Source organism: Haliotis cracherodii, unplaced genomic scaffold, assembly GCF_022045235.1.
Source record: "Haliotis cracherodii isolate W230 unplaced genomic scaffold, xgHalCrac1.p SCAF_14, whole genome shotgun sequence".
NCBI lineage: Eukaryota > Metazoa > Mollusca > Gastropoda > Lepetellida > Haliotidae > Haliotis > Haliotis cracherodii.
The window spans coordinates 2,669,607-2,741,595 of NW_027266269.1; the positions used below are offsets into that span (position 1 = coordinate 2,669,607).

The following is a 71,989-nucleotide window of genomic DNA, read 5'->3' on the forward strand; positions in this document are numbered from 1 at the left end:
TCACGAACACTAGTCACGAACACTGGTTAAAAGCACTGGATAAAAACACTGGTCTCGAACACTGGTCACCAACACTGGTCTCCAACACTTGTCACAAACACTGGTCACGAACACTGGTCAAGAACACTTGTCATGAACACTTGTCACAGACACTGGTCACAAACACTAGCCACGGAGACTAGTCACGAACACTGATTAAAAACACTGGTCTCGAACACTGGTCTCGAACACTGGTCAAGAACACTTGTCACGAACACTGGTCATGAACACTGGACATGAACACTGGCCACAGACACTGGTCACAAACACTAGCCACGGACACTAGTCACGAACACTGATTAAAAACACTGGTCTCGAACACTTGTCACAAACACTGGTCACAAACACTGGTCACAAACACTGGTCAAGAACACTTGTCATGAACACTTGTCACAAACACTGGTCACGAACACTGGTCATAGACACTGGTCACAAACACAGGTCACGAACACTGGTCACAGACACTGGTCACAAACACTGGTCATGAACACTGGCTACAGACACTGGACACATACTCTTGTCATGAACAATTGTCACAAACACTGGTCACATACTCTTGTCATGAACACTTGTCACATACACTGGTCACGAACACTTGTCACAAACACTGGTCACAAACACTTGTCACAAACACTGGTCACAAACACTGGTCACAAACACTTGTCAAGAACACTGGTTAAAAACATTGGTCTCCAACACTTGTCACAAACACTAGTCACGAACACTGGTCAAGAACACTTGTCATGAACACTTGTCACAAACACTGGTCATGAACACCTGTCACAGACACTGGTCACATACACTGGTCACAAACACTAGCCACGAACACTTTTCATGGACACTGATCATGAACTCTAGTCAGGAACACCTTACCTATATGGAATACTAGACCAGACTATTATGACAAATTTCGTTTGAACAGGGAATAAAAATAACGTCTTTTCGACATTAGTATTTTGGCCTGACCATATTCTCTGAAATCACCTCGCCATGCAGTTCACATATCACTACGCGACAGTGAGGCTACAGGAACTAGTATATATTTCAAGCGCAAGTGATGAGGGGAAATATAAGTGATGATAAAGGAACACATATTTAGTATTTTCCCGCTAAGCATACTAACAAACACATCTGGGCACACACTAGAGTGAGTGAGTTGTGTTTAGCGCCGCTTTTAACAGTACTCCCGTTATATCACGGCGTGTCAGCCGGATGTAGGAGGAAAGCCCGAAGTCTCGCAGATTCCAGACGTTTACCACTTCGATGAAACCTACGAGCATGGGTATGGTGGTGACAAACCGGGAAACATAATCGGGGTAAGCCGGGATTAAAACCCGCCAATCATACGTTTCTGGTGTGCCTAAGGGACGCAACTCTGCACAGCGAATCGCGGCGTCTTAGGCGACTGGGCCACCCGTGCCCCCGGCACACACTGACGTTATCGCTGTCATTCAATGTCCGTTATTAAACATGGATCTGATTCACGCGGTAATTTTGAAATAAGATATTGGCATACATGTGAGTGAGAAAAATGCCTTGGTGCTTAGGCAACTGATGGTTGTTCTTAATGTCGTTTTTAAACCACAGAACAAGCAACTTACAGGATACATATCAAGACTGGAAAGGAAAGAGGCGCTGGTTCCAAAGCTGATTTGGTGCTAATCATCAAAGGGGTGTGTGGAAAAATTGATAAAGGATTGACAAATGGGAAAGATATGAAGCTGAAGAGTGGACTCCGAAAGAAATTACGAAAGGTACACTTATTGTTCCCCATGGGAATTTAAATCCACGCTCGTCACAGTGTTCAAGGACCTAGCTAGAGTATGTGGGTGAATGTTTCGATGCAAAATACTCGATAATATGGGTTACTTCAGCTACATGTAGCATGCAAATTTGAAGTTGCACATAATTAACTGCAATGCAATAGATGATCGTATTTCTTCCGACAGTGCCAAGATAAATGAATGTTGATGATTCATAGCCAGATGTGTAGGATATAGAAGGGGTCGTACAATGCATTTCTTTTGATTACGTTTAATTATGTTTTTAGATGTTTTTATTTGCAATCCCTACAGATTCAAGTATGTACAGGTACTTATCTGTCGAACAAATACTTTCAGTTCAAATCCGATTCTGTCTGTGGTGTGAGGGCAATTGGTATTGCCTTTTCTGACCCCTGCTACAAAGATGATTGGTTCGTTGAATATGTGAGTTTCCGTGCTTGTCATTATGTGAGTTAGGACAGCCTCAGTGTGAGGGAATGAGTTTAGACTGCACTTTACATCAGCACCATTTACGCCATACAGCGACAAAAGCAAATATTAAATTAAACAGATTCGAAAACAAAAACTGTAAAGCATAACGATTCAGAATAATACTATTTAAACCATAGGAGGTTCATTGTGTTCACACATATATTCAGAATGTATTTATGAAAAGAAACAGCCACTTTATATTCAGAATTATATTGACAATGTCATGAATAATAAATCTATCGCTAGCATATTTGAGTTAAGACTTTACTTTTACTTTGACACAACACATATATTCGAATTATATCACCATTAAATGAGAAAGGTTTGTTAAGTCACAATGACAGCGCGTCATAATACATTTACATGAAGTACAATACGCCAAAATGGCCTACACAGTAAACGTCACGGGAAGGTTATCGGAAATTGTTAATGAATCTGCGACGGGAACATGTTTTAGTCATCATTGATCAATTAGCCGATCACTGGAAGGTGATTAAAGTGCGTCAAATAGACACAGAGGTAAATTCATAGATTGCTGTTGACTGTCACTCTCAGCCTAGACACGGATCGAGTCGATACAACGATAGTTTGGCTGTGCATATCTTCCTTTTTTTCACTAGAATGTGTTGCACCGATATCTTGTGTGGGATTCAGTTTTGGATGATAAAGAGTATTATTATTTGCCCCTGAAGAGATAACCCGTTTAAAAAACATACAGCTGTATTACACATTGTGTAATACCAAAACGCGTGCTCATGTACTCTCGGAACCCGTTTCTCTAACACACATTGAAAGCTCTCAACATCCCTTGGCTTATTCAACGACATTGCGTGTGGAGATGATAGATCACTGAGAGGAGCGTATGCACACTCGATGACCCCAGCAACCTTGTTGCTAGGTTGACGTCACATGGCATTGTTTCGCGGAAGGATCTTGCAACAAAATTCCACAAATTACGTCATCGGGTATTGTGACGTAATTGTAAACTTTGAGATGCAAGGCCCCGTTCCACAAGGCGATCGTACGGTAGCGCAAGGGCAGTCGTTGGTCTAAATTAAAGTATATGAGTTGCAAGAACCTTAACGCTACGGTAATTTTCTGGAACGGACACCCGGATTCTAAAGGTAGATTGTTGGATGGTATCAAATTCATACGTTTCAACTTTAAACGTATTTGAAGTACAGTAAACTACGGTTATAACGAACACGCTTATAACGAACTGACGGATATAACAAACTTACTTTTTTGGTCCCAACTATTTGCTGTAGATGTGTTGTATATATGCTTATAACGAACTACGGTTATAACAAACTAAAATTAGTTGTCCCTTTTAGTTCGTTATAACCGTAGTTTACTGTATTGCTGTGTTAAACACAGTTGGATTATGCCGTGGATCGTGTAGGTGTCAGCCCATTCACACTCAACAGTACAATTCTAATAAACGTTATAAATGGCCAGTAATAAATAAAATACTTAACGCGCTCCCGTGTAAAACCAATTTTATGAAACTCGTGAATAGTTGTGGTATCTGACTTGCTTTTGCTCGTCAGATACCAGAACTATTCACTCGTTTCATAACATTGGTATAACATGGGAACTCGTTTAGTATTCTATATTTAACAGACTATTTCAGGATATAGTGTTACATCTTCATTGTGAGGTTAAGTTGAGTTATGTCGAATGACTTACTGCCACTTCCTCCACCTATTACCAAGACCTGAACTGACCAAGATATTATGGTTCTGTGATTTGAACATTCTATCAGTTGGGAATCTCAGTGGTTCTGTGGCGTTTTAGGTGCTGGTGGACACTGAAGAGATGGAGACAGGCAAAAGAGACAAAAGAAGGTTCGCGATGAAGTCCTGGCTCAGTGCACGTGGTAAAAAGACAACTGGAATCTTGTGTACCTGCGTACCTTCAGTTGGGTTAATGTTCTTCAAGATGAAATGTCAACATGCTCCCTGCAGGCCTAACCAGACATGTGAGTAATGCTGGGAACGGACATAACGTTGACATAATTTCAAATATTTTAGGTTGTGGAAATTGAACCCATGAAACCCTCACAAACGTGGTGCGAGTTTTTGTTGTTGTTGTTGTTGTTTTTGTTTTTTTAATCCTATAGACATATATATATATACATTGGTACATGAGGTATATAAGCGTAGCAATTCATAGTCAGATATCAGACATGATCAGATATGGGTAAGCATATATATTGATTGACTGAGAAATTATAGTAAGTAGGCTCATAAATTACTAAATTTTGGTATACGATAAGGGAGATCCTGCAGTGCTCATCATCTTATAATTTATCACTCTGACTCAGAGTCAGATGTCAACAGACACATCTATAGGCAAGTGATCGTTTGCGTGATTGATATTTGTGAAAAGTCAACAGTTCTGGGACAGAGAATGACGAAACGTTAAAAGCTGTTATGAACATTGCAGAACTAAATGCAATAATAATTTATTGATATCTATAACTATAAAAACGGAGACAAACCAAAATACCAGAGACAAAGTATTACATTTCATGGATGAACAATCCTGTTTTTACCCTTGTACAGACATTTTACAAGAACCCCGACCAGAGACCATACACGTGGAGACAAAACAAACCCATAAAACAAGCTCAATTTGATTACTTCCCCAAGTCAAAAGACCTTGAAATACCCGTAAATAAATATAAAACAGAACCTGCTTGCAGATTAGATCACTCTATACACAGGATTTTGTTAATAATATCGATAAGATAGATCAGAACTGGTATTGAACTAGCATTTTCAAACTTGTCAATTTTGTTAGGATATCAAGATACACTTTGTAGTTTGTATGTATTTAATATTGTATGTAAACTATATTATGTAAACTTATTGTTTGTGTACTCCAAAAGGAAATCAATTAGGAAAAAAATCACTTTTATAATTTCTTGAAGTTTCTTGAAAATCAATGCTTCATACTATGCACAAATATATCGGGACATTCAGGCTATCAGGGCTAGTTTTATCAGTGCGATATGTCGAGGCGATATCAGTAGGCTTTTCATGATGAGGAAGGGCAGTCTCCAAGAAAATTGAAGATGCTCTTGGCAAAAAGCAAATTACCCACTCATTCTGAAAACTTTATCACTTTCTCGATAAGTGAACATTTGGAACACTAATATCCATGTCATGTCTGCTGAGTTCTTTGTGTACTAAACCAACTATTGTTTTTTGTCTAAAATTCTACCATGACCTTGATGAATGTTTGATTCTGATTGGTGTAAAAGTGGTTTCTGTTTTGCTACGGAAACCCCTTTCATATATATTAAGTCTTTCACACAAATAACGTGCGTGTAAATACATTGATAGCCTACTTATCAATTCATAAAAGAAATGGCTGCCGATCGATCACTCCCATATGAACTGCAAAACGTGTATATATTTCTTCTATTACACGCTGGGTCGCAAATACAAGGCAGGGAAACGATAGCATGGGGTCTTCCAGAAAGATTACAGGTTCCGTTTTGTAAATCATTACTACGAGTAAGCAAGAAAACACATAAAAGTGTCTGTCAGGGACAACTTGGTATATACCAAGTATCAGTGCCAATAATAATATAAAAAAATACAATTCCTCAATAGATAACACGAAAGATGTCATTCTTAAACATGCTTTGGCAGCAAAGATTAATTTTCCTGGTCAAAAGGTTGGCTGGGGTAAATAAAACAAACTTATGAAATAGTAAACAAAAATAAACTCAATGAATCAACTGCAAATACGCTTCAGTTCAAATGTCAAAATATGTTTTAGCATTTATTAAGCGATTCCCATAATTCCAACAGCAAATTAAGAGCATACAGGTGGGTCAAGTCATCTATTAATATTGAGAATTATCTTACATACTGTAAAAAACAAAGCTCATAGTTAAAAACCTCGATAAAGTAATCACAATCTAAAATTGAAACTGGTAGATATACAAAACACCAACCCCACTGGAACACTGTCTATGTAAAACATGTGATGTATCAGAAGATGAGCAACATAAAATAAAATAAAGTACAATGAAGAAAGGGAATATCACTTCAACAAACCATGTTTGTTCAAACATGATAAAGACTAGTGTACATTCTGTTAGTTGGAACAATTCTTAATATTTTTTGCCAACAATTATCCAGAAACAAGTTTCAGGATCTCTTATCATATCTACAATTGAACGGGTCGGGGTAACATAGTGATAACCCACGCATCAAGGTTTTTCTAGATAATTATGTTTTGGGGGTTGCAAGGTCCAGTATAACAAAAGAAACTTGAGTTATCTCCCCTTTGCTGGTTAGGTGCAGAATTGCATCATCTCCATATTTGTGATAAGTCACATGTATGTAGTGCCATCTTGGCAAGACCGTGACAAGCCACAAAATCATGGCCGAACGCATGCTTTCTGAAGAGGATGTTTTGAGAGAAATCTCTGGTCTGAGTGAAGATGATGACAGCACCCATGATCCAAATTATGAAGAAACTTCTCAAGGATCAGATTCTGACAGTTCTGGACATGTAAGTGTTTGAAATGTAACTTTTTTCACTTATTTGTTACTTCATATGGGTTATCATGTTCTTGCCGAACTGATCATTTTCTGAATTTTGATATTCCACTATCCTCCCCATTTGGAAACCATTCCAAGTTAATCATTCTGTAGTGTCTAAAAAGATTAAGTGCACTTAGGAACACATTATTAAACATTTTGTATGCTCTGGAGAGCACTCCAGAGGAAGATATGCAACTGTCTATGGGTTATCATATTTTTGTCACAAATGGAATGTCACATTTTTGTGGTTGTCATTAATGAGCCACTTTCAGTTGTAAAATATTTTCAGTTCTTTTATGCCACAATAAATTTAAAACCAGATATAATGGTCATGCTCTTTCCACATATCTTAAAAAGTGATTCTCTTTCTCGTAGGTTCATCTTCTCGACCTTCCAGAGGAGATTCTAGTCCAAATTCTGAATTTTTTGACAGTAGAAGAATTAGTTCAGTCGGTTGTTCGTGTGTGTAAACCATTGTACCGCATTGTCAACCACAGCTGCACAGTTTGGAGCAAATTTGATGACTTTGCAGTGGATATTTTAAAATTCGAAGACAAGCAGTTTCTTGAAGTAATGGAACATTCTTACGGATTCAGATACTTTGACATTGCATATTCGCAATTTGGTTTTCCTCCAAATTTTGTAAATGATATTTTAACATCCCAACTGTTAAAATCCAAACATCTACACACCTTGAATTTAGCTGGCATTCCCGTCAGATCGCTAGCATTTCTTAACAGTATGCCTGGTTTGAGAATATTGAACCTAAGCGAGTGTAATGATCTTGCAAACCATGAATTTCGTAACATTAAATGTTGCCCAAAACTTGACTTCCTGTACGTCAGTTTTACCAAAGCAAAGGCAGATAATCTTTGCTTAGTCATTCCATCAGCCCTTACGCATTTAGATGCAGCAGGCATCCACTTCACAGTTGAACAAATTGAAAACATCATGGAAACATCATACTCGTCACTGTTGTCAATTGTGATAAGTTTGGATCCAGGCAGTTCCTTAGATGATGTGAAAATCGTCCAGGAGTTTTTTGTTGACTGTGACATACAAATCTTTAAATTTTCTTAATTTCAAGGATCACAAGAAAACTAAGGCCCAGAAGACCTCAAGAAAACGGAAACGAAACAAACGAAAGAGGGAACTTAACAAAGAGAAGAGAGACAAAGGTCAAGCGTATATCTCTGGAACTGGAAAGACCATCAACGCTAAAACAATTGGGCCACAATGTACATGTACTTTGAAATGTTTTGAGGAACTGGGGCCAGACCGTGTGAAAAGGGTATTTGATGGCTTTTGGGGTTTGGGAGACCGGGACAAACAAAATTCGTATCTATTTGGTGGTGTGGAGGTTGGGTTGGTGAAAAGAAGATATGCACACAGCACCAAGCGAAACTGTTCAGTTACTTATTCCATTCAGAGCAATGAGGGTCGTATAAAAGTATGTAAACAAGCATTCTTGTCAATGCATGGATTACAACATAACAGGGGAAGACTAGACAATATTGTCAAAACAGTGAGGGATGGCCACACTTCTCCTGTGTTAGACAGGCGTGGGAAACACAGCAATCGTCCCAATGCATATCCACAGGAAAACATTGAGCATGTCAAGAAACATATTCAAAGCATTCCGACCTACACAAGCCACTACAGTCGTAAAATGAATCCGAACAAGACGTACATGAGTCTTGAATACACTATTGAGGCATGTTTCAAAAATTACAGAGATGTGTATTGTGTTAACAATAGCTGCCAGCCTGTGTCCAGTGATAAGTATCGACGGATTTTCGTTGAGGACTTCAACATTGGCTTCAAAACTCCAAAAAGTGACACGTGTAAAACCTGTGATGAAATGAATATCAACATAGCTCAAGCAAAACTTGAGCAAGATGACGCAAAGGTTGCAGCATTGGAGAAGGAAATAGAGCTACATCACAGGAAAGCAGAAGCTGGTCAGGACAATATCAAACTTCAGTCCAAGGAAGCCAAAGCATCACATCCAACTGGATACCATGCAATCACATTTGACCTTCAACAAGCTTTGCCAACACCAAAACTGTCAACTGGACCTGCATTTTACAAACGCAAGGTATGGACTTACAACTTGAACATCCATGACTGCAATACTGACAAGGGGTTCTGTTACGTCTGGGACGAATCTGTGGCTAGCCGTGGATCCGAAGATATTGGTAGCTGCTTGAAGAAACACATTGAGGGCAACAATATCCAAGGTGGCACACTTGTAGCCATTTCAGATAACTGTGCAGGCCAGAACAAAAACTGGAACATTCAATTTCTGTGGCTCTACTTCATCGCCTGTGGAAGATTTGAAAAGGTAGAACATCACTTTCCCCTCAGTGGCCATAGCATGCTTCCATCTGACAGGGATTTTGCTTTCATTGAAAATCATGTCCGACACAGGACTCAGTATGTTTTCACACCTGGACAGTGGAGGGAGGTCATAGCACAATCTTCAGAGAAGCTTCAGGTCTCTGAGATGACAAAGAATGATTTTCTTCAACTGAGTTATCTGAAAGAGTATTTCACAGTTAGGACCAAGAATGTGGATGGAAGCCAAGTCAACTTCAAGAATGTTGTCCGAATTCGCATGAGGTCAGGTGAAGAATTTGGCTTGATTGAAACTAGTTCTTCATTCAACACTGACATTTGGAATGTGGTCAGCGTCAACAAACGTGGCAGACGAAGGAACGACATAGCCAACGCACAGCTACCCTGCAAGTACAAAGGTCCTAGGGCACTTGATAAGCTGAAAATAGATGATGTGTTGTCACTTCTTGCCTACATCCCACCTCTGCATCATGGCTATTACACCAGTCTCAAGATTCAGGGAAGGGCAGAGTCTGACAGTGAAGCTGACAGTGCAACTATTGAATAGGTTTCAACAAACCGGAGATGGTTTTGAATAACCTCCAATCATGTTATGCAAGATAATGGTGTTAACATTGTTTTCCCATACTATCTTGATCGTTCAAGTTCCATTTTGGGTGTTCTTTCAGCTGTTAACTTGTCTATCTCTTTGCGAAAAATTTCCAGGTCAGGATTTTGTTTTTATCTGCACCTATTACTTTTTGCTCTTTATTTTTAGGAACTTAGGATGTTCCTTGCATTATTGATTAGAGTTATGGTTTATAGTGACGAGTCTGTGATTTAAAAACAAAATATTGGTTGGAATCGTCAATGTTTGGCCTTCACTACACAAGGGAAATCTGTAGGTTTCTGTACAGTTGAGTATGGACTGAAGATGACCATGAGTGAGAGTTAGTTCTCTGATGATGTGTTTTCTTTAGTGAATTGTCCCAATTGTGTTAAAATAAAGTTATATTTCTACATTTAATATGTTTCCTTTTCTTTAGAATTACAAAGTCTTTCATTTCTGTATTACTGTGAATCTGAAGTGGGTTAACACAAATATAAACATCGATCTTTGGGTAAGAGTATGACAAATACGTTTTGGCATGAAAATGATAAGCAACAATACTTTTCTACAGTAGGTATCTTCGTGCGCATAAAAAGTAAATTTTCTGTCGTCTAAACACACTGCGTCTTTTTTGTACAACACTAGAATTACAAATGAGCTTAAAAGTGCTTATATTTTAGAAAACAAGTCACATTAATATTTTTCATAAATTATCAAACTTTGAAAATCAGTTATCTCAAAAGTAGGTTTGTGTGGATTATCACTATCTTACCCCGACCCATTCAATTATAAACACATTCCTTGTATGTATATCACCGTAGATTTGATTCATTATCATTTTGTTTCCATATAATTATAATACTTATTTTAAAATGAAATTGTTATAATGTACCTCCTTCGTATGTTAAATGTATCTGTGTGTTTTATACTTACTGTGCATATATTTCGTAGTTTGTTTGAAATATTGCCATTGATTCTTCATGGAATGTTACGCAATAAATATCTAAACACATTTTGTTGTATGCTAGTTATTCCAGTTGTGTACGGGGCAACGGTTGGCCCAATCGCCTAAGGTGCTGCAATTGCTACGCAAAGTTGTGTCCCATGGGCACGCCAGACACCCATGGCAGTGTGTTCGAATTCCGATTCGCCCCGAATACATTTCAGCAAAGTGATGAACGTCTAAGACCTGCATCACTTCGGGCTTTCCTCCCACATCAAGCTTCTCGATCTGATTTGAAAGAGGTAATTCGTAATATCAGCGGTATCTGTCGCCAAAGCCATGAAAACGTAAAGCGTCCATAAAATCATCCATGCCCAACCACAGACGGGATGAGAAGATCTGCATTTGGATCCATGTTTAATCAGTATAGAGTTGCGTTCCTTGGGCACGCAAGAAACCTATGATTGTGGGTTCGAATCCCGGTTCGCCACGATTATGTTTTTAGGTTTGTCAGCACCATGCCCGTGCTCGTGGGTTTCACCGAAGTGGTAAACGTATGAGACCTGCATCACTTCGAGCTTTCCTCCTACATTAAGGTGACTCGCATCAACCAAATCAGCGGATTGACCCCATTTCACCAATAACACATACGTTTATAAAACGCTAGATGCGTATTAGAGGAAACACGGTGTGGGTTATCAACATCGTATGCTATACAGTTCTTCCTCCTAGCTAAATGTATCCGGGTGTCACAGCCTCACTGGGCTTACAATGCTGACTAATACCATGGCTGAAGTGCAGGCAAACATATCCGCGGGGTCCCACTACACGTAACAATAACAATGACCACATATATGCATATTAATCATAACTCCATTAATCACATATATGCCTATTTATCATAACTCCATTAATCACATATATGTATATTTACTAAAGCGATATTCATCCTGACCATACATATGTATATAAGTCCTTTCGCCGTTTCATTTAAAAAAAAAAACACTCACAAATATATTAATGCCATTTCCCTAACGACGTGCTTGTACATCTGTCATAACACTATTTCCCTTCCGACGTGCTCGTACACCTGTCATAACACTATTTCCCTTACGACGTGCTTGTACACCTGTCATAAAACTATTTCCCTTACGACGTGCTTGTACACCTGTCATAACACTATTTCCCTTACGACGTGCTCGTACACCTGTCATAACACTATTTCCCTTACGACGTGCTCGTACACCTGTCATAACACTATTTCCCTTACGATGTGCTTGTACACCTGTCATAACACTATTTCCCTTACGACGTGCCTGTACATCTGTCATAACACTATTTCCTTTATGACGTGCTTGTACACCTGCCATAACACTATTTCCCTTACGACGAGCTTGAACATCTGACATAACACTATTTCCAGTATGATGTGCTTGTATATCTGCCACAACAATATTTCCCTTACGGCGAGCTTGTACACCTGTCATAACACTATTTCCCTTCCGACGTGCTTGTACACCTGTCATAACACTATTTCCCTTACGACGTGCTTGTACATCTGTCATAACACTATTCCTCTTACGACGTGCTTGTACACTTGTCATAACACTATTTCCCTTACGACGTGCTCGTACACCTGTCATAACACTATTTCCCTTACGACCTGCCTGTACATCTGTCATAACACTATTTCCATTACGACGTGCTTGTACATCTGTCATGACACTATTTCCCTTATGAAGTGTTTGTACATCTGTCATAACACTATTTCCCTTACGACGTGCTTGTACACCTGTCATAACACTATTTCCCTTACGACGTGCCTGTGCACCTGTCATAACACTATTTCCCTTACGACGTGCTTGTACACCTGTCATAACACTATTTCCCCTATGACGTGCCTGTACATTTGTTATAACAAAATTTCCCTTACGACCTGCCTGTACATCTGTTATAACAATATTTCCCTTACGATGTGCTTGTATGGATGCAACATGGATGGTACATACTTACTGGGTAGTTGTCGTTAGGCCAGTCTGATACATGTGTATGTAGCCGTCCCTAGCAACATGGATGTACATACTTACTTGGTAGTTGTCGTTAGGCCAGTCTGATACATGTGTATGTAGCCGTCCCGTGCAACATGGATGGTACATACTTACTGGGTAGTTGTCGTTAGACCGGTCTGATACATGTGTATGTAGCCGTCCCGTGCATCATGGATGGTACATACTTACTTGGTAGTTGTCGTTAGGCCAGTCTGATACATGTGTATGTAGCCGTCCCTAGCAACATGGATGGTACATACTTACTTGGTAGTTGTCATTAGGCCAGTCTGATACATGTGTATGTAGCCGTCCCGTGCAACATGGATGGTACATACTTACTTGGTAGTTGTCGTTAGGCCAGTCTGATACATGTGCATGTAGCCGTCCCTAGCAACATGGATGGTACATACTTACTTGGTAGTTGTCGTTAGGCCAGTCTGATACATGAGTATGTAGCCATCCCTAGCAACATGGATGGTACATACTGACTGGGTAGTTGTCGTTAGGCCAGTCTGATACATGTGTATGTAACCGTCCCTAGCAACATGGATGGTACATACTTACTGGGTAGTTGTCGTTAGGCCAGTCTGATACATGTGTATGTAGCCATCCCTAGCAACATGGATGGTACATACTTACTTGTTAGTTGTCGTTAGACCAGTCTGATACATGTGTATGTAGCCGTCCCGTGCATCCCGATTTGGGACAATTCATGTCATCTGTACAAACGTCTGGTGTTCTTAGTCTGCCTGTTCTTCGCTAACCCCTCGTGTTAGTGACGACTTCATGCTCTGGTTAACCTACAGTGTACTTTTCAACAAATGCAGGCCACACATTATATATTGGCTGCGATTCTGATTGGATGACGTGGAATGGAAATTGAATGCAATCAGTTGAATGAAAGTAGAATCAAGAGCCCACATGCATCGGACTGTCAACTCATTGCACAACGCATTGCACAACACATTGCAAAACACATTGCAGAACATATTGCACAAGATATTGAGCAGCACATTGCACAACATATTGCACAACCCAATGCACAACATATTGAGCAGCACATTGCACAACACATTGTACAACATATTGTGCAGCACAACACATTGCACACCATATTGCACAACATATTGAGCAGCACAACCCAGTGCATATCATATTGCACAACACATTGCACAACATAGTGTACAACACATTGCACAACAAATTGCACAACACATTGAGCAGCACATTGCAAAACACCTTGCACAACACATTGCATAACATATTGCGCAGCATATCGAGCAGCACATTGCACAGCACATTGCACAACACATTGCACAACATATTCCGATAGTTCTGAACTAAGAATACATTAGTTAAAAACTGTTTAAAAGAACATATTTTATTGAGCTTCTAGCTAGGCTACAGTGTGTGATACAATTTATGAATATTATCCTTCTATAAATGCACAAATAATGAAAATAATTCCTAAAATAACATTCACTTGGTAGGCATGTTCATGGTATTTTAGAATGGGTCAACTAATATCTAAAAGCATTTGGTATCCGAGTAATACTGTAAATCTTGAAATCAATGAGACTGTGAAAAATGCGAGTGACCTTTGTTTCCCTTAGTTAAACAGGGCATGTGTATCTCAAAATGACTATCAACAATAAGTATAACATAGAAAAGTGTACACTCTCCGTACATGACCACAAGACATATTTTACATAAACATGAGTGATTCAATCGAACAGCATACAAATAGTTCAAGACACACATTTTTGCACCATAGAGCGAAAGAAGGTGTTATGCCAATTGTGTGGTGAGGTGCGGTGACATTGGGTTTAACGACGCATTCAGGGTAATTGCACTTATATGGCGTCGTGCAAGATCCTGTGTGACTGCTGAGTCCGGACTAATGCCGATTTTAGAGTGCTGACCCACTGAAATACCATGCCGCAGTTTAAATTGAATAGCCTTCTTAGGCACAGTATACTGACTCCGAACCGACCAGTCCTTGTTTTAGCCTCTTAATGGCAAGCGCCAGACATTGGAACAATAAGTACAATCTTTCAACGTATTTGGTATGACACGACCGAGAATTAACCCCCGAAGGCCCAGGGGAGAGAAGCACACCGACAGGCGAGCGAGCCTGCATATTTATATCCTAATCGAAGAGAGGATTGGTTGACTGGGCAGAATGATATGCGACGTACAATCATTTTTCAGAACGATAGCAGTGTGTCTATCGCCATTTCCTGTGATATTAGTTTTCATCAAGGATGTCTTTTAAGTATTTTTCATAAATGAATCAGAGATGCAGATTCAGGAGTAGTAGGGAGTTAGTCTCTTGTAACATCCAAGGCTATACAAATTGGATTACACTGCTCGTTCGGTTCCAAATTCAATTTAGCGCCGTTAAATCTACATGTAAACCAGCTCTACATTGAAAACACAGTATTTCTATTTTCTAAGTATACAGTCCCTATTTTGTTTTCTGACACAAATTAATCTCCATCAAGGAATTGTCAGAACTGCTAATGTCATGGCATCGATTCTGCACACCAACCGAATATGGTTGTCTTGTTGACGTCACGTCCCACGTGGACAGCTGATCCGTGGCACGTCATGAGTGTTGCCCTTCTGAAGATAACGTCTTGAAAGAGATAATATTTAGTTTTGACAAACATTAACATATCCTGTAACTTGGTTTTGCCCTATCTCTGTTTGTTGCAAACCCATCGCGCTTAGACGCTGATTTCCAGCCCTTCCTGGTAGTGCGTATTTACGGTAAAGCAAAAGTGTTTCATGAACATTCACTATGTTCTATTCACATAAATAAAAGCACATGTGAGTATGTGCTCCTGACAAACATGCAAACATCCAAATTGTAAATTGTTAATCACGACCTTCAAGTAGAAAAGATGAATATATATTGAAAGATGCATTATTCTATTTCAGAATATAACTACTTTTATTGAACTTTATATGAAGCAAAGTTTTTGTCTGTTAGAATTGTGGAGATGAAGCCTTTAGCAAGGGTAAAAAGTAACTCCACTTAGCACACTCAATTATTTTATGGAAATGTCTATTCTATGATCACGTTTACAGGAAGCTATTTCTTAAAGAGACAAACATGAAATTGAACAGAGTTTGTTTTGCGAAAGAATTGCATAAGAGTGCCTGGGGCTTGATCATATTCCTGCTGTCTATACACAGGCACGTTTATCAATAATGTCACCACTGTGATGTTATGCCATGGGTCTGTCCCTGTTCTTCCCTTTGGTTTTTGCAAAGTTATTACACGATTGGTTAGTAATGTTATGAAGATGTAAGTCCCATATAAGTGATGTAAGTCTCCAATACTTTGCTAAGATTTAATCTTAAAGGAATACTTTCATTTCAGTTATCTTTCTCCAGGTGTGTGATAATTTCTTTCTTTTTCCCACGCCGAGCCAGGGTGAGGATATCCTCTCCTGTGTGTGACTCCAGAAAGAGACCTGCCTTTTGAGTCAGGAGTAGCTGGAAGATATCAGCATGTCCACACACAGCAGCCATCATCACCGGTGTCCAGCCATAGCGACCTCGGACATCGATGTCATAGGATGGGAGCAGATACTCCACACACTGTTTGTTGCCTCCTCGACAGGCCAGATGTAGTAAACTGTCTCCATCCTGGTCTGTCTGAACCAGGTCAGCACTCCCTCGACTGTAGGTCTTCAGGAAAACTACTTCCCCCCTGACCAGGGACTTCATCATTTCATTCCATGGTGTCGCCTCCTTGACTTGTTCTCTGTCCAGTTGTTTTATGATTTGTCTGTTACCGAGTTTCAGGGAGAGAGTAAGGGCATCGTCTCCCGTGTTGTCAACTAAAGTCAAATCCGTGCCTCTACTTGTCAGGTATTTGACAACTGCAGCTTTTCTGTGCAGTACAGCCGTCATGACAGGTGTGAGGCCCATATTGTCCTTTGAGTTGACATCAAAATCAGCTATGATATGTTTCAACATAGCCAGCTTTCCGTGATGACATGCAAGATGTAATAGAGAGTGTCCGTCATTGTCCACCAGAGTACGGTCGGCACCTTGGGACATCAAGTATCTGTACACAGCAATGTGGCCTCCACAGACTGCTCGCATCAGAGGAGTCTCGCCATTCCTTCCCCTGGTGTTGATGTAAAAGCTGTCAATCACCTCCTTTACAGTGGCTAGATTACCCCCAAGACAGGCTGCATGAAGAACATTATCATTTTCAGAGGCAGTTAATGATTGATTACCCCCATTTCTTGCAATCAGATCATAAGCCTCCTTCTTCCCACTGAGAGCTCCCATCATTAACGGTGTCAATCCATCTTCTCCAGGACTGTTCATGTCAAATAGTGGTATGAGATGCTCTATGATGAACGTATTTCCACCTCGGCATGCAAGATGAAGAATGTTGTTTTTGTTGTCATCAATCAGTGTGAGATCAGCTTTCTTTGAAATCAGAAAGTTAAACACATCCTTCTTCCCTGCCACACCTGCAGCCATGACTGGAGTCCGACCATTCTTTCCCCGAATGTTAACATTTATTGTTGACAGAAGTGACTCTACAATGGATGTATTTCCTCCTTCACATGCCAAGTGAAGGATTGTGTCACGATATACATTGTATACGGACATAGAATCTTGTTTTGAAAAAAGAAATTCAAAAGCATCTTTCTGTCCAGACCAGGCTGTAGACATCAGTGTTGTCATACCATTTTTTCCACGACAATTTATCTCAAACTTTTCCCCAATCAGATAGTCCACAATGGAGCAATTCCCATCCTGACTGGCAAGGTGAAGTATAGTATCATTGTTATCATCAACTGTTTTGAGATCAACTTTCTTTGTCATAAGAAGTTTGAAAACATCAGCATTGCCTGCCCAAGCAGACTTCATGATTCCTGTTCTCCCAAGGTTTCCCCGACTGTTCTTATCAGCTTTTGTCAGTAGATCTTTCACTATGGTTCTGTTTCCTCCGATACATCCTAAATGAAATACAGAGTTGTTGTAGTCATCTTCCAGGGAGAGATCAGCCCCCCTGGACACAAGCAGTTGGAACACATCGCTGTTTCCATTGACAGCGGCATACATCACTGGCGTCCAGCCATTGCCTCCACGACTGTTGATGTTAAACTGTGGGAGTAGGTATTCCACAATGGAGACATTTCCGCCGTGACATGCAAGATGGAGGAGATTGTTACCACTGTCATCAGTCAGTTCAATATTCACTTTCTCTTTCACAAGCAAGTCAAATACATCCTTCCTTCCATTCACAGCTGCCTTCATAACTGGAGTCCAGCCATGTTTTCCCGGCCTATTGATGTCAAGCTGTGTTAGTAGATACCCTACAATAGATGTATCGTCCGACTGGCAAGCCACATGAAGGAGGCTGTTGTTGTCATCATCAGTCAGGTTGATGTCAGCCTTTCTTGACAAAAGAAGGTCAAACGTGTTCTTCTTTCCAGATGATGCAGAACACATTATGGGTGTCTGGCCATGTTTACCAGTGGCATTCACATCCGTTAATTGCAGCAGGCGTTCCACAATAGAATTAACCCCACACTCACATGCCAGATGTATCGCATTCCTGATGTTGGTATCTCTTAATCTTTTGTCAGCTTTGTATTTCAAAAGAACAACCAAAACATCCTTCTTCCCAGCAAACACTGCACACAGAAGTGGTGTCCAGCCATGCATTCCTAGAGTGTCGATGTCACATTTCAATTCTTTAAGTAGATATTCTACACTGGACCTTGTCCCTTTCTCAACTGCCAAATGTAATAAGCTGTTGTTGTTGCTGACACATAGTTCTATATCAGCTTTGTTATTCACCAGGATTTTCAAACTTTCCAGCTGTCCAGAGACAACTGCGTACATAGCAGGTGTCCAGCCGTTCAACCCACGACCATTGATGTCACAGTGACGAACAAGTTGCTTCAGGATATTCGTGTTCCCAGTGAAGCATGCATAATGGAAGATGTTGTGCTTAGCTTCATGAGACAGAGAAGTGGGATCTGTAATCATTAGAGATAATTTGTTAACTATTTCTTTCCTTTTACATATGGGATGCATGATGTATTCACTTAAAGCACCACTGGCAAGAGAATCAGCCATTCTGTCAACAATGGTTCCACTGTAGGCCTCTGAGAAAGGAATGCTGAGCTGGTGTTCACTGACAGGAGCAATGTCTGTTTGCTGATCCTGTACATGCTCAAAGAGGAACTTAATACTGCAATGTTTAGGGATAAATTCTGGATCAATACCAAACAAGACAGAAGCACAGACATCATAAATCATCGAATGGGAAAATGATATTAAGTTTCCTTCTGTCAAAAGCGAACCACATAAACTTCTGACAGCCTCAGCTACATCTTGTCTGGTTGATGTCTTCACAAAGGACAGAGCTGCCTTGATGTGGGCCTCCAGGTCTGGGTTGTCAGATTCAGTCTCCAGCTGACTGAGGTTCAGCTGCCCGTCACACAGGAGCACCAGGATTAGGGCAGCTGAGTGGCCATCCCTTCTATTAATCACCGTATCAAGTTCACGTTTAAGATAGAATACAGGATGTTCCCAAAACGTTTCATCTTGTTCTTGAAAGGCAGCATAACTAGAGAACAATTTGCATACAAGAGGAAATCCAACAGTTTGTTTATCACATGCACCAAGTTCCATCTCATTGACGTTTGCTTTGCATTTGTAATGGTGTTTATGTTTCATCCATATTTCTTTCTTCTCCTCCGGTGTGTAAGACAATAATGCTTCTGCAGAGTTATTGAAAAACCAAATTGGATGACCTTCAAGTTTTAACATTACATGTTCTAGTGTGGAGGTTTCTGTGGTGAATATGAGGTACATGTCTGACTGATTGTCTCTTCTTTCTTTCTCTCCCGACTCCTGCTGCATACTCTCATATCGCCTCTCAGACCTGTCCTTGCACTGTGCTAGGTACAGATGGAGGTCATACAGAAGGTGTTTAAAACGAGGCACATCCATATTGGACCCTGCCTTCTGAAATATGTCATCAAATATCACACATACATCAAGGCCTTGCCAGTCAGACAAGTTTACTTGTGAGAGATCATCAACCAGTACCAGCTCATACCCCTGCCTCCTGTATTCATCTCCCAGCATCAGGGCCATGGCTGTTTTACCTTCACCCGGAGCACCACTGATGGTCACCTGATGGAACGTCTCCAACATTTCTTTCACTTTCTTAAAGTTTTCAGTTTCCACAAACAATGTTCGTGTATTGTTTATCTCTCGGTCAATTGGACCTGTACAGGAAGAAATACGATTATGTAAAGAAAATTGAAATGTAAATAATAGACATCAAGTAAGTGAGATTATTATATCAATGTTATTTATATTGTCATCACATAATTTATCACATTTGATTTGGATATATGTACGTTGTTCAATACAATTGTTATAATTCATGCTACATTGTGAAAAGCAGTTTGTATGTACCTGGCTCCATGCGTTGTCCATCCAGACCATGTCCCAATGCTGGTAAGAAAAAAAGAACCACAACTAACATACCCACTAATGTACAGTTCAGAAAAACGAATGTGGTGATGCATGACCTCAGAATGTCCATGTAAAAATATACACTTAAAGCAAAAAGAGGATCGTGTACGTATATATAGCGCTACACACGTATGTAGGGTGTCATTGTTGGTTTTGTCACTTTCACGGAAGGTCGATTGATCTCCGTGAACAATTATGTCTGTCGATCTTATTGTTTCTGCGTATGATACAGTTTTGGTCTACTTGGTTCAATCATTGTTTGTTTGAACTAGTGATACTAGGTAATGGAATTCCGCAATCTGACAGACGCCAAGACACGTTCTGCGTAAAACCAACTTCTTTGTATTATTCTTTATAGTTTCTGCTACTTTTATCAAGCAAGTGATTAATATCAAGGTGACATATGTTATGATTTATACTCACTGCCAAAGGCCGCTGCACTCCTTTCCATTAAGGGAACTAAAACATAGAAGATGTCCAGTTCAGATAAATATATATGCCTTTACTGAACAAATGGCTAAACACACAATACCTGAAGTTGAATACGAGATGTTATCCGGTAAAAAATATGAACACATTACTAACTACTATATACCCAGGTCAGATAAAATGCATTGACAAATAACAAGGTTATACACCAGGGGTATCCCCAAAGCCACTGTAGTCATTAAGTTCAAGTTGATGTTGAATCATTCATTTTGGTGATTCATTCTTACATGGTAAAGCGTCGGTGGTCCAACAGAAGGTCGGTGGTACGATGCCTGTCCTAGTCATAACGAAACTGTGTTAAACGATAGTACTTGCGTTACTCTGCCTGGCACTAGACTCTGCGGGCAGACTACTCGGATCAGTATAAGGGCACCTGAATCTGGTATTCATGTTAACACTTCAGCATTGTATCTTAGTGGGCCAGAACTATAACAGCCTCCTGATTTCTGACTGTCAGACGGGCGTAAGAATGCATGTGAATGTACGTCTCTACATAAGTGTAACAATCTAAATTGCGACGTTCAATCCCCAGTTCACCTCACTTTCAAAATAGCAAAGGCATCAGTGAACATATAAAAGCAGATCTGTGCCATAAAGTTACCAATGTGAAACCGCATCAGTAAACACGTAAAAGTGGCACTAACACTTACATTGACCAATGTGACACAACAAGAGTATAAGTACCCATACAAGTAGTGTTTTCCTTGTATTCATCACACTGAAAGTGTATCAGTGTACACGTAAAAGTAGCACTATCACTTATATTCATCAATCTGAAACAAAGTAATGCATAGGAACTAAATGCCAAGGGATATTTTTCATTACTTCGAAATGATCACATGATACCTGTGTGCAATACGAATACCTCTGCTAAAACGTGTTTGCATATGGCACAGAATATGTTTTAATAGTTTCAGTCTCTGGTATCTAAGTTTGGCTTCATGCTGCCATCTAACCCAACACCTCTAACACAAGGTGCATCTAGTCTCAACGTACATACTCGCTGCTAAAGGATCAGATCAAGTCAGAGGGTCGTATGATATGCAATATAATTTCAAGGTTACGATATAACTGCACGCCAAATAACCAATAACTGTCGGGAGGGACGTAACGCTTATATTTGAAAGAGTACACCCATTGTACATTTAAGCAAAAGTCAAGTTACTTGAATATACTTACTGTCTTCCGGGGACCTGTAAATATAAAAAAGTTCACAACTACAATGGATACTACAAAGGATGGATGACTCTTATGTTAAACATACAATCAGTGAAGTAAAACATAATATCAGGGAATACTGGTCTCTTATCCCAGCCTCATATTATGATGATGCATACCATGAACGACGTGAGCTGCATGTTATATCAGAAACTAAAAGATTATGGAGATATGAAAGTAAAGACATTTTAACCTTCGTGACGTGATATCTTTGCATAATCATTGGTCTTGGTATTACCTGCCATCGCCGTTTTTTCTTCCCTTTTTCCGTTTTATCCTGCAAAGAATCACAATTATTAGAGCAGTTGAAATTCAATTTTTAACGATGAATTAAGTGCTTACATATGAATATCTTTGCTCGTCGGTGTGATATTAGTAAAGAATCAAGAACACGGAATATTCCCTTCATTAATGGAACAATTGTCTCGTATAATACCAACAGATAGGAATGAAATGTCGACCGTGAATATCTGGGTAAAGTGTATCTCGTGAATAGCCATACCGTTATTTATGGATGCGTTATTCTGTCAGGTCTACACTCACACTATAAATGCCACCACTGCGACTGTGACGAGGCAGATTATGATGATGATGATGGGGACAATAATCACGACTAGGTCCTCGTGTTTCCCAGGCCTAGGGGTAGATGCCCGTGGTGTTGAGGCATATGTCGATGACGTTGAGTGCGTTGAGTGCGTTGAGACCACTACTTATAAAAACAAAAAAACAAGAACTTACACATCTTAGGTCAATCAAACAATTATTATAATTATTATTATCAAACATTATTTTAAATATCCAGCATGTTAATCGAAGCATGTTGTAAATGTGATCAAAGCCGGCGTATTGCTTTCAAGTTGTTGTTTTTTACATATGCCAACCCCAGTCTAATGTCAAATTTGCCTTTGTACTTATTTGTGACCGGCAGCTCATTAATTAATTCATATTTCCTTGTCAAGTTGTAATATCAAAAGAAAACATTCATATAATGGTACCGGTGACCTGTCGTCCATGGCATAGTCCGGAGGCTTCACAGAAAACTATGATAGTTGAACCCTGGTGTATATTTCTAGTTTTGACAGTACCATACTCATGCTCAAAGTTTTCACCAAAGTGATGGGCGTCTCCACATCAAGCTGACACGCCGTGATATAACTGTAATAATATTCACAGCAACATCAAACCAAACTCGCTAACTTTTAAGAACATGCAAGTCCCTAATGAAACAGTAGACATCCCTACCTGTTGTGATGTTGCAAGAGTCTCCTCTGTAGGGTCCATGACAGCCAAAACTACACAGACCGTTCTGCTGGTTGCATGTGTTCTTTTTGCAGTGGCTGCTACAAGGTAGATCACACATATCGCCATGCCACCCATGCATGCATCCCTCAGAACACTTCCCAGTCAACTTGTGGCAGTGCTGGAGTTTCCTGGCTTCATTGACAATACAATGTTCAGGACAGGCTTTTTCGCACCGTTCTCCCCATCTTCCCCATTCACAAGTCGTCTGTCCATACACTTGTGATGCTGAAACTACATAGGGAAGAAAGGACTTTAATCTCAGGTTAAACAGGTAAACAAATTGTTTAAAAGATTGGTTTGTTGTTTTGTTTGTTGTTTAACGCCACACTCAGCACTATTCCATATATATACTGAAGAACAAAAGTTCCTGTGACATTGAATAAGATTTAATGCAAAGTTATGATTTTTACCAAATCTGAAACAATTTCGGTTTGCAACAGATAAAAGACTCCTGTAGGTGTTCAAATGGTTTAATTTGCCATACTGACTTCAGAAAAAGCGTGATTTCATAAAAAAACATGAAAAATGTCAATTTACAAATCAATAGCGTGTGTGTCCACCTCTGGTTGCGATGCAATCAACACATCTTCGTCTCATGGAATGGAGCAGGCGTCGCACAAAGTCCTGTGTGATATCCGGCCATATCTGCTGGAGCATGTTTTGAAGTTCCTGGAGTGTCTGTGCCGATCCATCTCAACTCACATGTGCTCGATTGGTGAGAGATCAGGGGAGTGAGCCGGCCAGGGGATGACATTCACGTTTTTTTGTTGAAAAGAATCCTGAACAAGTCGCGCAATATGGGGCCGGGCGGTATCATGTTGAAAGGTAATGTCTGGACCATGACGACGCAAAAACGGTAGAACAACAGGGCTGATGATCTGGACGCGGTAGCGCTGTCCATTAAGATTTCCCTCGACCACTATCAAACAGGTCCTCTGTCTTGCTGTAATCCCACCCCGTACCATAACGCTGCCGCCCCCGAACCGATCTGGTTACGGTTATTGGTTACGCGTGGACTGCCACTCCGAGGATGGTATCTGACTGCATTCGTCTGTTGCAAACGTTGCCATAAACACCTAATGGTGTTTCTGTGGGCGTTTAATTGTCTTGCAACATAACGTTGACTCGATCCTGCTTCAAGCATACCAATGGCTCGCAGACGCTCATTTTCGGACAGGCGTGGCATTTTCGTAATGTTGAATAATTGCGCATAGGTTCTTATTCCCATTCATGGGGCTTGCATAAAAGTCAACTTTTGCCTGTAATGCATGCTTTTCTGTAGCAGTTGCGTTTTTGTGACTTGATGCCATACATGTACCGCAATATTGAAAACCAAACTTTATTTGTTTGAAAAATACACTAAAATTTTTGTGTCACAGGAAACTTTGTTGTTGAGTATATGGTGGCAGTTTGTAAGTCATCGAGTCTGGACCAGACAATCCAGTGATAGATATCATGGGCATCGATCCATGCAAATGGTTTACGATGACATGCATCAACCAATTCAGCGAGCCTGACCACCCGAACCCGTTGGTCGACTCTTACGATAAGCATAGTCGCCTCTTACGGCAAACGTGGGTTCCTGAAGACCTAGTTTGCCCCGAATCTTCACGGGTTAATGGATATAGGTGTTATAATCGATATACCACTTATTTCATGGAAGTGAATGTTTTATTTAATATTATAGCTAAGATCGTAGATAAAATGCAAAACATAACCTGTGTACTGTGAATACACACTGGAAAATGTTCTTGGAGAATCATGATGTTTAGGATTTCCATTGGAAGAGATGACTTTCACGCTTTCTAATAGTGGTACAGCTGTTGTAACGTCTTTGATATAACCAGCGGAACACCTGAATTACCTCGCGTGAATGACATTAAAATAATTTTCCGTTTTTTTTTCAAATTTGTCAGAATACCCAACATATCCTAGTGAGTTAGCGAGTTGGGTTTTAACTGTATTCCAGTTATATCACGGCGTGTCCGCGTAATGTGGGAGGAAAGCTTGAAGTGATGCATGTCTCAGACGTTTACGCACAATCATAGGTTACTGGCGTGCCTAAGGGACGCAAGTCTGCACAGCGAATCGCGGCGCCTTAGACGACTGGGCCACCCGTGCCCCACCATATACTAGTTAACAGAAGACAGAAGGTCATTTACTGACAGCGTCCTGTTGTGAAATGTGATTTTATCCGAGTCTTGTCAACGCACATGCTTGCCATCTGAGTTGTCAGGTCGCGTTGATTGTATCCTCTTTGTAAGTCCTGTACTCAGACACACAATACCCGCGATGTAAGGCCAGTACTTCTACACACTGTACCCAGTGTATAAGGCCAGTACTTCTACACACTGTACCCGGTGTATAAGGCCAGTACTTCTACACACTGTCCCCGAGGAGTAAGGCCAGTACTGCTACAGAGTGTATCCGAGATGTAAGACCACTACTCCTTCACACTGTATCCGAGATGTAAGACCACTACTCCTTCACACTGTATCCGAGATGTAAGACCACTACTCCTTCACACTGTATCCGAGATGTAAGACCACTACTCCTTCACACTGTATCCGAGATGTAAGACCACTACTCCTTCACACTGTATCCGACAGGTAAGGCCATTACTCCTACATAATGTACACGAGATGTAAGGCCAATACTTCCATGCATTGTACCCGAGGTGTCAGGACTGTATTCCTAATCACTGTACCGGAAGTGTAAGGCCAGTACTTCTACACACTGTAACCGAGGTGTGAGGCCTGCACTCCTACACACTGTCCCCGAGGTGTAAGTCCTGTATTCCGAAACACAGTACCTGAGATGTAAGGCCAGTACTTATAAACGCTCTACCTGAGTTTTAAGGTACGTACTTCTACACACTGTATACGAGTTGCAAGGCCAGTACTTCTACACACCGTACCCGGTGTATAAGGCCAGTATTCCTAAACACAGAACCCGAGTTGTAAAGCCAGTACTTCTGCACCCTGTCCCTGAGGAGTAAGGCAAGTATTCCTACACACTGTGCCCGAAGCGTAAGGCCAGTTTTCCTACACACTGTGCCCGAGATGTAAGGTCAGTACTGCTACACAGTGTACCCGAGATATAAGACCACTACTCCTTCACACTGTATCCGAAATGTAAGATCAATACTCCTTCACACTGTATCCGAGATGTATGACCACTACTCGTTCACACTGTATCCGAGATTTCATCAAACAGTACCCGAGGTGTGAGGCCAGTATTTCTACGCACTGTACCCGGGATGTAAGACCTGTACATCTACACATTGTAACCGAGGTATAAGGCCAGTACTTCTACGCATTCTACCCGAGGTGTGAGGCCAGTACCCGACATGTAAAACCAGTACTTTTACACAGTGAATCCGAGATGAAAGGCCAGTACTCCTACACACTGTACCCGAGATGTAAGGCCAGTACTTCTACACACTGTACCCGGGGTGTAAGGCAAGCACTTCCACACACTGTACCCGGGGTGTAAGGCCAGTACTTCTACACACTGTACCCGAGATGTAAGGCTAGCACTTCCACACACTGTACCCGAGGTGTAATACCAGTACTGCTACAGAGTGTATCCGAGATGTAAGACCACTACTCCTTCACACTGTATCCGAGATGTAAGACCACTACTCCTTCACACTGTATCCGAGATGTAAGACCACTACTCCTTCACACTGTATCCGAGATGTAAGACCACTACTCCTTCACACTGTATCCGAGATGTAAGACCACTACTCCTTCACACTGTATCCGACAGGTAAGGCCATTACTCCTACATAATGTACACGAGATGTAAGGCCAATACTTCCATGCATTGTACCCGAGGTGTCAGGACTGTATTCCTAATCACTGTACCGGAAGTGTAAGGCCAGTACTTCTACACACTGTAACCGAGGTGTGAGGCCTGCACTCCTACACACTGTCCCCGAGGTGTAAGTCCTGTATTCCGAAACACAGTACCTGAGATGTAAGGCCAGTACTTATAAACGCTCTACCTGAGTTTTAAGGTACGTACTTCTACACACTGTATACGAGTTGCAAGGCCAGTACTTCTACACACCGTACCCGGTGTATAAGGCCAGTATTCCTAAACACAGAACCCGAGTTGTAAAGCCAGTACTTCTGCACCCTGTCCCTGAGGAGTAAGGCAAGTATTCCTACACACTGTGCCCGAAGCGTAAGGCCAGTTTTCCTACACACTGTGCCCGAGATGTAAGGTCAGTACTGCTACACAGTGTACCCGAGATATAAGACCACTACTCCTTCACACTGTATCCGAAATGTAAGATCAATACTCCTTCACACTGTATCCGAGATGTATGACCACTACTCGTTCACACTGTATCCGAGATTTCATCAAACAGTACCCGAGGTGTGAGGCCAGTATTTCTACGCACTGTACCCGGGATGTAAGACCTGTACATCTACACATTGTAACCGAGGTATAAGGCCAGTACTTCTACGCATTCTACCCGAGGTGTGAGGCCAGTACCCGACATGTAAAACCAGTACTTTTACACAGTGAATCCGAGATGAAAGGCCAGTACTCCTACACACTGTACCCGAGATGTAAGGCCAGTACTTCTACACACTGTACCCGGGGTGTAAGGCAAGCACTTCCACACACTGTACCCGGGGTGTAAGGCCAGTACTTCTACACACTGTACCCGAGATGTAAGGCTAGCACTTCCACACACTGTACCCGAGGTGTAATACCAGTACTCCTACACACTGTACCCCAGATGTAAGGCAAGCACTTCTATATACTGTACCCGAGGTGTAAGACCACTACTCCTACACACTCTACCCGAGATGTAAGGCAAGCACATCTAAACATTGTACCCGAGGTGAAAGACCAGTACTTCTACACACTGTACCTAAGGTGTGAGGCCAGTACTTCTACGCACTGTACCCGAAGTGTGAGGCGAGTACTCCTACACACTGTACCCGAAGTGGGAGGCGAGTACTCTTACACACTGTACCCGAGGTGTGAGGCGAGTACTCCTACACACAGTACCCGTGGTGGGAGGCGAGTACTCCTACACAGTGTACCCGAGGTCTGAGGCCAGGACTTCTAAACACAGTACCCGAGATGTAAGACCAGTCCTTCTACACACTGTACTCGAGGTGGGAGGCCTGTACTCCTACACACTGTACCCAAGATGTGAGACCTGTACTCCTACACACAGTACCACAGGTGTGAGGCCTGTAATCCTACACACTGTACCCGAGGTGTGAGATTTGTACTCCTACAGACAATACGCGAGGTGTGAGATTTGTACTCCTACAGACAATACTCGAGGTGTGAGACCAGTACTTCTACACACTGTACCCGGTGTATAAGGCCAGTATTCATACACACTGAACCCAAGTTGTCAGGCCAGTACTTCTACACACTGTCCCTGAGGTGTAAGGCAATTACTCCTACACACTGTGCCCGAGATATAAGGCCAGTACTGCTACACAGTGTATCCGAGACGTAAGACCACTACTCAGTTTAAAATGTATCCGATATGTAAGACCACTACTCCTTCACACTGTATCCAAGATGTAAGACCACTACTCCTGCACACTGTATCCGAGATGTAAGGCCAATACTCCTACATAATGTACACGAGATGTAAAACCAGTACTTCTACACACAGTACCCGAGGTGTAAAACCAGTACTCCTACACACTGTATCCGAGTTGTAAGGTAAGCACTTCTACACTCTGAACCCGAGATGTAAGACCAGTATTTCATCAAACAGTACCCAAGGTGTGAGGCCAGTATTTCTACGCACTGTACCCGGGATGTAAGACCTGTCCATCTACACATTGTAACCGAGATATAAGGCCAGTACTTCTACGCATTGTACCCGAGGTGTGAGGCCAGTACCCGACATGTAAAACCAGTACTTTTACACAGTGAATCCGAGATGAAAGGCCAGTACTCCTACACACTGTACCCGAGATGTAAGGCCAGTACTTCTACACACTGTACCCGGGGTGTAAGGCAAGCACTTCCACACACTGTACCCGGGGTGTAAGGCCAGTTCTTCTACACACTGTACCCGAGATGTAAGGCTAGCACTTCCACACACTGTACCCGAGGTGTAATACCAGTACTCCTACACACTGTACCCCAGATGTAAGGCAAGCACTTCTATATACTGTACCCGAGGTGTAAGACCACTACTCCTACACACTCTACCCGAGATGTAAGGCAAGCACATCTAAACATTGTACCCGAGGTGAAAGACCAGTACTTCTACACACTGTACCTAAGTTGTGAGGCCAGTACTTCTACGCACTGTACCCGAAGTGTGAGGCGAGTACTCCTACACACTGTACCCGAGGTGGGAGGCGAGTACTCCTACACACTGTACCCGAGGTGTGAGGCGAGTACTCCTACACACAGTACCCGAGGTGGGAGGCGAGTACTCCTACACAGTGTACCCGAGGTGTGAGGCCAGGACTTCTAAACACAGTACCCGAGATGTAAGACCAGTCCTTCTACACACTGTACTCGAGGTGGGAGGCCTGTACTCCTACACACTGTCCCCAAGATGTGAGACCTGTACTCCTACACACAGTACCACAGGTGTGAGGCCTGTAATCCTACACACTGTACCCGAGGTGTGAGATTTGTACTCCTACAGACAATACGCGAGGTGTGAGATTTGTACTCCTACAGACAATACTCGAGGTGTGAGACCAGTACTGCTACACACTGTACCCGAGGTGTGAGACCTTTACTCACACAGAGAGTACCCGAGGTGTGAGATCTGTACTCCTACGCACTGTACACGAGGTATGAGGACTATACTCCTACACACAGTAGCCGAGGTGTGAGGACTATACTCCTACATACCGTACCTGAGGTGTGAGACCTGTACTCCTACACACTGTACACGAGGTATGCGGACTATACTCCTACACACAGTAGCCGAGGTGTGAGGACTATACTCCTACACACAATACCCGAGGTGTGAGACATGTACCCCCACACACAATACCCGGGAGGTAAGGCCAGTACTCCTACAAACTGTACCCGAGATGTAAGACCAGTACTGTTACACACTGTACCCGAGATGTAAGACCAGTTATTCTACACACTGTACCCGAGGTGTGAGGCCAGTTCCTCTACACACTGTTCCCGAAATGTAAGGAAAGCACCTCCACAAACTGTACCCGAGGTGTAAGACCAATACTCCTACACAATGTACCCGAGATGTAAGGCCACTACTCCTACACACTGTAACCGAGGTGTAAGGCCACTACTCCTACACACAGCACCCGAGATGTAAGGCAAGCACATCTACACACTGTAACCGAGGTGTAAGGCCACTACTCCTACACACAGCACCCGAGATGTAAGGCAAGGACATCTACACATTGTAACCGAGGTGTGAGACCTGTACTCGTCCACACACAGTACCCGAGGTGTTAGACCTGTACTCCAACACACTGTACCCGTGCTTTGAGGCCAGTACTTCTACAAACTGTACCCGAGATGTAAGACCAGTACTTCTACACACTGTACCCGAGGTGTGAGGTCTGTACTTCTACACATTGTACCCGAGGTGTGAGGCCTGTAATTATATACACTGTACCCGAGGTGTGAGACCTGTACCCCTACACACTGTACCCGAGGTGTGAGACCTGTAGTCCTACACACTGTACCTGAGGTGTGAGACATGTACTCCTACACACTGTACCCGAGGTGTGGTACCTGTACTCCTACACACAGTACCACAGGTGTGATACCTGTACTTCGACACACTGTACCCGAGGTGTGAGGCCAGTACTTCTACACAATGTACCCGATGTGTGAGGCCTGTACTCCTACACACTGTACTCGCATATAATCTGATGAATATTTTGCAATATAGTTATTAAATCAACACCTAAAATGACGCTCATACTTTCATTCGGCGTTCAAAGGTTCACCCAGTGTGGCCCTCGGTGGAGGTTTCTACTGCTATAGGTTCACCCAGTGTGGCCTTCTGTGGAGGTTTCTACTGCTATAGGTCAACTCTCACTTGCCAGGATACACACAGGAACATAAGGTGAATGACGATGTGATGTGTGTAATCCCCACGCACTTCAGTTGAATCCCTCGAGTCAGACTGGTTATATTTTCCGTATTTCTAACCTACTCAAACTCTAACCTGCTTTCCCAATATCTGAAACTACACATTGCACATGACACACGATGTGTGCGTGGGATGACAACACGAGAGCAATGGATTTCGTTTCCTGAATCACGTGAACTTCACAAGGATGTTACAACTATAACCTGCACTCAATTAAATCAACATTGTCACTTGATGCGGAAATATTCATCTAACACAAACACGTGACTATGAATATGAAACCTCAGCAGGATGTTACTCATCAATAGTGTAGGCTGTAAGCGAGACTGCCATGTATAGTGAGTGAGTGAGTTGGGCTTAACGCCGCTTTTAACAGTATTCCAGTTATATCACGGCGTGTCAGCTTAATGTGGGAGGAAAGTCCGAAGTGATGCAGGTCTCAGACGTTTACCACTTCGGTGAAACCCACGAGCACGGGTATGGTGCTGACAAACCTAGAAACATAATCGGGGTGAACCGGGATTCGAACCCACAATCATAGGTTTCTGGCATGCCCAACGCCACCCGTTGAGTACTTTTCTCAATATATATTACATATGGTTTCATTTATCGTCAATTACATCACATGTAAGAATGCTTCATATACATTTTAGGAGATTAATGTACTCACATGTTAACACAAGAACTGCCCCAAGCCACATTGTTGCTGACAAGACTACTGCATTCTTCTCCGCATCATGCGTCTGAAAACAACAAACGTCAGAAAAGTAAAACTCTAGATCTAGAAACAACGGACAACACACGGCAGATCAGATCCCTCCTTAATGAAAGGGTCATTATTTTTACCATTAGGACAACAATAGCTAAAAAGCAATGAATGCTAAATATGGATATTAAAGAGACGTCACTGTAACAAGCGGACATCCCAGGTAGAGCTTTAGTAAGCAGCATACAATCACAAACACATATATGCCTAAATTTCTGTGAGAAACTTACCACAGCATGAAGGTCGGTGTTAATCTGTGTCACACATCTCAGGCAATAGCGTGTTTAATGATTCTCATGTATTCCCTCTTAACAGGAAGACGATATCATAGCAAGGAAGTAACTTTAGAAATCATGCACGAATGCATATAGTGAACTTTTGATCAATTAAGTACTTGGGCCCGGAGTTCATTTTGAAAGCAGTAGACAGTCATGCGATGTATATCATTCAACACGTGAAACCAAACAATATGACGACGAATGACATAAACTGCTTACCAACATCACAGGAGAACATGCTGTGTGTGTTTCTGTATCCCATTAAGGCTGTCGAACAGGACCCCCTTGTATCATACATACACCAGTGTGCATGTAGGCTCTATGCTATGTCACCGCATGACAAACTTCTCAATCAGGTCACGTGTACCTGCGCTAGCTGTATATATGCTAGATATGTAGCGATACACTATTCAACTTGGAATAGGGAATATGGCACCGCAATTCGCTGTGCAGAGTTGCGTCCCTTGCGTACCTATGATTGTGGGTTTGCATCCCGGTTCGCCCCGATTATGGTTCAAGGTTTGTCAGTACCATACCATTGGGTTTCACCCAAGTGGTAAACGTTTGAAACCTGCACCACTTCGGCATTTCCTCTCACACGCCGCTATACAACTGGAATACACACACACGAACGCTAATACCATGACTAATAGGCTGTAACTGGGTATACTAAGAGCTCTGATAATACAACAAATGCAATTTAGTGGACAGCTTATTCGTCAATGCATAATGTGCACAAAAAACTAACCTACATTGATTAATGTGCTGAAGATGGAGGCGCCAAACTCAATGGAAATGGAAACATAAGCGACAAAACCCTCTCTATCTTCATAAGAAATATCTGAGTCGACTATACGATTCCGACTATATCATGAGCTTGTGTTTAGGAATCAATATCAAATATTCATATACCGATGTTCGCGAAAATGTGAGAGTACTTTGCCTCGACGGTTGCACCCGTCACAAACACATGCACATGCACGGCAATTGTTCACGGGAATTACAACGGGAACATATGTTAAAAGCACCTGTCTTAATGACGTGATCATGTCTTAATGTTAAACAAGCATTTAGCATCAGTCTCAAACCAATAGCTGCTCGAAATGATGACGTTATAATCATTAGGTTTATTCACAAAAGTTATATTCAAATCATTATAATTGTACACTCGAAAGTGTTTTCCTCGAAATAGAGAATCTGTCGTTTCCGAGAAAGACTCATACGACACCAGGCTGAAGTGCCTGTTGCATCCTGAAGTGTTCCTTCCCTGACTGTAACTGCACTGACTGATGTGGAGCTTAATGTTGTGTACTTAATGAGAATATTTCCCCCAAATAGCAAATGAACATATCGACAGGGAAGTTTGTAGATGAAAGAAGCCAGTACTAACGCCTACAGTTACAACCTGCACACCGATACTCACTTAATCCATTCAGCATACATTTACATCCTGCTTGCCTATAGTAACAGCATATATTTAACTCCTGCTTGTCTATACTAGCAGCATATATTTACGTCATGCTTGCCTATACCAGCAGAGGGGCGGTCGGGTAGCCTAGTGGTTAAAGCGTTCGCTCGTCACGCCGAAGACCAGGGTTCGATTCCCGACATGGGTACAATGTTTGAAGCCCATTTCTGGTGTCCCCCGCCGTGATATTGCTGGAATATTGCTAAAAGCGGCGTTAAACCATACTCACTCACTCACTCACTCACTATACCAGCAGCATATATTTACCCCTGTTTGCCTATACTAGCAGCATATATTTACCCCTGCCTGCCCTTACTAGCAGCATATATTTATCCCTGCTTGCCTATACTAGCAGCATATATTTACCCGTTTGCCTATACTAGCAGCATAAATTTACCCCCGTTTGCCTATACTAGCAGCATATGTTTACCCCTGCCTGCCTTTACCAGCAGCATATATTCAATTCTGTTTGCATATACTAGCAGCATATATTTAACCCCTGCTTGCCTATACTAGCAGCATATATTTACTTACTGCTTGCCTATATTAGCAGCATATATTTACGTCCTGCTTGCCTATACTAAAGCATATATTTATCCCCTGCTTGCCTATACCAGCACCCTATATTTACGTCCTGCTTGCCTATATTAGTAGGATATATTTACGTCCTGCTTGAATATACTAAAGCATATATTTATCCCCGGCTTGCCTATACTAGCTGCATATAATAACCCCTGTCTGCCTGTACCAGCAGCATATGTTTATACCAGCCTATACCAGCAGCATATATTTACCCCCTGTTTGATTATAATAACAGCATATACTTACCCCTGGCTGTCTATACTACACCCTTATATTTACCCCCGCTTGCCTATAGTAATATATATTTACCCCCTGCTTCCCTATACTAGCAGCACATATTTATCACCCCATTGTATATATTGGCAGCATACATGTATAATTACCCCCTGCTTGCCTATACTAGCAGCATACATGTATATTTACCCCCTGCTTGCCTATACTAGACGTATACATTTACCTTCTGCTTGCTTATATTAACATCATATATCCCCCCCCCCCCTGCTTGCCTATACCAGCAACACCTATTTACGCCCCTGATTGTATATACTAGCAGCATATATTGACTTCCTGCTTGCCTATAGTAACATCATATATTTACCCCCTGCTTGCCTAAACAAGCACCATAATGTCACCTATTTACCCCTGCTTGCCAATACTAGCAGCATATATTAACCCCTGCTTGCCTATACCAGCAGCATATATTTACCCCTGCTTGCCCATACCAGCAGCATATATTTACCTCCTGCTTGCCTATACTATCAGCATATATTTATCCCTGCCTGCCTATACTAGCAGCACACATTTACCCCTGCTTGTCTATAGTAGCAGCATATATTTAACCCCTGCTTGCCTATACTAGCCGCATTTATTTACTCCCTGCTTGCCTATACCAGCAGCATATATTTACCCCCCGCTTACCTATACTAGCAGCACATATTTACCCCCTGCTTGCCTATACCAGCAGCATATATTTACTCCCTGCTTACCTATACTAACAGCATATATTTACCCCCCGCTTACCTATACTAGCAGCGCACACATTTACCCCCTGCTTGCCTATACTAGCAGCATATATTTACCCCCTGCTTGCCTATACTAGCAGCATATATATTACCCCTGTTTGCCTATAATAACATCATATCTTTACCCCTGACTGCCTATACCAGCAGCATATATTTACCCCCTGTTTGATTATAATAATTATAGAATAACCCACGTGGTACGAGTGATTACGGAAAATATGTCACGAGTGAAATTAATGTTTTAAGTTCCGAGCTTTAGCGAGGAACTTAAAACATTAATTTCACGAGTGACATATTTTCCGTAATCACTCGTACCGAGTGGGTTATTCTATTTATTACCCATATTCCTATTAAAGACATGTTTCAAGAAAAAAAAAATCAATTGTCGCCGATCAAGAATCAGCTGTTTTGAATCAATCCGCGTGTGAAAAAACACTGTCCATTCATTCCAACCGCATTACTCAATTAACGTGTTGTTACGCGTGAAAAATATAGTTCTGTTAAAAAAATGTAAAGATCACATTATTGCAGTTATATTTCTGTCCGATTTACACAGCGTACACTATTTAGCATTGATAAAGAAGACAGGTTTCCAAAAAGGTTCATCAGGTTTTTAAATCAAAGCTTGTTTTGACAAGATCTCGTCACTGACAGACAGCCCCCGTCGTGCATTGGCAGATACATATATTTCACATTGAGAAGAGGAAACATTTTTTATATGTCATTTGACAAAAATGCCAAAACCAATAACAACAACATAGACGGAATGTACAGAAGTCTTGTTTGTTAGAGAAAAGTTACGAAAAGAAGGTAAACTTTGAAAAGTACGATTGCTGTCACAGTGTCGGAATGAATGACCCGACTTGACCCAGATATGAGACAGCCGAAACCAGGAATGACAAGAGAACCGGCGTTACAGTTTAGTCCGGACAACACGTTTAATGAACATCGTGTGTGATTTGAGACAAGTGTCACTGATTGGAAACATGTGCATGTGGGATTTCAGGAGGATTTGTCAAACGCGGAGTGGACACAGTCAGATGACGGGAGTTTGTTGATATTTTGATGTGATTCATAATGGTCGAATACCTGTTGATAGACAATCACGGTATCTGGAGACTTGGTGCTAAGCTGTCCGCATTCACGGAGTTCATTTAGTTCAGTGTCGGACACAAGATCAGCTCGCTGGGGTAAGTTTTCTTTTCCTTGTATTTTTAATAATTATTTTTGTTTTGATTTCAAAACCTCTCCGAATTCAGCAAAGTGCATCGATTTCGCAACCAGATGCTGGTAATCATGTCGCTAAGGTAACTCTCTATGCTACCCTTGATCTGAATTCTGAACTGTCTGATGTGCATGCCGAAATGAAACATTTGCAAATGATGCAAATAATAATGTTTAGTTGCACCTTTCCTGTGTCATTAACCTCATAGTCATATTGTCCCCGGACGTCAGTCAGCCTGCATACCGCTCAGCGCCGTACTTTGCAGACGTCGCGGTTACGAAAAACGTATACATTGTATAAAAAAGTGTCACGTTCTTATTTCTTCACACAACGTTACAAAATTGTACGAAATAGTGTATCTTTATGATGTCTTTCGGAAAGTCTAAATGTTGTTGCAAAATGAATTTGTTTTTATTCTGATGCCATCGTTGAAAGTGTTAGTAGTCATATTTTTCGTGTTTTTCATTTGTGAACTAAGTTCATGTCAACTTCACAAGTTTGGTCTTTTTCATTTTGTTTTCATTTTCATTGGCAGTTATCGATGTCATCATCGTTCACAAAGGCAAACCTGTCTATACAAAGTCCGATTTTTGGATTCGGGGTGTCGAAAAATTCATCGAACAGCAAGCGCTCTAACACAGACGCAAACCAGGACTTGGTGGTGATGATCTTGGCGCCCTAGAGACAGTTTCTGGCAACATCACAATCTGAATCTTGGAACTTCAATCTGGCCATATGCAGTTTTGACAACAAAGACATTAAATGTGTTCAGAGGTTGAATTATACGAATAACTTTTTATGTCAGTCAGATCTCCGAGGTAATTTACTTTGACAGGTCTCAAATGGCCAGCCATATGTTTGTTTACAAACGGGGACGTAGTTTTGGTTTTTACTGTAAAATGAAAATCATGTGAAATAAATGAAAAAAATGATAATGTGAAATCATGTTGTGAATATGAAACTATGTGTCTTGTCTTAAAAATCTCGAATCAGTGAGATTGTAGCACGTAAAACATCTGAAGGGAAAGGCGTGGATTTGGGAATGAATGGGATGAGAAAAAAATAGTTCCGTTGTCCAATGAAAATTGATCTTTGTTCCACTGACCAATCTGCTTCGAGAATCACTAATTGCACACTGTGCAAATATCAAAAAGTTATTACACTGCATATTTGAGCCCATATGGGTAATAACAGCATATACTTACCCCTGCCTGTCTATACTACACATATATATTTACCTCCTGCTTGCCTATAGTAACGTCAAACACGAGGGCTATTATTTTCCGGATGCTCTAGCACTTAACGACAACAATCGCAGGTCAACAAGGCCCATGTAGAGGTTCTAACATAATGCATGTCTCATAGGACTTGAAGTGAAGCCTTCCCCTGTTAAGAGTCCGTGGATAACGCAACTTTGAGTATTGTAGAGTGACTAGAGATTGATTACTAAGGAGAAACATATAATGAGGATGGTACTACAGCTACAGCTATTACTAACTCTACTATTACAACTACGACTACCATCACTGCTCCTATTATTACTACGACTGCTACAACAACTACTTCTACCACTACTCTTACTACTACTACTACCACCACTACCACCATTATCACCACTACAACTGCTGCTACTACCACACCTACCACAACTACAACTACTACCACTGCCACTACTACTGCCACCACTACCACTACTACTAACGCTACCACTACCACTACCACTACCACTACCACTACTACTACCACTGCCTCTACTACTACTACTACTACTACTACTACTACTACTAACACTACTACTAACACTTCATCTACTACTACTACTACTACTACTACTACTACTACCACTACTACTACTTACATGTGAAACGTATTCCCATTTAAGGTATAAATTTCTCCCCATGTTGCAAGGTACTTTTAAAGACCGTCAGTTAATGATAAATTTGCTAAACTCTGAAAATCCTGACATGATCCATGCTGTTTCTGTATTCGTAAAACATGTCTTTAAAATAAGGAATGTGTAACTTGATTTAAAATCTGATCATGTACATCACGTGACAATGTCAATATCCAATCTGCATTGTACTATGGGCCTTGATGCCCAAAATACTGAATAAACTGTCTGTCTGTCTGACTACTACTGCAACTACCACAACTAGCACCACTACCACCACTACAACCACTACCACTACTACCACCACTACCACTAATACTACCACTACCACTAGCACGACTACTACCACTGCCTCTACTACTACTACTACTGCTACTACTGCCACCACCACCACCACTACCACCACCACCACCACCACTACCACTACCACTAACTCTACTAATACAACTACCACCACTACCACTACTACTACCTCTACCACTACACTACTACTACTACTACTACTATTACAACTACTACTACTAGCACTGCTTCCACTACTACTACTACTACTACTACTACTACTACTACTACTACCACTACTGCCACCACTACCACTACCACTGCCCCTACTACTACTACTAATACAACTACCACCACTACGACTACCACTACCAATGCCTCTACTTCTACTACCACCACTACCACTACCACCACCACTACCACAACTACTCCTACTGCAACTACTACCACTACCTCCAACACCAACGCCAACACCACTACCACTACCAATACCTGTACCACCACCACCATCACCACCACCGCCACTACCACTACCACTACTACTACTACTATCACTACCTGTACTACCACTACCACTACCACTACCACTACTACTATCACTACAGTGCCCAGAGGACAACACAGTCCTGGTACAATGGTGAGTCCCCCAAGCCTATACACATGGATGTTACGATCACGATAGCAAACGTTAGAAGTGCAGTCAGATGTACCCACAGCGACAAAACGAAACAAGTTAACAATTCAAACATATGTCGGCCAAATTCAACTATTTTACTTTGTGGAAAATGTTTCAAGCCGCAGAGGTCTTCAAGCACAGATATGGCTACTGATCCCGCTTGGATAGGCCTAGTGCCCTTGCAAAATTGTTTCGAAATATATATCTCCAAAGATGCCAAAACTTATCAAATGTCTTAGCTACGTCACAGTTAGACACTGATTTTTAGTATATTAGACTGTTCTTTTGACAATGATAGCAATTATCTTTGTAGTTTATCCAGATTCCCAATGGTTAACACTGACTCGATTGCCGAATGACAAGGGCGACGCCATGTTTGTTTATTAACACTGAAAGTAGTCCTTACTTGACCTTTGATATTTGCATTTCTATCCGCATATGACCCCATCGGATATCGTTTTTATCCTTTGGCTTTATCCTGCCGAGAAACCTACCCATTTTATAATAACGAACAATTTCGGTATTGAAACACTTACTACAATCAACACGAATATCACTAACCCACCTTTACAGATCTGGAAACGTCATAGAACAAACCGGATGACGTTACTGTTGAACATCAACATGACGTCACCTAACAACAGGCGTGATAATGGCCCGTCGTCAAGCAATATGAGGTCATTATCAAGTTACAGGGTCACGCTCATATTTGATAACATGCTGGCTGCTTATTGATAATTATATCCATTTAAGAATTAATATATGCTTTTTAGCTTTAATACATTCTTAGTTTTATCTCGAATCATATATCATTATCTTGTTGTGAAACGTTATTCGCATTCGCTAGTTTGACTAAGCAATTAAGCAAATATTCGTGGACCACATAATGATAAGCCGTAAGAATGCATATTGAGGATTCATTATATATTGACTACAAATTTAAAACATTGAGATACCTTCACTCAGCACTGGCGTCGTGGCTGATGGACAGTTGATCAGAATTCCCTCGTCCTTTGTACTGTGATCGTAAGTGCACCGGTTACACATCTGGGCAAACACGTCCAGTCTGGTGTCGCCCAATTCTGGACACTATTAGGAGTGAAACATGGCCTTCACAATAACCAGGATATCACCATGCGATAACGGGGACTGTGTTTGATCCACGCATGAGGTTTCCTGTTACACTTGAAACATATCAGACACACACAGGCGATCACAAGCAGCAAAGGTTTATATAGGGAAATCACAAATAGTATTAGCTCATGTATCACACTTTAATGTCCAAACAAATACAACTAAGGAATGGTCATCAACATACGCTCGCCATCATCTAATACACCACTAATTATATGAGGGATGGCCAAAATATGCTGAGTGCTACTCACTGTATGCTACAGCCTATCAGTTTGCATGTATTTACTACATTAGTGTACATGTTTCTGAGCTGCATTTCAGCTAAATACACAATCAAACATCAAGGTATTATCTGTTGATTGACATGTAGAAAATTGGTTTGTGGTGTTCCTTCCTTTGTCACTGTTTAGAAGTGGGCATCAGAATTCATGACGGAAGGAGAGAGATTTGAAGAGCTGGAATACATTCAACTGCAACTACAAAGGAAGATGTTGACAACATGCATGATGTGGTTATATACGATCGACGACCAGCCACACGTCACTTAGCCAATTCAGTTGACATCTCTCACGAGAATGCTAAGACCATTCTGATGCATGCACATTGCATCACACGGTGTTTCAGCACGCTGGGTTTCAAGGCTTCAGATTCCTGATTCGGGACGCCCCTGTTTCTCCATCTCTCCTGAGAGTTTACGTTGTTTTGAAGACAACCCAGCTGATTGTTACTGATCTATCTGTAACCATTGATTATATTGGATTCACCGCTATCAGCCGGAGACTAAGCTACAGTCAAAGCAGAGGACACTTTTAACGACTCCTCCAACGTCTTTTACATCAGCTGACACGGAGATGAATTTGGCTTTCTATGGTATGGTGGACTACCTCCCGAAAGGTCATATTAATTGCCAATATTATGTTCTATTGCTTATGCAAGTGGGTTAGACTATCAAGGATTAACGTTGTAGAAAACTCACTGAAGACGTGTTGTTTCAGTGGGCAATACATCTACGTACAACTCTGTAATGTCTGACTGTGTCTTTTCACCCGATTTGGTACCGTAAAATTTCCATCTTCCCGAACATGAAGGAAGTGTCTAGCTAGCAATATGCAAATGACGATGACGTCATTCCTGCTGTGGAGGGTCTTCTTCAACCCCAGAAGGAAGTACTCGATAATTATTGTCAGAAGAGTGTGGACTTTGTTGTAACATAATGAGCAACCAACCAATCCATCATCATGTCGGCTCAGAACTGTTCACTCTCTCGATCGAGGCATATTTCAATACTTACTTGAACAGACCATTTCAATTACGGAGCAATGAAAGAGAGACACATAAGTATGTTGTGTTTCTACACCAAAAGCGAGACTGCCATTCATTGATAGGTACTGAATATTGGCATCAGTAAAACTGTTAAGGCATAACAGTGACATAATTGTCCCGGAAATTCTAAGATGTTATATTCATTTATAACAAGGCCCGATAATCCGTGAAAGTAAAATTGTATTACAGTGACGGTCTTTCGTGAAGACAATATGTAGAGACAAGGGACCGCCTCATCGTTTTCATATTTAGATTTATGCAAAAATATTCAGAGTGACAAAACATCCCCACGAGTTTCAAATGCAAGAAGGATGACTTCAACTTTCAAATAGCAACTGTACCTTTATGTCGAGCACTATTCTAGTGGTTTCAGTTTTTGGTGTCTGCATTTTACAACTTTTAAAATAAAATCGACCATGCTCTTAAAAGAGCCCCACACGAGTCATGCTCAGAAGTTTGTGATCAGGGTTACAATGTTCCAGGTTTTGATATGGCGATCAGAACGTTTTGTGGTAAACATACCAAGGTCATTTTTTAATTTGACGCATCAGTGACAAAAAATGATGTGTGATGCAATTTCCTTGTTGAACTTGTACCATACGTTACCCTGTTCTTTCAGGTGAACACTTGACTTGCCGGAACACTTGCAACCGGCGGGACAGGACACGCTCGCCATACCTTTTTGCGAACGCCCAGTATCATCACTATATTTGATAGTGATTAATAAACACATGTTAATAAACACATGTTTATTGATAGGGTAAGAATTATTCAGTGGACTTATTAGCACAGACTTATTATTATGGAAATGGTTTTCTCGTTGAAATTTCCATATACTCAATATACTGTTGAGGGATAATATAAACAAGACACTTAGCCAGCATAACATACAGCCTTTATTGGTAAAATAATGATATTGACAATAAGGAAACAAATGTGATAAAATATATTTGTGATACTGAGCAAGGAAAACAGTTAATTTTTATTCCAAACAGAAACACATGATCGAACATTAACATCAACTTTGATAACGTTGTCATATCCATGTGTCTAACAGAGCAGATAAATGGATTTGACAAATGTAGAGATAGGTTTATTGTCCACCATATTGTACAGGTTTCTGTTTCGCTGACCTCTTCCTTACAACACACGACTGGGGTGATTCAGTATCTGTGTACATGGACATGCTTTGTCGGGAAACAAGGTCACGGTGATGGGTGGAACAACATACGCTGTGCAGTCCTGAATTGCAGATACACGGAAATTGATGTCCAACTGAATATGTATGTTCTTTTCAATAGTACAGTAACGTACAGTTATAACGAACTCAAGGGGAATACTAATTATAGTTCATTATAACCGTAGTTCGTTATACGCATATATACAGCATGACTACAGCAAAAAGTCGGGACCACAAAAGTAAGTTTGTAATATCGGTCAGTTCGTTATAACCGTAGTTTACTGTGTATGTGTCTGCGATAACTACGCTTGCATGGTACGGCTATTTCATCTGTACAAAGCACATAAGATTTAAATTGAATGATAAAATGTATGTAGGAAAATTCACACAGACCCGATGACGCGTAAGCCAACTTGGTACAAACATTGCAAGGAATGATATAAATATCAGTTAAAAAAGCAAAAAAAGAAGAGGTTCACTTTGCTCTTTCCATTATATATTTACAATGTTGTGTCTTGATTGCAAGTGTTCTGTACACAGCCTATTCTGGGAACACATCAATGTTGTATCTCCCCGTCATGTCAGGACCGCCTCTGTGGTCTAGTGGTATGGTCCACCCGGAGAGCGGAAGGTCAAGGGCCGCCTCATACCACAAGACGTTAAACGATGGTACTTTTTGTCACCCTGTCTGGCGCTCGGCATTAAGGGGCTAAAACAAGGACTGGTCGGCTCGGAGTCAGTAAACCTTTCTGAATGGGGTATCTATGTTCAACTGAGGCATGGTATCTCAGTGAGCTAGCACTATAAATCAGCATCAGTCCGGACTAGTACAAGCAGACACACACACACACACACACACACACGCACGCACGCACGCACGCACGCACGCACGCACGCACGCACGCACGCACGCACGCACACACACACACACACACACACACACACACACACACAAACACACACAAACACACACACACACACAAACACGTCACTAAAAAGTGAAAGTGCAATAATCGACGATAAACTTCCACCACCTTCATGTCAGTACTACGTGAAAGAACCATTGTACAGACGGTGAAAGTATAACGCTGAAGTCAGCAATATTCCAGATACGTTAACGTTGGTGTTGAACAGTCATACCATTTACTGAAATCAGAAGCAGCCATCCGATCCCCATGTAGGCTGTGTTCACGACATTTCAAAACGTTATTGTGACCTATTCTGATTTCAGAACGGCATATTGCATACTAATTTAATTGGAATATATTTTTAATTTGCAAAAGTTTTTTTTACGTCAATGACATCTTTGGAAATGCCTGCATTATGCTAGTTTTGTGTGCAATCTTTACATAGATCATCTTTACTCTATACGATGTCTGATGATGATCAGGTGATTTGAAATAGGGTTCAACGTCGCGTGCAAGATTGGTTCGATTATATAGTGACGTGCATGCATGTGTCAAGATTCGTGCAAGCGCTTTGAGATGGCATGCCGCAGTTTTGCATGAATGCCAAACTCCACCCAGACACACTATAATGACTCGAACTGACCAGTCCTTGTTTTATCCCTCAATGCCGAGTGTCAGACGCTGTCCAGGAGACCACAGGGGCGACAGATCAAACTAAGAATTGCATTATCAATAGACAGTGACATTAGTCAATGAAGGACCATTCCAAATAACTGATTACAATGCATGTGATAATTTGGAGTATATGTTGCAATCAACAGCATCAAATTCCCGTTTCCCTCTATCTGCAACGTCATAAACATCATCCTCCACACCCCCAGCTTCACCGGGACCCCCGCAGTTCCCATCAGGCGACTCAGACTGCACAGCCATGTGTGTCTGTGGCATGTCAGAATACCATTCTAGCTCACTGACAGGGGCATTGTCCATCTCGGTAACATTGTTGGACACAACATCCTCTGTCTGGGTGACACTGTGAAGTGAGAACAACGTAGACTGATGTCATATTAACAGTGGATTCACATTTAAAAACAAATATTAAATTAGTCCTATAATCGTCTCTGAGTATCGCAGATTTCGTAGTAGAAGTAACCAGCTATCACACGACTTATCAGTTCGAGTTACATGATACTGACGGGCCGATTGTTTGATGTCCCGAGGCCCAGGGATTTTTCTTTGAGACGAGATTATGTTCTTTTCAGCCACCGCTGCAAAACCAGATATTTTAAAAACTCAAAAAGCTTGAAGCCTAAATAAAACAAAACAAAAACCACCTTACAACCACATATTGTTTTTTTTGTTTTTTTGTGGCAGACAATTTCTAATTTGTCCAACAGTCTGAAGCATATTACTATTTTGTTGAAGGACTCTTTTCGATAAACACCCCACCCCCCAACACATCAACTAGTCAGTCCCTGAACATAAACACTTGGTTGACAATAATATGTTAGGTCGTTTAGGTATAAGATGGCACAAATGTGAATACAAAGTTATGCCCAGGTCATTCGTTGAGACGAGTTCAGATAATGTTGATGTCTGTTCATGAGGGAGAGAAAGTTTATTGCTACGTAGCTATCGCGGCAGATTGATACTTAGCCTGATAGGATGAAGATAATGCATAGAGGATGCCTCATAATATACTTTATTCAACTATTTTCAACGTCTGTCCCCTTTATTTAATGTCTATGCAATAATATTATTTAAATATGAAAGTGACCAGTCGTGAAACATGTCTTTAATCTCGTATTGTAGTCAGATTAGTCTAGTATATACAAAGTATGACAATGGAAGCCACCAAGGTGTAAATTCTTGTGGTGCTGTTTGATGCAGCACTCAGTGATATTTCAGCTACTTCCGAGCGACCTGTAAATATTTGAATATGTTACTTGTAAACAAATGGCCGATGTAATGCTCAATATCTCAGGCCGAGGAGGTATGATGAGACACAGGCCTCTACGCCACAGTGACTGACTACCACACTCGTCCCCATGTTAGTCGCTATGATGAGACTTGCACGGAGACCATTTGTGACCTGACATCCGGAAACAGCTGAATGTATCTCTCTCTCTCTCTCTCTCTCTCTCTCTCTCTCTCTCTCTCTCTCTCTCTCACTCTCTCTCACTCTCAGTCTCTCTCTCGCTCGCACTCTCTCTCTCTCGCTCCCTCTCTCTAACTCTCTCTTCTCTCACTCTCTCTCACTCTCTGTCTCTTTTCTCCCTCTCTCTCTCACTTTCTCTCTCACTCTCACTCTCTCTTTCTCTTCTCTTCTCTCCCTCTCTCTCTCACCTCACTCTCTCTCTCACTCTCACTCTTCTCTCAGTCTCTCTCTCTCACTCTCACTCTCTCTCTCTCATCTCTCTTCTCTCCTCTCTCTCTATCACGCTCTCTCTCCTCTCTTTCTTTCTCTCTCTCTCTCTCTCTTTCTCTCCCTCTCTCCTCTCTCTCCCTGTGTCTAACTCACCTTCTCTTTCTAAAACGTTGACGGTACTTGCAGCACAAAACCAGACAGATCATTACCATGACAACGACAGCTGATGTGAACAGCCCAACAGAAAGTCCCACTGTACCACCTGACAAAGAACAAAGTTTATTTGTATGAAAAACTTGATTCATTTCCTTGTCTTTAGTTTGTGAAGAACAGCCAACCAGGGATAACTGTCCATACTGAATTCTGAACTTGTATACTATCAATTATAGTATATGAATTCCGGTTCCCACCAGTAATACCCCCGTCAATGGACCAGCTTGCTCTCGAATGTTATGCTGAACTTCCTGGGGAGTATACAGTATAGCCATGTGGACAGATAATATATCAACTTTGTGAATCTGGTTAGTATTGCAGATTGACTATCGGACCCGTACTAGGAGTCACAGTCAGACATCCTGCAGACTACATAGTGTGGAGAGAATACCTACAACCAGGCTGCAGCACTCTGTACTAGGAGTCACAGTCAGACATCCTCCAGACTACATAGTGTGGAGAGAATACATGCAACCAGCCTGCAGCACTCCGTACTAGGAGTCGCAGTCAGACATCCTCCAGACATCCTCCAGACTACATGGTGTGGAGAGAATATATACAACCAGCTTGCAGCACTCTGTACTAGGAGTCACAGTCAGACATCCTCCAGACTGCATAGTGTGGAGAGAATACCTACAACCAGCCTGCAGCACTCCGTACTATGAGTCACAGTCAGACATCCTCCAGACTACACAGTGTGGAGAGAATACCTACAACCAGCCTGCAGCACTCCGTACTAGGAGTCACAGTCAGACATCCTCCAGACTACATAGTGTGGAGAGAATACGTCCAACTAGGCAGCAGTACTCAACGTTTCAGCAAGATACATTTCGAGTATCACAATGCGTCCATCACCTCAGTCTTTCCTGTCAAATTCAGCTGTTACAATCACTCACTACTGAAACACTCTGGTTGCCATACATATCAAGATAATATGCATTGCCATTTACAGATGTCCATATCAATCCCAAATTCACAGGAATACACGTTCTTGACTGAAACTCAGGATTGTTGTTCATAATATCTTCACTTAACAGGGACCCGTAAAGATCCGGGGCAGAAAAGTTCTTCAGCAACCCACGCTTGCCGTAAAAGGCGACTATTTGTCGTAAGAGGCGACTAACGGGGTCTGGTGGTCAGGTTCGCTGACTTGGTTGATGTATGTCATCGTATCACAACTGCGTGGATTCAAGCTCATATCAGTCACTGGATTGTCTGGTCCAGACACGATTATTTACAAACCGCTGTCATATAGCTAGAATATTGCTCAGGGCGGCGTTTAACAACAAACAAACAAAACAAAATCAGAAGTGTTATCATGCAAATGGGTTTTCCTCGAGCGTACCTTCTGTCGTTATGTTTAAAGCATAAACTCATAGTTAACAAATTTACCGAGAGTACAAATCTGATCGAAACGTGGCTATCCATGGTAGTAGCCTACAGGATAGTAATAATATAAAACCTAGCTGTAAAAAAACACCTACCCGATTTTCCATCACAGTCAGTCCCGTAGTGGGAGTCTACACATCCAGACACGCAGAAGGAGCCTAGCTGACAATATCCTCCACCACAACCACCTGGACATGCTGTACAGTTACCTCCTGGATTGTCACATGGTATGTTGCAGCTGGCGCTTTGATATCCTGGCACACACCCGTCAGTGCAGTTACCAGAACCATGGTTGAAACTATACATGTCTTGTTCTTACAGCTCTCACTACAAACTGAGCTGCACTTTTGATCGAAATACCCAGTGGCACACTCAGTGAGACAATGTCCAGTCGTGTTGTCACAGTCTGAACAGTGTTGATTATCAATACATGGACCAGCTGCAAGGAAAGATGCAGGTATGTATTCATAGTATATCATGAATGTGATTTAATGGATAATGATTATGATGTTTAATAAGAGTAATTCTGAGTATATACCTATACATTATACACTTTAACATCATATAGTTATTGTCGTGTCTTTAAACAAGCTACACATACGATCGTGATTAAGACAGGAATGGTGTTTATAGTTCACAATTATCATAATATCATTTGACTTTTCATTTATCAGGCAAATGACATTCCGCATATGAATCATAAAAGCATGCGACATTCACACATCAATCACAGACTCCCTGTTGTAGTGAATAAGTCATGATCAGTGGTTCGGCCAATACGCAGTAACGTTTAGGTTACTTTTTCATTAAGCAGTATTTTTTCTTCTTTTCCAATAAAGTCGTCACAATTTTTTTGGGGGTTGCATATTTGTGTCACAAAATATGCCAAATGAATTTTTCAACAAATATTAAAATAATCTATGCAAAACGATTCCTAAATCGGCCATGGCGGGACATGGGACTTTTAATTTTGTTTTCGTTTCACCCTGACAATTCATATTTTTAATACCTGGTAAAATCTCAAATTGCTAAAACATTATAAACTGGTCCCCTGCGTAGTTGCGCAGCCTGCTTTCTGTGGCGAAGCATTTGGGTCTTGAAAACAGACATTTTACGATAAACAGTAAATTATTTAATCATTGACGTTAAGCAGTTATATTTTGGTATTTTCCGTTAAGCATTTACAATAAAAAAAGATGATTTTTACATTTACGATAGTGTTTGAATGGTGTTTTACGTTAAGCATTAAAACCCATCAGTACCCTCATGTAATAACAATGCCTGACGCTTGCCACTGTGGGACAGGCTGGCATGGAGTAGGTGTAAGTGTAGGGTATCCATGTTAAACTGCGGCACTTTGTAGGGATACCTTTATGATAATTATAGTCGATTGTACGATTCCGACTATATCAAGAACATGTATTTATGAATTCCAATCAAATCGAAATGATACCAGGTGGTCACGAAAAAGTGAGCGTATCCTGCCCCACCTATGGCACGCATGACAAACACATGCAAAGTCAAGCCAATTATTCCCGGAAAAACACGGGAACATATAGTACAAGTTAAAATAGGGAATTGAATTCTTAGCAGGAATACGACTGGACTAGTACAAAGAGCCACATACAAGCATGACATTGTGCATGCATGTAGCTATATATGGACATAATCTTGACCTTAATCCCCGTTTCACCTCGGCTTATACGACAACCCTGCCTTCATTTATGTTACAATGTCCAACTACCACTTAGATATGTTAAAGTATGGATATTAGCAGACCAGATCAGCAATATTAGCAATGCAGTGTTTACCTTCAGTCGAAGCTAGCAAGGATGCTATCCACATCACCACGGGTACTATCATTCTGTTGACTGAAATTGATATAAAAGAACCAGTTTCCGTAACATACACAATGCAACAAGTAGATTAAAAGCAGAACAAGTGTTGACTGCACAAACTAAGATCAAAAACAAAGAATAAATATTCAGAAAACAATTGTAAAATTAGGCCAGCTGTGTGGCATGTATGTTCCCCAGGAAGCTGAGAATAAAATCAGGATGGACGCTGAGGATGACTTACATTATACTTACATTTTGTTCAGACTTATGCACGGATGTTTCCTGTTGCTACAAATGCAGACCCGCCGAATGTAACCCACGAGTCGCCTGTATCATGCTGGAGGGATGGTGGAAGTAGTGCTATCTTACATCAATCACCCTTTGTTCACAATCCCTTAAACTTATGTTTCCCTTTAAATAGTAGCATGCTCTTTACCAGGATGGTTGACGTGACCACTCTCTCGTGAACAGAAGGAAATATTATCATGCACAGGTGTTGAGCATTGTATCAATAAGTTGTTTGAAACCTTTCTGTCAGTTAATATTTGTTTTCCTTGTAATATTTTAACGCAAATATTTCTGTGAAGTGAAGTTTAAACAATTCCACATATGATATTTCATGAAATGAACTGTGACAGTTTCACAAATAAAGAACATACTTGACTTTAACCATATGTATGATCATGTCAAAGGATGTCAGTTTCCATCAATATGTGTTAGTTATCTGTGATTAAGAAGGGTTGCTATCGATGGTGTGCGTGAGGATCCCAGGCACGTGAGGGTCACTACAGCGTTGGGCATGCCTGGAACCTGATTGTTTTATTCTCCCGGATTATGTTTCACCTTGGTAGTAAAGGTCCAAGACATTTCATGCTTTCATAGCTTTCAATGTCACTGTATAAAAAGTCAACGCTATGGTAAAATCAGTTATGATTGTCGAAACAGATTCCACTGGGTGTAAAAGGCAAACGAGCGGTGAAAATTATGAGTGAATCATTGAAAATCAGTGATGCCACCAGGTACTCGCGAAAAGAGTAACATGTCCTGATATAACTTGAAGCGACAAAACACTTTCCATAATCATTGGATATATCTACTAAAAACAGATTCGATTGTACTATATCATGCTCGTGTTTTTAAATCACAATCAAACAGTGATGATACCAGGTGTTAGCGAAAAATTTAGCGTAAACTGCCCCATCTGTCATAAACACATGCAAAAACAAGTCAATTGTTCCATCAAACCCATCCACTCACCGGTGTATCTAGCTTTTGGGTGTCAGTGTCTATCTGTGAATATGTGATTTCTTAAAGCCACCGGGGCGATGTAGTTACGAGATGGTATGACCTGCTTCAGCATTTTACTTGGAAACATACAGGGTTTGTCGTCCACATGCCCCTGTACATGGTCCGTATATTCTGACACTTATGTGACCATTAGACTTTAACGACTTAAAGTCCAAGGTGATGTTGGTCTTAGATGTTTACTAGTAGCTAATAAGGGAGGGAAATGCAAGGTGATATCTTTCTTAGATGTTAACTAGTAACTAATTAGGGAGGAACCTTGAACATTGAACATGGCATTCACGAGGGATCCAACTGTGTACAACTACTTGTGATGCCTTAGACGACGGGGCTGGCCGTGACATCCGTATTGCTGATGACATTATAATCACTGAGGTACGTTTTGTGAACCTTCAATTCAACACACCTTAACTATTAAGATATAGCATTACATAAAGAAATGAGGCTCATTAAGAGTAATAGGAATACATCTGATTCCCGTTGATGTTAGAGATCCATCGAGTTGAAATGATTAAACAACACAAGCACTTATTTCGTTATTTTCCCGTTTCAGGTTTGTGATTTAGTAGGGCGGTTTCATAAACAATAATGTTGGTGTCAGTGGCTCGCGTCCTTACATAATTTACAATTCAAAATAACTACACGGAAACTGAAACCAGAGATGTAAGGTTGTCGTTTGTTAGACACAGATACACAAATCCTTTCTTGAGTGAATGCATCGTCGTATATATACGTAAGCCCAAGAACATGAAAGTGTGTTCGATTGTTGCGTTGACCCAGTCCTTCATAACTCCGCAATGAGCAGTATTCAGGGTGTATCAGGCGTGTATGTAAATTGTGGAGACTGGACCAGAGGTTGATATCATGAGCAAATATACGACGACCAATTCACCAAGAGTCACTGATCATCAAGGCGCCACAATTCGCTGTGAAGCGTTGCGTCTCTTGTTTTGGTTCGAATCCGGGTTCACCCCGATTATGTGTCTAGTTTTGTCAGCACCATGCTCGTGGGTTTCACCAAAGTGAAGTAACCGTCTGAAACCTGCATTACTTCTGGCTTTCTTCCAAGATCAAGCTGACACGCCGTGATATAACTGAAATACTGTTAAAATCGACGCTAAACCCAACTCACCCATTCACCAACTCAACCATCAAAGTAAATCAACTCACAGATTAACATCTAGTCTCTGAAATTAACATATCTTGCAGAAATGAGTTTTAAATTATCTTAATAAATAAAAAAAGGAGCCCAGATACACTATTCTGTGATCTAGACTTGCCAGACATTATAGACATGCATGGACTGTATTGGCTTTATTTGTATCAGGACTCACAGTCACGGTGAATGTCTATTATCCCGAAATACATTCACAAGGAACATGGGAGTGAAAATGTAACTCTCATCAAACTGTAAATACATGGTGGTGAATATTGAGGACTGCCATAGCTTCAGTGTTATCTAGGTCGGGTGAACAACAGACACACGTCCCTCAGTGCATGCAGTATGCATCCTGACACTGCAGATATGAAAGCCTAACGCACAGTTCAAGCCAAACGCCTTAGCACATGTCAAGGCTGTTATCGTCATTTCCTTGATGTGGTTAGGGTCATCAGGGGTTGAAGGTAGCTGACATTTTGACAAACAAAACAGAAAGGCAATCATTGCATATTATATACATTTTGTTTCTAATTATTATTCATGATGTCTTAGTTAGTTCAGGCTGTGGGTAAGGGTAATCTCTGATAAATAAACTAACTTGTCCATGTTGAACTAACGTTACCCCCTTCATGTAATAGTCGCGACCACATTGTTTTCTCGAGAATTAATTTGGGTATGGTGACACGAATCAACCAAACATGCTCCATTAAGGGACTCGTTCGACCATAGGTTGCTAGGGCCCTATTGCAACCAGGGATATGCATTTGTGGACTTTGGATAAAACCTTCTTATTCAATGTCGAGCCCAACAACACACTCAACAGCGTAGTGAATGAGAACAGTTAATGCATGAACACAATGCGGACAGAACACAACATCAACAGACGAGGGTATGCCTGTGTAGCGATACATGTAGACAGGTTGAGCAGGACGCATTCTGTGCACAACTAGGAGGAAACTATAACCGTTTTCGACGTAATAAGCGACCCGCTCTAAAAAGCGCCCACGGCGATATTCGCTAATATATTGGCTAGTGAACAATCTCAATCACCCCTACGATCAATGTAAACAAGACTTATTTATTTGTGTATAATACGCACTCGTGTGTTTTAAGCATCCTTAATTATGGGCAATTATGTCCTGGAAAAATATATAGATATCGTATATCTATGTCGTATATAAACATTTCAGGCTGTCAGCATAAACCATGAAATTTACGAACTTTCAACTCCGCAAAATAATATTCCAATAAGAGCCCCCTATTTCTAATTTTGAGAGCGCCCTAAGCGCCTATTACGTCGAATACGGTAACTATCAACTGTACAATTAACCTAAATCTGGCTTGGAGTTGTAGTGTTACAACTTCCTCAATGATGTTTACGTGAGTGACCAACAACACATTGGTCACTCTGGTTGTTGGTGTGGCTTAGAGCTTATGTGGTGTAGGGTAGAACAGGGTGTGTGTGGGAGGGAGTTATGGAGGTGAGGGAGATGTCAGTTAATGTTAAGTCGGTGTGGTACACAACAGAGAAGATTTGGGTGGTGTAGGGTAGAACAGGGTGTTTGTGGGAGAGAGTTATGGAGGTGAAGAAGATGTCAGTTAGAGTTAGGTCGATGTGGTACACGGCAGAGAAGGTTTGGGACAGAGCTATTTTGAGATGGGGTTTGGCGGTGAGGGCTAAAGCTGGTACATATGAAACATATGAGACGGTTTCATTGGTCTCCTTTATGTCTAGTTCTGGTGGGTGAATAGGGAATTGACTATTTGTTGTTTATTGAACGATATCCGATCATCGATAGGCCTGAAGCTTAAGTTAAACTCATTGGCCAAATGACCTTGTTTTACCAATCCGAGCAGAAATTCCAATTCCTATGCATAACGAAACAAATTTGCAAGAAGGAAGGCACAATTGGTGTCCATGGGGATGCCTGCTTCTTGCCTTAGTGTCCTACCACCACATGTTACGTAAAGGTAATGAACGTGGAAGTCCAGCATTTAACAAAATTGTTTTCTCAGAAAACTTCAATTTATGACAAATTATCCTGAACCTCTGAAGACACGTAACGGTATCTGTGGTCTCTTCGTTTTATAACAAAAGCTCCACGGATCAAGGAACGAAGTTTTTCCCAGCCTCAGGTTTGTCATGTGGGATTGTGGTGTATAAAGTTGAAAAAATCAAATGTATTGACAGAACAGCATTTATTATTTTCTGAGATTGCATAAAGTCAACAAATCTTTGAGAATGCACATGTTTTTAGTTTCAATACTTTCTGTGAATATAAAGAAAATCGTTCTTGGCTATATTAAGGATTATGGCTTGTTCTTGAAACAGGGATTTGGTGGTACATTTGCTGAAAATAAATATCATAACATATGATAACATATCCTTGATACATGTATCAGTAGGCGACCCGTGAAGATCCGGTGTAGAATAGGTCTTCAAAAACCCATGTCGCCGTAAAAACGACGTAAGAGGCGACTAACGAGATCGGGGTGGTCAGGCTCACTTGACTTGGTTGATGCATCGCAACATATCCCAATTGTGTACATCGATGCTCATGATGTCAATCACTGGATTGTCTGGTCCAGACTCGATTATTTACAGATCGCCGTCATATAGCTCGAATATTGCTGAGAGCGGCGTTCAACAACAAACCAACAAACCGACAGCCAAAGCATCCAACTTATTGACCTGTAAAGGTTTTGGTTTGGTAAAACTCCTTTCAACAAATAACACGTCACCTTACTTGATTCATATCTGTGTAAAGGAACATGCTTTGTCCAGAAACAAGGCCAAGCTGGCGGGTAACAGAATATGAATATGCGCTGTACAGTCTTGAATTGCAGATACACGGAAATTAATAGACAATTATTAATGTTTTTTTTACAAATAGTTCCTTGAGTCGGCAAATGAGTCGCAACATACACACATGTATACACTATTTCCAGAGAATAAATGATTGAAAAACACTGTATAACCAGTAGACGCGTGAACGTCTAACGCTGCAGTCAGAAATATTCCGACCCGTGAAGATTCGGGGTATAATAGGTCTTCAGCAACCCATGCCTGCCAAAAAAGGCGACTAACGGGATCGGGTGGTCAGGCTCGCTGACTTGGTTGATGCATGTCATCGATCCCAATTGCATATATCAATCACTGGATTGCCTGGTCCAGATTCGATTTTTTACAGACCGCCGTCACATAGCTTGAGTATTGCTGATTGTTGCGTAATACAACAAACAAAGCAAACCTGACTCGCTGGGGAATCGAACCACCGTCTTCCGCTTTCCGCGCAGACGTTCAATCGAGGAATAATATTTTGTCAACAATTGACGTTTCGGAAATATTCGATTTCAATCCAGATGAGGGGCACGGGTGGCCCAGACGTCTGAGTCGCCGCACTTTGCTGTGCAGAGTTGCATCCCTTTGGCACGCCAGAAACCTATGATTGTGGCTTCGAGGTCCGGTTCCCCCCAATTATGTTTCTTGGTTTGTCAGCATAATACCCGTGCTCGTGGGTTTCACCAAAGTGGTCAACGTCAAAGACCTGTATCACTTCGGGCTTTCCTCCATATTCAGATTACACGCCTTGATATAACTGGGATACTGTTAAAATCGGCGTTAAACCCAACTCACTCACTCTAAGCACGTGATATTTTGGAGTATATGTTGTCAAAGACAGAAGCAAGTTCCCGCCTGCCTACATCTGCAACGTCATAAACATCATCCGCTCCACCACCAGCTCCACTTCCTCTTCCACAGTTTCCATCAGGTGACCCACAATGCATGGCCATGTCTTTCAGTGGTGTCTCAGAATACCATTCCAGCTCCAGAACAGGGGCATCGCCGGTCTCGTCAACAGAGTTGCACACGACGTCCTCTGTCTGGGTGACACTGTGGAGTAAGAAGAATGAAAACGTATGTCATTAACTGTGGACATCCTTTTCAACATGAGCACGAGAATAGCCGAATAATGGTTTCTGAGACTTACGGATTGGGTTGTAGGAGTGATCAGCCATACAACGACTTATGCATAAGTGAGTGAGTGAGTTGGGTTTAACGCCGCTTTTAACAGTATTCCAGTTATATCGTATCGTGTCAGCTTAATGTGGGAGGGAAGCCCGAAGTAATGCAGGTCTCAGGCGTGTACCACTTCGGTGAAACCCACGAGTACGGGTATGGTGCTGACAAACCTAGAAACATAATCAGGGCGAACTGGGATTCGAACCCACAATCATAGGTTTCTGGCGTGCCCAAAGGACGCAACTCTGCACAGCGAATTGCACCATTATTAGTTTGTTGTAATGAAGTGCAAATAATGCACAATGGGGGGGCTGATTTTATGATCAACATCTCACGCCGCAAGACACACTCCCCCACGTCACAGGCACATTGATCTCCATGTTGGATTTGGATTAAATGTTTTGGCCATTATTATATTTAGCGGGCTTCATTTAAGTTGTAAAGGGAAGTAACTAGTTTTGTTGTCAGCATCGCTTTGTGCAAGAGAGTGGGCTGTTACAGGGGACTGTGGAGGATATAACACGTTGATTATTTAGTTAAATACAAAACTTGTAACCGAAGACATTACTAATGTGACCATGTGTTTACAGTTTTGCTTCAAAATATGAGTATATTTCACTGACGTTTCTGCCTTGTATTACAGTCAATCAAGCCGCCAGGACTACTTCAGTATTTGAGGCAACGGCACCCTTCAACTTCGAACAAGTGTTAGAACATGTGACTAGAATAAACCCGACGAAGCTTCAGAATGATATGGCGTCCTCAATCCTCGAAACCCACACTTGATGTTAGTCATTTGTTATGAACAGCATGGTACAGTGGCCAGCTGTGACTGGAATATTGCTGGCAGTATTGATAACTGTGTCTCAGTCACTCACTCACTCACCTTTTTTGTCTGAAGCGTTGGCGATATTTGCAGCACACAACCAGGAACACCATCACCAGGAAGCTGACAGCTGCCCCGGACACTCCCACTGTAGCACATGACAGAAGCAAGTCATCACACTGAATTGTGAACATGTATAATACTAATTATATTATATAAATACGAAGCGTGTGACACAATAGTGAGTGAGTTGGGTTTAACGCGGCTTTTAACAGTATTCCAGTTATATCACGGCGTGTCAGCTTAATGTGATGGGGAAGCCCGAAGTGATGAAACCAATGAGCACGGGTATGGTGCTGACAGACCTAGAAACATAATCGGGGTGAACCCGGATTCGAACCCACACTCATAGGTTTCTGTGGTGCCCAACTCTGCACAGCAAATCGCGGCGCCTTAGACGACTGGGACACCCGTGCCCCCCGTGACACAATAGGAATAGTGTATCCCACCGTTGTTTACTCATGGCAGAGGATCGATGTGTTCACGAATGTCACATTCAACTCTCTAGGGAGTTTACAGTATGGCCTTGAGGAAAGTAAATTATCAATAAAAGCAGGCACCAATACATCCAGATTTACGACCATACCCGTAGTAGGAGTGTACACATCCAGATATCGAGACTACTGTATTTTGGAGAGAGAGAGAGACAGACAGAGAGAGAGAGAGCGCGCGAGAGAGAGGGGAGAGGAGAGAGAGAGGAGAGAGAGAGAGAGAGAGAGAGTTTGTATATCTCAACGTTTCAACAGGGCAGTGACACTTTTTTGGGTATCATACGGGGATCATGACTTTCTCTCAGATCCAGCTTGTATCAAGATACTATATATGATACCTCAATGATTGGAATCATTCATTAACATGAATACACGTTCTTGACCGGAGATGATCAATGGTGTTGATAATATATTGATGTATGTGTGATAACTTGAAAACAGACGACCGTCTCACTCAGCCGGTTTCAGCAATACCGACACATTAAGCAACTTTACCGACAGGATAATCTACAATTTCTTATCGCCACATGAATATCGATCATATGAATAGTAATTCTATTAAAACCTTTTGTAAAACTATCCCGACCATCACAGCCAGTCCCGTAGTAGGAGTCTACACATCCAGACACACAGGAGGAGCCCAGCTGACAATATCCTCCATCACAACCACCTGGACATGCTGTACAGTTACCTCCTGGACTGTCACATGGTATGTTGCAGCCAATGCCTTGGTATCCTGGCACACAGCCCTCAGTGCAGTTAGCGCTACCATGGCTTGAGGTCACACATGTATTATTCCTACAGTTCTTGCTGCAGGTAGAGTTGCATTTAGGTCCGTAATACCCCGTGTCACACTCAGTGAGGCAATCCACAGGCATTCCTTTCTTGCATGGGCCAGCTGAAAGTCAAGATGCAGGTAACTATATGTAGTATTGGAAATAAGGTTTTCTATCATACCTCCATGTCAGAATGATGAGATCTGATTAGTCAACATAAACTTGATAAAATACTTCGTAACCAGCAATGGAGGGAAATAAATTTCTCAATAAATCCTGTTTACCCCGCCACGAGCAAGACCCCATATAACCCTCGTGCTCCTGCTACAAATGATCCTTGTTGCACGGGTGGCACGGGTGGCCCAGGCGCCCTGCAATTCCCACTTGGACATTACTGTTTCGTGAACAGAACGATAAAGAGGACTGGTTATACCTTAACAAATACATTCTAATATTAACAGCTCAGTGAGCATTTAATGCATGCTATTTAAGATGGTTGATGAAAATGGCAGGGCTGAGTATATACCTATACTCTGTACATGAACAACTACATACTGATCGGCATTATTGGTAACCAAGCTACAAATACGATCACGATAATGACAGGAATGTTTGTTTGTTTGTTTGTTCTTTAACGCAAAACTCCAGTTATATGACGGCGGTCTGTAAATAATCGAGTATGGGCCAGACAATCCAGTGATTGATATCATGAGCATCGATCCACGCTATTGGGATACGATGACATGCATCAACCAAGTCAACGAGCCTGACCACCCGATCCCATTCGTCGCCTCTTACGACAAGCACAGTCGCCTTTTATGGCAAACATGGGTTGCTGACAACCTATTCTCCTCGGATCTCCCCAGGAATGACTTACATAGTTCAAGATTAGTAATATCATTTCAACTTGACGTTTCTCTACTCGTACTTTTTTCAGGCTAGTGATACGTCACAGTGAAAAATTAAAGCATTTGACACCCAGAGGGTAATTACCGACTTTGAACGTTTTTACCTAGTACACAGAGCCACAGACAAACATATGCATGCACATCGCTATATAAGTGAAAACAATCTTGAACATACTCCGCATTTTACGTCACCTCATACAACAATCCTGTCGCCATTAATACCACAATGCTAAAGTATGGATATTACCAAATATTAAGACCAGATCAGCAATATTAGCAATAGAATGTAATACTTCAGCTTTCCAATAGACGACTTTCCCTTCGTGTCGAGCAATACTCCAGCAGCTAAAGCCTCTGGTGGTTGCATTTAAAACAATTGAGATACAATCGAGCATATTTATTCTACCAAGAATTCAATAAGCGTCTTACGACTCTTGCTCGAAAAGTTGATTGATCAAAGTTACAACATTCAATGCCTAATGGAACCTTTCAAAAAAGATTTCAGGAAGACACGTGGAGGATATTACCAAATGTGATGCATCAGTGACAAAAATGATGTCCGATACAATTCCTTATTTTGACTATGTATCATATGTTCCCATGTTTCTTCAGGTGAACAATTTACTTGCCAGTGCATGTGTTTGTGACGAATGCTACTGGTGGGGCAGAATACGCTCACCTATTCCTAACACGTGGTAACATCACTGTTTGATAGTAATTCATAAGCACATGGTCATGCCATAGTCAGAATCGTACAATCGACTCTGCTTTGAGAAGACATTAATATTGAAGATATAAAGGGTTTCGTCACTTTTATTTACCTTCAGTAGCAATTACCAAGCATGCTATCCACATCATCAACGAGGCAGCCATTATGTTGACTGAAACTGATGTGAAACAACAAATAAGTGATAAAAAACATTTCCCGTTGACATACTCAATGAAACAAGACGATGTATAGCATAACAACAAGGTTGGAAAGTAGTGGAAGGACGTCAGCGTTGTAGTTTCCAGTTATACTGCATTATATTGTCATACAGCTACTTTTACGTGTATACGTTTACAAACCGTCCGTCCTTTGAGACGCTGTCCGTCATGTGTAGTAAAGTTGCTGACTGACGCCCACAGCGACATGCCACCTGTCATGCATGTAAGTCCCAGCTTCATTAGAGATAGATGAGCATAAGGAAAACTCAATTTATTCATGTTCTTTCAAATGAAATTGTATTATATCCATGGAATTGTCCAATCAGAATGTTGTACGTACTTCTGTAAATGTATTCCTCATAATGTATACAACTGTATGTTTGTACTTATATAAGGAAGAGACGCGACCGGAGTGGCGGTTGACTCACGGGACTCGGGACACGCTGTCTCCAGACCCCCGGTCACACTCTAGGACGACGCCTACCAGTGTCCGTGTGATAAAGACTCTACATACAATAAGACTTATGTCTTATGTTGGATCTCATATGGTCAGTCTGTGACCTGGTTACACCATTACAGCTTCAACCATACACAGGCTGGTACGTGGCATTAAGTGACACTATGACGCTGGGAATCAGGATGGATACTCAGCATGCACCATTGTATCGATTCTAGTGATTTATTAATATCCAGTAATATAATGTAAAGTTTAAATGTGCGGTTTGCATTATATACATTGGAAGCAAGCTCCAATTTGGTTGATGCAAGTCATCGAATCCCAAAAGCGTGGATCGATGCTCATGATATCAAACACTGGATTGTCTAGACCAGACTCGATTATTTACAGATCGCCGTCATTTAGCGGGAATATTGCTGAGTGTTGCGTTAAATAACAATCAATCAATCATTCAATCGATCAATGACGATTTATACCTCAAAGAACTCATGCAAAGTAGATACACCCGTAGATACTTACATTGATCGTCACCTGTATCACGCGTGTGTCAGTAAGGGTTGGTGCTCCACGTTGTGTCATACAGCTACCACTCTTCTTTCATACTCACGGAAGCTAAAGCCGTAGTAATTGTAGTATACCCTCTACCAACCCCCAACCCCCAACCCCCCCTCCTCCCCCCCCCCACACACACACACACCACCACCCCCACACACCCCAACCCCCCACCCCCACCCCCCACAACTTACCCGGAAGAACACTGTCACAAAAAGAGAAGGACATATTATCAGGCACAGATGTGTGGAAGATTTACTAATGAATATGTAGAGCAATTTATTAATAAGCTGTTTCAAAACAACTGTGCGTTAAGTTGTTCTGTCAATTAATATTTGCTTTTTCTTGTTATCTTGCAATTGAATTCTATCACCTTCAGGAGCTCTGAAACGTCCTACAAAGAGTACAAAAAAGAAGTTATTATTCATAAAAATACTGTCGTGTATTCAAAACCCTTACCGTGTGCATAAGAAATCTCTGCTAAAAAATAATATCACAGATATATTAACCAAAAGAAGTATTTAGGCATACAGGATTATTGTTGTATCCAGTTACACAGGATTATTGCTGTACCAAGTATCCTTGGTTGTCGCTGTATCTAGGTATACTGGACTGTCACTGTAACTGGTTATACTGGATTGTCACTGTATCTGGGTATACTGGGTTGTCAGTGTATCTAGGTACACTGGATTATCACTGTATCTAGGTATACTGGATTGTCGCTGTATCTAGGTATACTGGATTGTCGCTGTATCTAGGTACACTGGATTGTCGCTGTATCTAGGTATACTGGATTGTCGCCGTATCTAGTATACTGGATTGTCGGTGTATCTGGGTAATCTGGATTGTTGGTGTATCTGGGTATACGGGATCGTCGCTGTATCTGGGTATACTGGATTGTTGGTGTATCTGGGTAAACTGGATTGTCACTGTATCTGGATATACTGGATTGTCGGTGTATCTAGGTACACTGGATTGTCGCTGTATCTAGGTATACTGGATTGTCACTATATCTGAGTATTCTGGATTGTAGCTGAATTTTGGTATACTGGATTGTCAATGTATCTAGGTACACTTGTTTGTCACTGTTACTATGTTCTGGATTGTTGGTGTATCTAGGTATACTTGATTGTTGGTGTATCTGGGTATACTGGATTGTCGCTGTATCTAAGTATACAAGATTTCCAGTGTATGTAGGTATAATGGATTGTCACTGTATCTGACTATACTGGATTGTCGGTGTATCTAGGTAACTTGACTATCACTGCATCAATGTATACTGGGTTGTCACTGTATCTGAATATACCGGTTTATTGGTGTATCTAGGTATTCTTGATTGTCACTGTATTTCAGTATACTGGATTGTCAATGTATCTATATTCTGTATCTAGGTATACCAGATTGTCAGTGTATCTAGGTATGCGGGATTGTGGGTGTATCCAGGTATACTAGATTGTCGCTGTATCTAGGTATACTAGATTTTCAGTGTATGTAGGTATACTGGATTGTCGCTGTATTCAGGTATACTGGATTGTCACTGTATCTAGGTAGACTGGACTGTTGCTGTATGTCGGTATACTGGATTGTCAATGTTAATAGGTATTCTGGATTGCCGTTGTATCTAGGTGTACTGGATTGTTGGTGTATCGAGGTATACTGGATTGTCACTGTATCTAGGTATACTGGATTGTCACTGTATCTGGGTATACTGGACTGGTGGTGTATATCGGTATACTGGATTGAACTGGATCTGGGAATACTTGATTATTGATGTATCTAGGTATACTGGCGTGTCGGTGGATCTAGGTATAATGGATTGTCGGTGTATCTAGGTATAATGGATTGTCGGTGTATCTAGGTATACTGGGTATAAAGGGGGCCCCGTGTGCGAAATACGCATCAGTCGGAAAGCGCACGTTAAATCTCCAAAGTAAGTAAGTAAGAAAGTAAGGTATACTGGATTGTCGATGTATCTAGGTATACTGGATTGTTTATGTATCTAGGTATACTGAATTGTCGATGTATCTAGGTATACTGGATTGTTGATGTATCTCGGTACACTGGATTGTTGATCTATCTAGGTACACTGGATTGTTGATGTATCTAGGTATACTGGATTGTTGATGTATCTAGGTATACTCGATTGTTGATGCATCTAGGTATACTGGGTTGTTGATATATCTAGGTATACTGGATTGTTGATGTATCTAGGTACACTGGATTGTCACTGTATCTAGGTATACTGGATTGTTGATGTATCTAGGTACACTCGATTGTTGCTGTATGCAGGTATACTGGATTGTTGGTGTATCTAGGTATACTGGATTGTCGGTGTATCTAGGTATACTGGATTAGCGGTGTATCTCGGTATGCTGGATTGTCGTTGTATCTAGGTAAACTGGCTTGTTGATGTATCTAGGTATACTGGATTGTCGGTGTATCTAGGTATACTGGATTGTCGATGTATCTTGGTATACTGGATTGTCGGTGTATCTAGCTATACTAGATTGTTGGTGGATCTGGGTATAATGGATTGTTGGTGTATCTGGGTATACTGGATTGTTGATGGATCTGGGTATACTGGATTGTTGATGTATCTAGGTATACTGGATTGTTGATGTATCTAGGTATACTGGATTGTTGGTGTATCTGGGTATATTGAATTGTCGATGTATCTAGGTATACTGGATTGTCACTTTATCTAGGTATACTGGATTGTTGGTGTATCTATGTATATTGAATTGTTGCTGTATCTAGGTATACCGGTTTGTTGATGTATCTAGGTATCCTGGAGTGTTGATGTATCTAGGTATACTGTATTGTCGGTATATCTGGGTATCCTGGAGTGTTGATGTATCTAGGTATACTGGATTGTCACTTTTATCTAGGTATACTGGATTGTCGGTGTATCTAGGTACACTGGATTGTTGATGCATCTAGGTATACTGGATTGCCTCTGTATCTAGGAGTACTGGATTGTTGCTGTATCTAGATATACTGGATTGTCGCTGTATCTAGGCATACTTGATTGTCGGTGTATCTAGGTGGGCTTCATCGTTCCTGTACCGGTCCTAGCTTCACACACTCAGGCAGGGTAACAGAAATCACCTTCCTTATCGTGTTTTTGTATGAACTAAACTCCCGACCTTCTGCTCGCACTACCACTGGACCACGGAGGCGGTCTGTGATTTAGTCGCGCTACCACTGGACCACGGAGGCGGTCTGTGATTTAGTCGCGCTACAAATGGACCACGGAGGCGGTCTGTGATTTAGTCGCGCTACCACTGGACCACGGAGGCGGTCTGTGATTTAGTCGGATAGTTTCATGAAGTGGAAGTAACTGCACGGACACTGAAACTGCAGATGTCATATCAATATGCAAAGCCAGGAACATGAAAGTGTGTTTGACCAGCAGTCTTACAACTGAAGCATGGCTGTCCGTAAGTTATTAACTGGACCAGCTAAACCGGAGGTTGATATTGTGAGCATCTATACGACGATACACGATCTAGGAATTAATTGATCCTCAATTCCAGTGTTCCTTGTTTTTGAGGTGCAGTGATATATACTCCACCAAGATTGCCTGATCATCATCCCCCTATCCGATGTATCTGTTTGTTTCAACAAGTGAGTGAGCTGGGTTTAACGCCGCTTTTAACAGTATTCCAGTTATATCGATGCGTGTCAGCTTAATGTGGGAGGAAAACCCGAAGTGATGCAGGTCTCAGACGTTTACCGCTTTGGTGAAACTGACGACCATGGGGTGGTGCTGACAAACCTAGAAACAGAACCGGGGAGAAGTGGGATTCCAACCCACAATCATAAGTTTCTGGCGTGACGAAGGGACGCAACTCTGCACAGCGAATCGCGGCGCCTCAGACGACTAGGCCACCTTCTTTCAACATACAACAGCAAGCTGGTGATAAAACATGGGAGCTCATTAAAACACAGTTAACAGGGAAATACTTCCTCCCATATCCCCCCCCGCCCCCCCCAATATGTGTATGTGTATGGATTGCCGCTCAATCCTTAGAATCATCTCTCTCTCTCTCTCTCTCTCTCTCTCTCTCTCTCTCTCTCTCTCTCTCTCTCTCTCTCTCTCTCTAAGGGGGTATACAGTCGGAAGTCTTTCCGTAAATTGTATCCTGAAATATATATACAAGGACATATAGGAATGAAAATTTGACTTCCACCGAACTGTGAAAATACACGAGTGAAGTGTATTCAGGGGTGTTATTGACTGTTTCTGTGTCAAGTGAACAATTCAAAGTTCAGTTTAACCCGAACGCCTCGCACAGATCAATTCATGCTATCGCCATTTCTTTAAAATTGGTACGATGAACCCACAGGGGTTGAAGGTAGGTGACATTTATTTTGGCCAGCAAACCAGAAAGTCAATACACAATAGAATAATTTTCCTAATTCATATTAGCTCGTTCATGTTGTAGGTGACAGTAATGTCTGATATATATGACAATGAACTGTCAGTGGCTCAACTATCTACTCCAGTCTTCTCTTTCCCGCCACCCCTACAGATTGTAGACGCGTCCACACTGAATTCTCGAGAATTGTACTTGGCTCAATAAGACTGCAGAGACACGTGACGGGCAGAGAACCAGACAGCGGCGGACGACAGCGGAAGACTCGTGGCCTTGAAACTCAGCAGAGCAGGGTAGAGCATGTTAATTGGGAATAGACATGTGCAATGTATAACCTGCTGTGGGTAGCGCTGGGCTAATTCTGTTTACAGTTGTGTGTGTTGGGGTAGAGATGGTGTGTGAGAAGGAGTGTTGACAGTGCCTGCAAGAGATGGGGAAGTGCAGGGGTAGGTTTGTGGTCATTTGACTAGTTAGCGGACGTGAAGGGAGGACCTTGCGAATCAGTGATTGCAGAGAGGGTTGTGTGTGGTAGATTGTGTGAGTCAGTGGTTGCAGTTAGGGGCGTGTGTGGTAGATTAAGTGAGTCAATGATTGCAGTTAGGGGCGTGTGTGAAAGATTGTGTGAGTCAATGGTTGCAGTTATGGGCGTGTTTGGTATATTGTGTGCGTCAATGGTTGCAGTTGGGGCGTATGTGGGAGATTGTGTGAGTCAATGGTTGCAGTTGGGGGCGTGTGTGGTTGATCTTGTTAGTCAATGGTTTCTGTTAGGGGCGTATGTGATAGATTGTGTGAGTCAGTGGTTGCAGTTGGGGCGTGTATGGTAGATTGTGTGAGTCAATGGTTGCAGTAAGGGGCGTGTGTGGTAGATTGTGTGAGTCAGTGACTGCAGTTAGGGGCGTGTGTGGTACATTGTGTGAGTCAATTGTTGCGGAGAGGGGCGTGTGTGGTAGATTGTGTGAGTCAATGGATGCGGAGAGTGGCGTGTGTGGTAGATTGTGTGAGTCAATGGTTGCAGTTTAGGCATGTGTGGTATATTGTGTGAGTCAATGGTTGCAGTTAGGGGCGTGTGTGGTAGATTGTGTGAGTCAATGGTTGCAGTTAGGGGCGTGTGTGGTATATTGTGTGAGTCAATGGTTGCAGTTAGGGGCGTGTGTGGTATATTGTGTGAGTCAATGGTTGCAGTTGGGGGCGTGTGTGAAAGATTCTGTTAGTCAATGGTTGCCGTTAGGGGCGTGTGTGGTATATTGTGTGAGTCAATGGTTACAGTTAGGGGCGTATGTGGTAGAGCGAGTGAGTCAATGGTTACAGTTAGGGGTGTGTGTGGTAGATTGTGTGAGTCAATGGTTACAGTTAGGGGCGTATGTGGTAGGGCGAGTGAGTCAATGGTTACAGTTAGGGGCGTGTGTGGTATATTGTGTGAGTCAATGGTTACAGTTAGGGGCGTATGTGGTAGGGCGAGTGAGTCAATGGTTACAGTTAGGGGTGTGTGTGGTAGAGCGTGTGAGTTATTGGTTGCAGTTAGGGGTGTGTGTGGTAGATTGCGTGTGACAATAGTTGCAGGGAGGGGTAAGTGGTAGATCTTATGAGTCAATGGATGAGCGCGTGGGTCAGTGGTTACAGTTGGAGGCACGTGTTGTAGACCACGTGAGTCAATGGTTGTTGTTAGAGGCAAGGAACCACATCATAGTGGTATAATGACACGCATTCAGCCAACGCTGATCAACACGGACCATTGAGGCTACTTTCGACCATTGGTTGCTGGGGTCTTCCTACGAGTTTACACGTTGCGTACAGCTCTATTCAATAGGAGCATTTCAGCACACACAACGGTGGAGTAAATGAGAATAGTCCCTGCATAAACACAAAGCAGACAGGACATAGTTACCGACAGGCTTAGCAACACTGGCGTCTTCGCACAGCGAGAAGGAAAATATGAAGTATCAATTATATCATAAACCTAAATATTGTGACATGACATTTTTATGGGAGGCTCCAGTCTTGTTTTCTTTACATTTATATGTATGGCAACACAATACAGAGAGAGTTTATTCAGTATTGAAGGCCTCGTGGCAAAGAGTACAAGTTATTTCATATACCATGCGCGTGGGTGTATTACGCATTTTTTAAATACAAAACCAGTGCAAAATGATATTCATCTCCTAATTCTAATAAATCAAAATTATCACAGAACATTAATTCAGGTTTCATAAACTGTCTGCTTAAAGCGCAGTTTTTGAACGGTTAAACCATGTGCTGAACACTGAAATTTCGCCCAAACTCTTACAGGATCCTTAGCAAAGCACGAGTTCAGTTTCCAGTATTGATTTATATGACGCATAATGGTTCAAGAACGCGAAATTGTTAATCTTTTGACTCCAGTTTTGTACAACAATGTCAATACATCTTCTCTTGTATAATTCCATAAAACAATGTATATGTCAGCAGTCCTGCAATATCCACGCATAACCAAAACCAGATTTAAACAAAATCATTTTCACATGAGATGCCCAATTAACACCAGCATTTTATAAATAGCATTCAATCGATTTGAATTCATGCGTATCAATCTTCAGCAATATCTTATTCATCCGCACCAAGAACCGCATTAGATTATGCTTTAAACCATGGCAAAGACAAAGGATGTCTTTGAATGTGGTCTAACCAACCAAATTGTTAGTTAAACACCACTTGGCAATGACGGAACTTCTTTTTTCCCTATACTTTTATTCAATTTCATAAAACAAACCAACGTTTGTCGCCAGCGGGATACGAACCCACGAAGTCTGCACGGGAGGGTAACGATTGTAATCTTCAGACACGGCGACATATGAACAATGATGTGAAATTAACAACTAAATATGTACATCAGGACTTCTGGCTCTCTCTTAAATGCGAAATATGTTTAATGCATTTTTTTATAAAGTATGTTATTCTATGCACTTTAGTTTGTGTACAGTACTTGTGATTTGGTAGAAAAAACTACTTTTATCTTGATCAGGGCCATGTTTGATCATAATAGGCCAATGAACATCGGCAAATAATATTAAGGTGAATGATAAAAGTGCTTGAGTTGGTCCAAAATGAATGGTATTCTTGCCCCGGGATACGCATGTCAAAACCCAAATCGGTAAAGTGCGAGAGGTGCACATGCGAAAGGCTCGGGGATCATTTGTTCATGTACAGAGTATAGGTATATCATCAGCCCTGCCATTTTCATCAACCTTCTAAAACTAACTTACTTATGATGCCAATCACTGGATTGTCGGGTCCAAACTCGAAACTCGCCGTCATATAGCTTGAATATTGGTGAGTGCGGCGTTAAATAACAAGCAAACGTTTACATTTCTGTGACCTTCGACACATCCAGACACATCCACAGCTACACAAAGTCCAGAGTGAACAGTTCACCCGAGTTCATCGTCGATTTTCCCAACGTGTTTCGTTCTCACCGCCATCGACGTCTGGCTAGAATGTGTCAATTTGTAAATGGTGCTACAACACAAGGTCTCGAGCATGCAGATCAACTGTCAGTGCCTTGAATTCAGTGGTCTGGTGAGAGTGAACAGCAATTTGATTGGCGGTTTCCACTCGATTTCTGATTAATCAACTCTGAACTTGTGTTGATTCTCGTGAGAGATATTGGTCACCTCTCGCTGAGATCTTAAGTGTACCGCACGTCAATAGCCCTTTTGAGTTTATTGGGTTGAAGACAGCACATTCCCTGTCTGGCAGTACATGTACATTAATTCACGAATAGAGAGCTTACATGTTTCTGTGCAGAATGCGAATCAACACTGCTCCTGGATCCTAGAGATTCAACACTAGTCCTGGATCCTAGCGATTCAACACTACTCCTGGATCAGAGCGATTCAACACTACTCCTGGAACAGAGCGATTCAACACTACTCGTGGAACAGAGCGATTCAACACTACTCCTGGAACAGAGAGAACCAAACTACTCCTGGATCAGAGCGACTCAACACTACTCCTGAATCAGAGCGATTAAACAATACTCTTTGATCAGAGCGATTCATCACTACCCCTGGATCAGAGCGATTAAACACTACTCCTGGATCAGAGCGATTCAACACTACTCCTGGATCACAGTGATTCAACACTACTCCTTGATCAGAGCGATTCAACAATACTCTTTGATCAGAGCGATTCATCACTACCCATGGATCAGAGCGATTCAACAATACTCCTGGATCAGAGCGATTAAACACTACTCCTGGATCAGACCGATTCAACACTTCTCCTGGATCAGAGCGATTCCATACTACTCCTAAACAGAGCGATTCAACAATACTCCTGGAACAGAGCGATTCAACACTACGCTGGATCAGAGAGATTTAGCAATACCCCTAGATCAGATGGGATCAACAATACTCCTAGATCAGAGCGATTCAACAATACTTCTGGATCAGGGCGATTCAACACTACTCCTGGATTAGATGGGATCAACACTACTCCTGGGTCAGAGCGATATATCTGAAAATTAAAACTGACTCCTACCCACGTGCACGGATGAATTGCGTGATTTAAGTGCAATGGTTCGCATGTGTTGAGTGTTATATTGTTGTTCTGTTTTTTTTCAAGATTGATGTTTCTCCTGACGATCGATCTTGACATTTATATTTCATGATGCCCTACTCTTCATGTTTAACTACATCAGCTCCTGTTCTCGTATTGGTAGTTTTGTGTTTGTGTGCATGTGTCAATGCCCCAGCCCTTTCTCCCACTGTTCACGGGCCGCCTCCGTGGTCTAGTGGTAGAGCGTCTGCCCGGAGAGTGGAAGGTCCGGGGTTCGAACCCCGGCCACGTCATACCAAAATACGTTAAACGATGGTACTTGTTGTTACCCTGTCTGGCGCTCGGCATTAAGGGGCTAAAATAAGGACTGGTCGGCTCGGAGTCAGTATACTGTGTCTGAGTGGGGTATTCATGTTAAACTGCGGCATGGTATCTCAGTGAGCTAGCACTATAAATCGGCATCAGTCCGGACTAATACAAGCGGCCACACAAACACACACACGTACATGCACGTCGCTATATGAGTGCAATAATCTTGGACGCGACGTTAAACCCCATCTCACCTCACCTCACCTGTCCACGCAATGAGGTTGTAAAACACATGATTAAATAGGAAGCAGACAACACTATTTCCTTGTTTGTTGCTCAACGTCACACTTAGAAACTTAGATTAAGATAAAACGTATTCCAATAGCTGACGTCATGATCTTTTATACAATCCAGCCTAACTACCCGGTCTATTATTTCGCTTGCGACATGCGCAGGCCTCGGTTGACCTATATAGCTATGCACCTAATGCTTTAACAACACAAAGCAGTGACACACACATGTGCAGATATCGGATCATTAACCAAGAGAGACGGAAATCCACATCGGCATTAACAATGTAGTCTTGACTGTAGCAGTAGTTTCTGCGTTGTACGGTAAGTGACCAGTGTAATGTACCAGATTGCCTCATGTTCAGTATTTGTATTGATGTTCTCGGTGCATGCGCAGGCGCCAGCTGCTTGGTATGTACTCACTGGCAGCCGCCATGCTGTTCACTTATGCTGTCCTCATACCCCAGTGGTGAAGGCAAGTGACGCACTCCGCACATACACATATACCTGTTCTATTGTTCATAGACACACTGACGCTACATATACATGTAGTTACTAGAGTCGCCATGCTGTCCACTGATGCTGTCCTCATACCCCAGTGATATAGGAGAACATAACACGTGTCAGACTCTGCTCTGATTAAAGTCTGGGGCTTCCCCGCGCGCTGGGGGTATATTTATTTTTAGCGAGGCATCATACAGCGATACTTTCCCCAAAGGAAGTGTACCGTCGAAATAGTAGATTAAGGCATTTAATAAGCATATGAGAGCAAGTATATTGATAAAAAAATATTTCTGAATGCTATATTTTTTATAAAGCAGTGTTAAAAATCGACTCATATTCCGGAAACTAATGAGACTTGGGCAAATCAGTATCTGTCCCAGAAAAAAATGCTATTTTATCGTGTGGTATGCCGCTTTGCAGGGGACGCGACTCTTTCCATTTGATTATTTGCGTGCACTGCTACTGTCATGGGTACACACAACCAAATGATTTCACATAGACTTCTATAGTAACGT

At 41.6% G+C, this 71,989-nt stretch overlaps 1 protein-coding gene and 1 pseudogene across 1 annotated transcript; both read right to left on the reverse strand.

Annotated features, from left to right (window-relative positions):
- Positions 1-15,837: 15,837 nt before the first annotated feature.
- On the reverse strand, positions 15,838-32,763 carry LOC139460905 (serine/threonine-protein phosphatase 6 regulatory ankyrin repeat subunit B-like). Its single transcript, XM_071242379.1, has 9 exons — positions 32,695-32,763; positions 32,102-32,174; positions 23,280-23,570; positions 22,581-22,746; positions 22,276-22,314; positions 21,999-22,012; positions 20,754-20,789; positions 20,271-20,309; positions 15,838-20,077 (listed from the first exon to the last, which is right to left on the reverse strand). Exons 1-9 carry the CDS (start codon positions 32,698-32,700, stop codon positions 16,182-16,184), a joined length of 4,560 nt encoding a protein of 1,519 aa, XP_071098480.1. The 5' UTR covers positions 32,701-32,763; the 3' UTR covers positions 15,838-16,181.
- Positions 32,764-44,943: 12,180 nt separating this feature from the next.
- On the reverse strand, positions 44,944-60,396 carry LOC139461324 (multiple epidermal growth factor-like domains protein 10; annotated as a pseudogene).
- Between the last annotated feature and the right edge of the window lie 11,593 nt (positions 60,397-71,989).

Excerpts from the sequence above, each read along its gene's own strand:
- LOC139460905 (XM_071242379.1), bottom strand. Across the intron at positions 23,571-32,101 it reads GGCAGTTCTTGTGTTAACAT|TTTCAGCATCACAAGTGTAT; the intron begins GTGAGTACATTA and ends TTCCCTATGTAG. Across the intron at positions 20,078-20,270 it reads TGGACAACGCATGGAGCCAG|GTCCAATTGACCGAGAGATA; the intron begins GTACATACAAAC and ends CTTCCTGTACAG.